Below are 72,089 nucleotides of genomic sequence, written 5' to 3'. Positions count from 1 at the left end.
TTCCACATGCATAACTAAGAAAGTGACACTTTTGCTTTCCCTTGCTTCAATGTACAAATGCTTTGTGCCATGCACAACATTGTTAGAAATATTGTATAAAACCACCTTCACACTGTTTATGTCTGCATCACAGCGAAAGGAGCAGTGAAAGGAACTGGAGCAAGCAGTGGGCCAGCCTATCATCCTGGGGAAGGGAGTTTCAGAGAGTAGGAGTAGCCCCTGAGAAGTCTCTCTCTTTTGTGTCTTCCAAACCAGCCTGTGATGGACTTAGAGAATGCATCCCTGTCAATCTTAAGATTCTGGCAGGTTTGTATAGAGAGACACTTTTCTTTAGCTATTTTAGCTATTTATGTGTTGATATGTAGAAAGGAAACTATCTTGAGGGACTGATATCCTTATGTAATGTGAACAGGTGACTGGACCTTTCATACATTTCAAAATCAGCCCTGATGTTATTTGTTTATCCTCTCATATCACAAACAACTCTAGAATTTCTTGTGATTCACCAGATATAGGGACATGCATAGAACTGAAACATCCATCCTGGAAAGTGATTGCCCACATTTATATGTTTTCAAGGTTACCCGTCCTAAGTGCATCAAATTGCTCTTTTAATTCTATGATATGAGACATTGGCTACTAGATTCAATGTTTTTCCCCTAATGCTCAAAGTTGTTGATATAGGAAAGAAATATCTGGAATCAGTTTTACTGAATATATTATCAGTATAATAGCACAATTACAACATACTGAGACACTGTATGAAGGCTGTGTTAATGCCACTTAATCTTGCATAAAATGAGGACAAATAAAGTCTATTCTAAGGGAAATGCAAACCTTTCCTCAGAGCAGTCTCACATAAAGCATTTATGCACTGTATCCTGGACCATAGTGAGATGATCTAGAACAACATAAGGGGCTGTCACCTGCTCCATGTTAATGCAGCTCTTTGCTGACCATGGAGCTCCATCTGAGCACCAAGTAATTGTAGATATCCCTGTCGAGGTCAAAAAAGGATGTACACACAACCAAAATGAAGGAAGATGTGGGTGCCCCATTCTGACATCAGCAGAAGGCCTGCAATGGCATGTAGCCTGGATATACCTTTAATAGCTAATTGGAACAATAACAATAGCAGCAGTGGCAACATCGTCATGATCCATCCCTTTTCTGTGTGCTGTGAAAGAGTGATAATGCCAGTGTCCCACCAGAACAATGAATTGAGCCAAATTGGACTTGATCCTATTATCCAGACTGCCCCAAAACTCTGGGATATCTAGAGTTTCCAGCAAACAGAACATACAGCCAGTGATCCCTTTATGATGAATACAGGGTTTGTGTGTTCATACAAATGCACACACAGAGAGATAGCTCAAGAATGGTCCCAGCTTTCATGAAATCGGTTGTTCCAAATATTTAACAGAAAACAAAGTAGTTTGCATTATAAAGTAAATTGAACTACTCTACTTCCTAAAATTAATCTCACATAAACATGTGGGAAGAGCTTCTGAAAAGAACAGCTTTGCTGTGGTTTTTCTCCACTATACAGAAAAAATAGCTTCTTGTTTGTAACGCTTTCATCTCTCCTCATGAAAGAAGCAAACTTATAAAAATTTAAATTATAAAGCAAAATGTTCTTTTTGCTGAAATTGTCTAAAAGGGTTAAAACCTCAATAGGAAAGAAAACATTCTTCTGTACTAAAGATGTAAAGCTTTGATCAAACAAAACATGCTGTTAAGAAAAATAAACATTTCAGCATATTTAAAAAAAACATAAGGAGGAGTGGAAAGCTACAGGACCCTGTTCTAAAGTTTTGAAGGAAAATTAAACACTTAATTAACTTATCAGAAAATGCAATCTTTTATGGTACTGGAATATATTAAATGATTGAATATGTGGCTTTCAAAGATAACCTTTCAAAAAAAATTAATATTAAGCTAACCCATTGATAGGAAAAGACAAATTAGTCATGGCAATGTTAAGTAATACATCTATTCTTGTTTATTGTCAATTGATTTAAACTACAATATTTCATTTGATTATATATTTGTATTAGTGATTTTGAATGTCTCTTATTTATTTTTAATTTTTTTTCCTTGTCAGGAGCAACTTGAGAAACTGCAAGTTGCTTCTGGTGTGAGAGAATTGACCATCTGCAAGGAAATTGCCCAGGGGATGCCCAGATGTTTTGATGTTTTACCATTCTTGTGGGAGGCTTCTCTCATGTCCCTGCATGGGGAGCTAGAGCTGACAGAGGGAGATCATCTGTGCTTTCCCCATGCTCTTCCCACACTCTCGGTCTTCAGTCCTGCTGGGTCGGCACAAGGCTCTTATGAAAAAGTCTCTCATGAAAAAGTAACGGTTTCTGTATTTCTCCATACAGCATATGCTTTCAAAATGTTTTGCCTTTTCATTTATTTTTTTTTAAAAAATTAGAGCAGTAAAATTTTACACTATGTTCCATAGAACACTGAAAATATTTAAAAATATGAATACGCCTAAAAATAACTTAAACCCACATATGTGTGTGTGTGTATCTGCATATTTGCTGGAGTAGTACAAACCAGAGTTGTTAATCCTTCAAGATCTCGAATAACTAAAGGGTCTTGTTAGTTTGGAGAAATTAAATCAAAATCCATTAGGTAGTTGAGGCCACTTCCACACAGCTGAATAAAATTCCACATTATCTGCTTTGAATCGGAATATATGGCAGTGTGGGGTCAGAAAACCCAGTTCAAAGCAGATTTTTGTGGGTTATTCTGCCTTGATTTTCTTAGTTATATGGCTGTGCAGAAGGGCTCTGAGGTAAAACAGGCATGCTGCTTCTTCATTTGCAATTGGAACCTGTCCAGATGTGTGTGTGTGTGTTTAAGATGGAAAGAAGCTAAGGGGAGTTATGACATCAGAGGAGGGTCTTCGGGACTGCACTATTTTGAACTATGTGTATACAGTAAAATGACGGTTGTTACTGTAGTTGAGCAGAAGGCATCTGATAAAATTTTCCACCATACTTCTGTAGATATTAAGGTTTCCACAAATTCATACAGCAGGAGTCAGTTTTTCCTTTTGCCTGGACCTAAGATGTATATTATTTTATAGATCATGGTCAACACTTTGAATTGTGCCTTGAAATGAATCAATAACCAGTGAAGGTCTTTTAAAAAGGGAGTTACACACTCCCTGTAAATGACCCCAGTCAGCATTTTAAGCATGGCATAATATATAAATATATTAAAATCTATTTATATGAAATATATATATTAAAGTACAAAGGAAAAAATAAAATACAGTGAACACAGGAGATAAGTTTAAAATTCATAGTTAAAAACTGACTGGGTAGGCCTGCCGGAAAAGATAGGTCTTCAATTCTCTCTTAAATTCTGACAGCTGATTTATCTATCAAAGCTCCTCTGGTAGGTCATTCCACAGTCTTGGGGTAGCCGATAGGCATGTGTGATAAAATCCATCATTCTAAACTGTGTTCAAAAGTAGGGGGTGCTAGCACTTCATTTCTAAAGTCTTTTCCAAATTTCAGACATTTCAAAACTTTATGAAACTTCTGAATCTTCGTAAGTACTTTATTAATCGTGGTCATGCATATACAATAGGGAAAACATCACTGGTAATGAGAAAACTTCAGAGGCTTCTCTTTCCCTCATTTTTGAGATATCCTCACACATTTATCATTGTTAGCACACCACATTTCAGAACCTTTGACTTATCTAAGGATTTTAGGCAAATTTTCAAAGTTTTTATAAAACTTATTTTTAATAATAAAGAAAATTTGTTCCTGCTTTGACAGTGTTATTTCCTGTTTCTTTGGGTAGTCTTTACCTGGAAAGTAGTTGTTCTACTCCAGAAACGTTGTTTGTTTGGCACAAACTCTGTTAAATTGGTGGAGAACAGAAATCATAGTAGTAGTAGTAATAATAATAATAATCAACTTTATTTATACCCCGCCACCATCTCCCCCAATGGGGACTCGGGGTGGCTCACATGAGGCCAAGCCCAAACAACAAGTACAATAAAATAAAATGCAGAAAAATAAAACCAAAATGTAAACAAAGCAAAGCAAAATACAAAACATATGAATACAAGAAACCATGTGCACAATACATAAGTAAGCAATAAACAAACATAATAGCAGTGAGCAGGCCGCAGGTACATAAAATTCAAAAACTCAGGGTGAGATAAAGGAGCAGAATTATTTGCAAGGGAGAACTCATAGAGAGACAGGGAGATAGACAGACCTTCATACAAGGGTGTGTGTGTACTCCCAGGACAAGATTATGTGACTACTCTCCAAAAGCTCAACGGCAAAGCCAGGTCTTGAGATTTTTTAAAAAGGTTTTTAAGGTAGGGGCTTTCCTAATTTCTCCGGGCAATGAGTTCCAGAGTCGGGGGGGGGGGGCACAGAGGAGAAGGCTCTCTCTCTTGTACCCACAAGGAAGGCCTGAGAAACTGGCAGGGGCAAAAGGAGGGCCTCCCCTGAAGAACGAAGACCTCGGGCTCGTAAAGATTTTCTGTATATATTTCAGATTTCAATATAATGTCAGAAATACATAGTATGATTTTACATAGGATTTGTGCTACATTAGAACAGTAAAGACAAATATCACTTAAGTAAAAGAAACATTAAATATTAAATAACCAGAAAAATAAAATAAAATAACACTAAACTAATCTGGGAATCTGCTATTGCAACAGACGTCATCAAGGGACCTCCTTTTTCCAGGCAGAAAGGCACCATCCAAACTCTCCTGACATTCATTTGCTTCCTCTATTGAGTTGGAGGGCACCCTCAAAACTCATCCATATAGGCCATTACTTTTTTTACAGCCCAGCACAGAGACTGATTTAGAACAAATCAATTATTCCCCAAAAAGTAACAACAGCAATCCTCTTGAATGTCTGTCTATATGACAAATAATTAACCACATAACCTCAACTTAGCACATATTTATACTATGACTTACGTTTAGTCCTATTTGTAGATTCAATCATTTTATTTTATAATTACTGACTGTAAATGGCTGGCTGGCTGCCTCCCTCCCCCCAGTGCCTTGCACATGGGAATAGGCCCAAAGTAAAAGGATTGGGTTTTTTTTAAGCAGTTTATGTTCTCTTGGCTTTGCAAAAGTTGCTTATTGCTTGCTTGCTTTAGACCTCTTTGCAGATTCAATCAGTTTATCTTATATTTAAACATAGACTGCTACAGCCAGCTATTTGGATCCTTCAGCCATCATTTGACTACTGAACAGACTTGTATTCTGGGAAATGTAGTTTAATGGTAGGGCCTTATGCAATCTCTACCATTGGGGGCCTGGCCTTCCCAAACTACAGTTAAGATGGCTGTGATTGGCCTTGCCCAATGCCTCCCTTGTGGCAGTACTGACAAAAATGTGGCCAAAGGAATGAGATTGTAAAAGTTCCTTTGGCTTTACTTTATGTTCCTTGGCTTTACCAAAGTTGCTTAATGGTTGTGAAAATTAAATTGACCTTGGGAGACATCTGAACGTTACAGAACATTTCTGAAAAACTGGGTAAGTGATTCAAATTCTAAATCCCCCCCCCCACCTTTCCTGCATGCCTTGGAACTCAGTGCCGTATGTTCAAATTTGTATGTCCACATCTGAGTTCCAATCTAATCTGAAATTTTGCACATCTCTAGTGGCAAATGAAAAGGGTGATGGTTCAAACAGAATTTTGAGCCCGCTGTATTTTGAATGCATTAATTTATCAGCTCATAAACGTGGGAGTGGAAGGTTCCTGAAAAAAATCTCAAAATTAATTTCCAAAGTTTCTCCTTCCTGTGAACATATTTGAATCATCTTTTTCACTAGATTGAATAAGAATGAGCAGAAAATAAGGAGAGAGGATTCAGCATGGTTACTATTCCACATTTATCACAAGTGGTCTATATGTCTCTGTAAAGAGGCCACCAATTTGTAACAATGCCACCAATTTGTAAAAGTTTGTGAAGGAGCCACCACTTTGTAAGGACTTATTAAATTGATAACTCAACTAATAGCTTGTAATATTGATTTGGTCTTTCTTCAATGTGTAGCGCGGCTTAACTTGAAAATATTTCTAACAGAAACTTGGCTTTAGAAGAAACTGTAACAAGTTTATTGAAGTATAGAAGAAGCTTGGCAGTTTCAATGTTTCTTAACTCTTTGAGGCACATTTCTTCAGAGGTTACATTTATAACATTTCCTAAAACAACTCTTAAGAGGACTGCTCCTTTCATTAAACAGGTTTTAAACTTATTTTCCTTCAAAATGTGTTTCTTTCTTTGCCAGATTACTTCAGGTACAAGCTTATTCTTTCCTTATGTTATTTCTGTTGCAGTGAAGATTCTTATTAGGGTTTCTCTCACCCTTTTTACTCATACACTAACCACTAATCTAAATAAGTCAAGTTGACCTATCTAAACCCCACAGGCTAAAAGCCAAAACCGTCATGATTCTCAAAACAGTGGAACCAGCCTTTTCCTGTAGTTCTTAGACTACAAACTACCTAACTGGTTTTCAATACACAACAGAACCAGCCTTTCCTGTAGTTCGCTGACTACAGACTAACTGTTTTAAAATGGCTGCCCTGCCAATGGCTGCCCTGCCCTTTTTCCATGGCAACTCAGCTCAAAGTGAGTTGAGCTGGCTACCATCCCCCCAATTATATTCTATATACTTACCCTTTTAAATACCTATCTATAATTATACATAACTGCAGATTAAAATTAACACTTCACCACAGTCTCCTTTTAGAGTTGGAAAGAGATCAATGCTTTTGATACTGTCACTAAAATAAAACATCACACAACTTGAGACACAAGGAGAGAAAAAGCATAATTTGCTTCAGAAAGCTGTACATTTGTTAAAGTTGCAGTGTGCTTGGATTTTAACACATAAAATCATATGTGGGGGGTTAGTTTGAAAAATGGATATCTAAAATGAGTCTAACTTTAAAAATAGGTATCAATTTGTTTAACTTAATCCAAACTAGTGAACAAAATGCATATATTAGGAAACCTGTATATTATAAGTGTGTACATTATGGAAACCGCATGCAAACAGTTTTCCCTGTTAGAAGAAATAAAGACCCACAAACTGGTGAAAATGAAGGATGGATTAGCAGACCTTTGTGATTTAAAGAAATGCAATAAATAGACATTGAGAAATATTAACATCTGTAGCTTGCTTGTTTTTGAAGGTATGTGAACCTTCGTATTCTTGTGTTCATAGGCAAGAACTTGTGCTATTTGTTTCTTTGCCTTATTATGGTAATAAAAAACACTACATTTTCAAAGAACATTTAACGGTTTCATACTAATTTTGTGCAAAATGAAACATTTTGTCACAGAAAGCAGCATTATCTGAACAAAAACAACATTTATGTGCAGAAAACAAGTTTATTTGCAGTAAATACTGTCTTTGAAGGAAACTAGTTTCTGTGCAGGAAGCTTGTTTTTTGAAGAGAAATACTATTTCTTTTTCTGCACAGCAAATCCCCTTTTCTTCATATCTACCCAAAACCCAAATGCATCTTTTATGCAATTCTGAAGGTTCCTACTATCTTGGTTTCTCACTACCAAAATTCCTAGACAATTGAAAAACCTGTTTTTTTTCTTCAATGTTTTTTTAATATTCTTTCCATTCCTCCTCTTTTTAGTGCAAACAACAAAGAAACAAACAAGAAAAACAAAGGCAAAAGAGGTGGTTGTTTCAGGAGACAATAAGGATGATGACTTCATAAAAAGTATTAAATCTTGGGCTCAATATTTCCCAGAGGAAAAAAAATAGATCTCTGAAGTCAACTGAAGATATCTACACCTGTTTGTTGGTTGACTATATTGTCTTTATTCCAATGTTCCAAAGCCACATGGTGTCAGACTTCACCATAAAGCTGTGCAACATCAGATGTTGCACCCAACCTATTCAGGAAGCACTCCAAATGAAGAGTGCTCTTTTTCTGTAAGGGAACTTGTTAATTGAAAAAAGAAGGAAGGAAAGAAAGAAAGAAAAGAAAAGAAAAGAAAAGGCACTGCAGACTCCTTCAACCAGAGAAGTCAGCCATAGCAGAGCACCTGATGAACCAGCCTGGACACAGCATATTATTTGAGAACACAGAAATGCTGGACCACACCAACAACCACCATGTCAGACTACACAGAGAAGCCATTGAAATCCACAAGCATGTGGACAATTTCAACAGAAAGGAAGAGACCATGAAAATGAACAAAATCTGGCTACCAGTATTAAAAAACTCTAAAATTATAACAGCTAAACAACAGAGAGGAAAAAAACCAGGCACAGATTAACACCTCCCAGCAACAGATTTTCCCAGGCGCAGGCAGGCCTTCAAATGCTAATGAAGGTGATCAGCTGAACATTCACACCTAACTGCAGCAGGGAAGAGCTCCTTGCCCCACACCAGCCATTCCACAGATATATATATAAACCCATTGTCCTAATTCCAACAGACCTCTACCTCTGAGGATGCTTGCCATAGATGCAGGCGAAACGTCAGGAGAAATGCCTCTAGAACATGGCTCTATAGCCCGAAAAAACCCACAAGAACCTAAAGAAAAAGGTGTTACAGTCTTTTTATTAATATCTCTTTTATTTGTCTTATCTTTTGGACTCCCTAAATGAGTAATCCCTACAACATGGTAATGACCCCATCTCAGGAAGTAGGAAGAAGGTCCTGAAGATACACATATTCTCCCCATCTGAAGATACACATATTCTCCCCATCTGCCTGAGTCTATTCTTTTATTTCTAGTTTTTACTAAAGGTCCTCTCTACTGTTAGAGGGATGTATTCTGTTATGTATTAAGTCTGCTTTTAAAAAATTAGCCATGACTTATCCTAAAACAGCATTGGGAGCATAGAAAAAAATGATCCTCTGTCCTCTAAAACATGACATATTTAGTAAAAATAAAATAAATTGGAGTGGTGAGAGGCTGGTGACTCTGGGACCCAGGTGGCAGTATATAACTTATGTTTCATACTTTACTAAACTCATCCTATCAAGTATTTCATTGCTATATAAGCAAAACATCTTATGATTTACCTGAATAGACTTGCTTGTTTTTCTGGACTGCACTTTGATGGATGGAGTTATTATAATAGCTTTGGAGCACAAACACAGATCCACAGTATTATCTGAATATGTCTTTCTTGGTAGATTCAGCATAAACAATGATGCTGATCCAATTTATTTTCCATTGCAACTTGATTTCCAGGGAAATATACTGTCTGTCACAAAAATTCTAATTTCTGCTTTCTGTAGAAATGAGTGGAGGTCCCTAGGAATTTGAAGGAAAATCAACAATTTCACTCAATTGTCATTGATATTGGTTTATTTTTTTTGTTTTCAAATGTCACTTTTCCACTTCTGTCTCTCCTTCACTACTTTTTATTCTTTCTTCCTGACAAATTTCTCAGATGAGAATAGTTTTGATCTTAAAAATGAAATGGCAAATGCATTGGAGGAAATACAAGCTATCACACTTATTGTCACTGGTTATCACTGTATCCCATGCTTTCCACTTTTGGCTTTGACCCATAAAATGTACATGCACACATAATATTCTTGTTTTTATGTAATACATAAATCTTGCTAAATGAGTATTCCAATTAATGGTCCATTTGTGTTGTTAATTCAGTCTCTTTGAGTGTTTCTGTTTGCTTATTTATTTGTTTTTTGTGTCAGCATGTGTATTTAGAAAGAAAAAAGAAATGGCATGGCATGGCATGGAAAGGAAAGGAAGATTAAAAAAAACCTTCTTTGCATTAAGGTTTACATGTCCTGTGTTAGAAGGGAGTACATATAATCACCAGAAAGTTTAGAGTCATGTTAATTTTTTTTTTACCACAATAGATGTCCAGTGGAAGAAAACAGTTTTTTGTGCTTGGGAGATTTCCCATTGAAGTCCTACTTAGGTATGCCCATCAGTTTCTAATGAACACAAGAGCAGAAAAACAAGGATGACTGTTATAATTTTGTTCCCTTCCATTGCGATATTCACTATGCTGAGGTTGAATTTCTGCAGAGGGAGCATATTGTATTTACCTACACTCCTTTGATAGAACACTTATGATCGGGACTAACTCTCACACCTACAACCACAAGCTGGTATCATTTTAGTGACATATCAATAATAATAAATTTGATTTGTTACAAGCCTCTCCTCATGGTACGAGGTGTGGCACAACATAGAAATCCATACTCATCCATAAGTCACAGGATACATGCAGGGAAAATTATTGTCATGATACACAGATGTATTCTTTTGACAGCAATAGAAGCAGAGCTGTTAATACAGCAGCATTTTGCATTGTACTTGTGCATTGTGATTGTACACTGCACATTGCACACTGTGGTTTCATATCATGAAATCCACCAGTCAGCACATATGCTGTGCAATGCTGTTAATTTACACGGAGTTTGTGCATTGCTCTACACTGAGATGTTGGATTGCAAGCATAGTTTGCCTTCCATGTTCAAACACCTGAGCATGGATGAAGGACAAATCAAAACTGGGCACAAAGTAAACCTAATTTATGTGATGATGGTAGAACCTTGATAGCAAAGTCATTCATGAGAGAATATTGGAAATATCTTTAATGCCAGGTTACTACACTACAGTTAAGTTATGAATCCATGCCTACTTTTCCAGACCTTGGTTGGTAGAGTCAACAAGCAACATATATGTTGGAGAAAGGAGTTCCCTCTGTGGGTCTGGCAGGATTTGAAGAACCAAAAGAATGCCCAGAGATAAAACCACATAATGTGAAGGATAATCTGGAATTAATAACAGTGGATTATACACTGGTGAAAGGAGTGTGGGACTGGATTGTAGAAGACAAATTGACTTAGCCTATGAGATTCATCAAGGAGATTCATCAAGGAGAGTCAACTCCCACATCTCACCAGGATGTGAGAGTTGAGAGTTCCTGAGGTGACTGTGAGGAGGAAGAGATAGGAAGAGCTCCTGTGGAGACCCTATGAAACCCTTCAATGACTCTGTGCCTTGGAATTTAAGGTAGAGTTTTTGGTGACAATGCTTCAAAGTATTTCCCTGACATTGTGGCTAAAGTCATTGGGGCTGAAAGATCTATTGAGATCTGAAGCTTCCTCTTAAGGAGTATCCCCCAAACCAGTGCAACCTGGCAGGCCCGCTTACTCAGCTGGGATGAGAAGAAGAAGGCCACTCAGACAGACAGTCTCCTCAGACCTGGTATCAGGGGCTATGGACAGTGCACTGAACCAGGTGGTACAGTGAGGAGAATTTAAAGTGAAATTTAGAGAGCTACAGCAATTGTCCTACTTTCTCACACGTATGTGTAAGTACGTGCATGATTGTGGGGACACTTTTCCCTTGGAAGAGGTGAAAGTGCATACTTTGGGGCCAAATCTGAAGGGAGCAGCAATGAACTGGCTAGTTCCATCACAAGCACAGTTGGTGGGGTTGAGAGAAAGGGCCTTCTTAGTGGTGGCTCCCCAGCTCTGGAATTCTTTCCCCAAGGAGATTAGATTAGTCCCCACCCTGTGCATCTTCTGGAAGCAGTTGAAGACTTGGATGTTCCAATGTGCCTTCGGATAATGGTTTAGCTACTGATTAAGTCTGCCTATCCCTACCTAATATTTTGGTTGAATCTTCAGCACTTTACTCCCAGCCTCGACCCTACAGTTTGCATTAGCACAAGCCCTTGTCCTGCCCTATTAGTCTCAAATCTGCACATGCCCACTTTTCTTGGCTGCTGGTTGTTTGATGTTTAGTTTATGTTTTATGATACCTACCAGGGGCAAAAATACACCATATCACTCAGAGGCTCACCAGGCTCCTTAAGCCCCATCACCGTCCTCCCCTCATGTTGATTCATGTAGGAACCAATGATACTGCTAGGCATACTTTTCAAAAGATCACAAATGATTTTTGAGCTCTAGGAACAAAGCTAAAGCAATGTAATGTACAGGTGGTCTTTTCATTCCTCCTCCCAGTCATAAAACATGGTCCTACAAGGGCCAGAAAAATAGTACAGGTCAATAACTGGCTTAGAAAATTGTGTCAGGAGGAACACTTTGGCTTCCTTGACCATGGTCTGCTTTTCCAGGAGGATGGCCTACTGGCAAGGGATGGGGTGCATCTCACACAAGTAGGAAAACATCTTTTTGCTCACAGACTCGCAAACCTCATTAGGCGCACTTTAAACTAGGCCCACTGGGGGAGGGGGACAACAGCCTTGCGAACACTACTTTACCCAGAATGTCAGGGAACCGCCAGAAGGCTAAACGGAGGGCTGCACAAACACAAAAAGGACCAACTACTGAAAGCACAATAATCCCAATTAAACAGCTCAGGGGAAGATCTCAGGGGCTCACATGTCTTTACACTAATGCACAGAGCATGGGAAATAAACATGACGAACTCCAACTTTTAGCACAACACCAAAAATATGATATCATGGGCATCACTAAAACCTGGTGGGATGACTCCTATCGCTGGAATGTAGACATTGTGGGCTATAAACTCTTTCACAGAAACTGAACAAAGGGGGAGAGGAGGCGGAGTAGCCTTGTATGTCAAAAACTCTTATGCTGCAGAAGAAATGCATGATAGCAATCCGGGAAACCAGCTTGAAAGTATCTGGATAAGAATCAAGGGAACTGGGACTCAAAAAGATCTTGTTGTAGGAGTCTACTACAGACCTCCAAGCCAGGAGGAAGAACTTGAAGTCTTCTGCCAACAGTTGACCAAACAGGCACAGAGAAGAGATGTAGAAGTCATGGGCGATTTCAACTATCCCGATATTTGCTGGAAAACAAACTCGGCCAAGAGTACAAAGTCCAACAAATTCCTCGATTGCCTTGCAGACAATTTCATGGTCCAGAAGGTAGAAGAGGCAACAAAGGGATTGGCTACTCTTGATCTCATCCTAACAAATGCGGAGGACCTGATCGATGCGGTTGAAGTGGTAGGATCCTTAGGGGAAAGTGACCATGTGCTCCTGCAATTTGAGGTACAAAGAAAGGCCGAAACGAATACAAGTCAAACCCGCATTTTGGACTTTAGGAGAGCTGATTTCCAAAAAATGAAGGAAACACTGAGCAGCATTCCGTGGACACAGATACTAAAAGACAAGGGAGTTACGGATGGATGGGAGTTTCTCAAGAGTGAAATACTCAAGGCACAGTTGCAAACCGTGCCAACAAAAAGAAAAAATAGGACAAGTGCAAAGAAGCCAGAATGGATGTCCAAAGAACTTCTAACTGTGCTGAGATACAAAAGAGACATGCACAAGAACTGGAAAAAGGGAGAAATCACCAAAGAAGAATTCAAACAAATAGCCAACACCTGCAGGGAAAAGGTCCGCAAGGCTAAAGCACAAAATGAGCTCAGGCTTGCCAGGGACATTAAAAACAATAAAAAGGGCTTCTTTTCTTATGTCAGTAGAAAAAGGAAAAACAAGGAGGTGATAGGGCCTCTTCGAGGAGAAGATGGGGCAATGTTGACAGGGGATAGGGAAATGGCAGAACTACTAAATACCTTCTTTGCCTCGGTCTTCTCACAAAAAGAAAGTCATCTTCAGCCTCAGCAAGACGGAGTGGATGAGGGATTTGAGGACATCCAATTCCAAATTGGGAAACAAGTCGTACAGGAATACCTGGCTGCTCTAAATGAGTTCAAGTCCCCAGGGCCAAATCAACTACACCCAAGAGTATTGAAGGAACTAGCGGAAGTCATTTCGGAACCATTGGCAACCATCTTTGAGAGTTCTTGGAGAACAGGAGAAGTTCCAGCAGATTGGAGGAGGGCCAATGTGGTCCCAATCTTCAAGAAGGGAAAAAAGGACGACCCAAACAACTACCGTCCGGTCAGCCTCACGTCAATACCAGGCAAGATTCTGGAAAAGATTGTTAAGGAAGTGGTCTGCAAACACTTAGAAACAAATGCGGTCATCGCTAATAGTCAACATGGATTTATCAAAAACAAGTCATGCCAGACTAATCTGATCTCTTTTTTCGATAGAGTTACATGCTGGGTAGATGCGGGGAATGCCGTGGATGTAGCGTACCTGGATTTCAGTAAGGCCTTCAACAAGGTCCCCCATGACCTTCTTGCAAGGAAACTAGTCCAATGTGGGCTAGGCAAAACTACGGTGAGGTGGATCTGTAATTGGTTAAATGGACAAACCCAGAGGATGCTCACCAATGCTTCCTCTTCATCCTGGAAAGAAGTGACGAGTGGAGTGCCGCAGGGTTCCGTCCTGGGCCCGGTCCTGTTCAACATCTTTATTAATGACTTAGATGAAGGGCTAGAAGGCAGGATCATCAAGTTTGCAGGCGACACCAAATTGGGAGGTATAGCCAATACTCCAGAGGACAGGAGCAGGATTCAAAACGATCTTGACAGATTAGCGAGATGGGCCAAAATTAACAAAATGTAGTTCAACAGTGACAAATGCAAGATACTCCACTTTGGCAGGAAAAATGAAATGCAAAGATACAGAATGGGGGATGCCTGGCTCGAGAGCAGTACGTGTGAAAAAGATCTTGGAGTCCTCGTGGACAACAAGTTAAACATGAGCCAACAATGTGATGTGGCGGCAAAAAAAGCCAATGGGATTTTGGTCTGCATCAATAGGAGCATAGTGTCTAGATCTAGGGAAGTCATGCTACCCCTCTATTCTGCTTTCGTTAGACCACACCTGGAATATTGTGTCCAATTCTGGGCACCACAATTCAAGAGAGATTTTTTTTTTTGTAATAGTTTTTATTAAGGTATTTGTCAAATACAACGAAAGAGGGGGAACATTCAAAGAAGATAGAACAGTAGGAAAATTAACTAAAAAAAGGAGAGAAAAGGGAAAAAAAAGAAGAGAAAAAAATAGTGTAAAAAATTATGAAAAAATTATAAAAAAGACATACAAAAGTCCCTATAAAAAGATAAAAAAAAAGGTTTGACTTCCATCTCGTCATCCGGTGTTGTGTCTCCCAAAATGTTACTGTTACTTTTCATTTAATTGTCCCGTATTTACTTTTTCCTTTCCTTCTCGTAATTATCAAAAAGTGTCCAATCGGTCTTCTTTATCGGGTTTCCGGTATTTTTTTTCAGTAAAAAAGTCAATTCGTCCATCTCCCTTATTTCTCTAATTTTCCCTAACCATTCCTCCTTATTAGGGGTATTTTCCTGTTTCCACACCTTTGCTAAAACTATTCTTGCTGCCGTCGTCATGTAGGTAAAAAGTTTGTCCTCGTTTTCCTGTAATTGTAATTCCAAATCCGTGAAGCCCAGTAAATAGTATTCCGGTTTCTTCTTAAATGCTCTTTTCAAAATTTTTCTTCATGTATCATAGACCAATATTTTACTACTTCTTTACACGTCCACCACATATGATAAAAAGTCCCTATTTGTTGGCAATTTCTCCAACATTTGTCAGAAAAGTTTTTATTTATTAAAGATAGTTTCTTAGGAGTGGTATACCATCTGTGGAACATCTTTATCCAGTTTTCCTTTAAGTCTGTTGCGTATACATATTTTAATTTCTTGTTCCACATCTGTTCCCACTCTCTAAATTGAATCGATCTTCTTATATTTTCCGCCCATTTTATCATACATGGTTTAACTTGTTCACCTTCCGTTAACCACGTCAAGAGAATATTGTAAATAACTGTGATAACTTTTTTCTTTGCCTTCAAAACTTTGTCCCAGGTTGAGCCTTCCCACGCAAAGCCTATTTTATTGTCTTGCTTAATATAATCTTTCATCTGTAAATAATGCAACCATGTCATATTCAAATTTTTCTCCTTTAATTGTTCATAAGTCTTAATCTCTCCTGTATTCTCTTTTAAAATGTCCTTATATGTTGGCCACGCTCTCCAGCCTAATAATCTTCTTTGATGTGCCTCCATTGGAGAAATCCAAAGGGGCGTTTTAGTGTAAAAATAATTCTTATATTTCCCCCATACTCTCAATAAAGATGCTCTAACAAAGTGATTTCCAATTTTTTTTCCTTTTTCTCCCTATCATACCACGTGTAGGCATGCCAGCCCACACGTAGATCATGTCCTTCTAAATTCAATCCTTTTTCATTTTCTAGTAACATCCAATCCCTAATCCATAAGAGAGCACTTGCATCATGATACGCTTTCAGGTCTGGGAAACCAAGACCTCCTCTCGTTTTTTAATCTATTAAATTTATGTATTTAATTCTAGGCCTTTTTCCATCCCAAACAAATTTCAGCAATTCTTTGTTCCAATTTTTAAAAATTGTTTGATTTCTGATTACGGGAATGTTTTGAAACAAAAACAATAATCTCGGTAATACATTCATTTTTATTAGTGCTATTCTTCCTAATAAGGATAATTTCAATATTTTCCAATTCTTGATGTCCTTCTGTATCTTGCTCCAAACCGATTCATAGTTATTCTTCAACAATTGGCCATTCTTGACAGATATCCAAATTCCTAAGTATTTTAATTTTTTAACAATTTCCATTCCTGTAGTAGATATGATCTTCTCCTGATTTTCTTTCCTTACATTTTTGGTTAAAATTTTTGTTTTTCCTTTATTCAATTTGAAGCCTGCCACTCTTCCATATTCTTGAATTTTCTCTATCCACTTCTGAAGATTATTTATAGGATCCTCAACGATCCCTAACAAGTCATCCGCAAAGGCTTTAATCTTGTATTCATATTTCCCAATTTTAACTCCCTTAATATTTGTATCTTCTCTTATTTTCCTCATCAATGGCTCCAAAGCCATAATAAAAATCAAGGGAGATAATGGGCAGCCTTGTCTTGTTCCTTTCAAGAGAGATATTGACAAGCTGGAATGTGTCCAGAGGAGAGCGACTAAAATGATAAAAGGTCTGGAGAACAAGCCCTATGAGGAGCGGCTAAAGGAGCTGGGCATGTTTAGCCTGAAGAAGAGAAGGCTGAGAGGGGATATGATAGCCATGTATAAATATGTGAGAGGAAGCCACAGGGAGGAGGGAGCAAGCTTGTTTTCTGCTTCCCTGGAGACTAGGACGCGGAACAATGGCTTCAAACTACAAGAGAGGAGATTCCATCTGAACATGAGGAAGAACTTCCTGACTGTGAGAGCCGTTCAGCAGTGGAACTCTCTGCCCCAGAGTGTGGTGGAGGCTCCTTCTTTGGAAGCTTTTAAACAGAGGCTGGATGGCCATCTGTCAGGGGTGATTTGAATGCAATATTCCTGCGTCTTGGCAGGGGGTTGGACTGGATGGCCCATGAGGTCTCTTCCAACTCTTTGATTCTATGATTCTATGATTCTATGTCTTACATTTTATTGGTTTTACTGTTTATATACATTTTACTGTTATATATGTTTAATTGTGTTACTTGTAACCTTTGTTTATATTGGGCTTGATTCCCATGTAAGCTGCCCTGAGTCCCTTTGGGGAGATGGAGGCAGGATACAAGAATAAAGTTGTTGTTGTTGTTGTTGTTGTTGTTGTTGTTGTTGTTGTTGTTATTGAGCTATGAGAGGAAGGCATCTGAGCTGTACAGCTTTTCTGATTTATTAGAGGCCCTCAAAGTAAGGTTTCAAGACTCTTTGATGACGTTGAGAGTGAAGATGCAAATTAAGCAGCTGAGTCAGGGGACCACCAAATACAAATATTTCAAGAGCAGTCTGAGACCTGAGTTGTTGGACTGGGCTTTACATAGTTTGGAAGGGTGGATCTATTTGACTGATAATGTACAGAATATAAAACAGCAAGTGAGATGACACATGATAGATTAAGCTGCCTGGATAAACACCACAGTGCCAGTGGGAAGTGGTGGTGGTTTCAGAAACCTGAACAGAGGCCAGTAAAGCAGCCAGTAAAGAAAGGTGATAAAGAAGGTACATCATGCAGCAGATTGTTGGAGAGTAGCAGCCATCAACAACCATGGAAAGGAGAAGGAAAAAGCCCAAAAACTTGTACCAGAACAAGGGAAAGATAAAGCCAATTTAGCAAAGGAGCCAAAAAATGATTACAAGTTTGGAGGACTCCGAACCAGACTCTGACCAACCAGCCGAAAAGTACCCCAACCTTTTGTGAATCATGCCTGGTGGCACATTGTCAAGAATCAGGGTGGCAAACCACTGCTGAGTAAAAGTAAAGGTGGTGGAATTTGGGACTAGCCTGGGAAGAGACTGTTAACGAGAGCCAACTCAGACTGGACCTGGAGGCTGCCGAAAAAATTTCCATGAACTGAGAAGGTGGGATTTCAAGGGGGGGGGGGGTATTGCACTGAAAGTTTACCTGTTTTCTTTATTAATAACTTTGCTTAGTGTAGTAACCTGGCAAGTATTTCTAAGATTCCCTTATGAGTGACATTGACTGCTATCAAGGTTCTGCCATCATCACAATGCACCTGATAAATTTGAAAGCAACACTCGAATCAGAGTTTTGCATTAGGTATTCATTTCAGTGATATTTTTTCCAATCTTTATCATGGGGAGGTCCATTGAAGTACCATGATCTGGGTTCTGCCCTATATTTTATTTTAAATATTGAATAATATGATTATGCTGTTTAAGGATTCTGGGAGCTATAGGCCAAAATGTTACTTTGCCTAGCTATGAGTCAAGTCTTAACGGTACAAAACATGTATTATTCATATATAGACTGTTAACTGATCAATGGAACCTGAAAGAGAGCATGTCTGCACTCTCTAAGCAATTATGGATATGCCCTAAATTCTGGGGTTAGCAAATTAAGGCTGCTACTATCAGAAGGTTTGAGTAATAGGGGCAGTCATTGTGATTTCCATTCACCTTCCTTTTTTAATTAAACAAATACAATTAAAATATATCCAAAACATTGTTAGTGGTGGATAATTTCTCCCCCACAAATATTGTTATTATTATTACAAGTTTTTTAAAAAAACAAAAATCAGTTAAAGTGTCTTTTCAACAATTGAACTAGCAGAGAAAGCTGCACTACAGTGAATGCAGCCTGATTTGAGACAAAATATTCAAGCATATCAGGCTTAGCAGCATAGTCAAGTCTCAGTTTCCAAACCTAGGGATTTTTTTTATTTCTGATATATTTATTTCAGAATTTAAATTCAGGTGCTGGAGAAATTTAATTAATCAGCAAGATACTAAGAAAGTCACTTTTTCCAAATATTTTTCTTCTAATGGAAGTTAACTATATTTCCATTGAGAGATGCTGGAAAATGGGGGCGGAATACATCAGGGACTCCACTCCCATTTTCCCTAATTAAGACATGTACTTTGAACCCCCAATGTACATGGATATTTTTGTAACACACAACTCTAGCAGTCCTGAAGGATTGCACCTTTGACCTCAAATGTTATGGAATAAATTCTTCCTTATCAACAAGCCATAATTAACATATGTACCCTACTTCCGCTATAAATGTCTCTTCTACTAAGAACTACTTCTTCAGTTTATTTTTGGTAAATATTAATTAAATAAGAAAATGTCTTCATATTGATAATGGAAAAAACATGTTTTTTTTAAAATGTAGGGGAAACCAAGACTAACAGCCTTTTAAAGTATATGATACCATGGGTATTTTAGCCATATTCGTGCTATACAGGCTGAACATACCTTATCAGGAATGCTTGGGATCAGAAGTCTTTTGGATGTCATTTTTTTCAGGTTTTGACATTAGATGAAAATTTTATACAGAAACAAAGGTATATCAGCATGGGTCACTTCTCCCAGGTAGGGTTGATCCAGAGTACTATGAATCAGCCCTAGGAGACTCTGCATGGACAGTCCCCAAGCTGCAGCAGCGACAGAGGGGTGGTCTGCAGAGCCAGGCACATGGTGCCCTGCCAGCAGAAAAGGATTCATATTTTCCAGTGATGTTTAACCCTACTTAGCACCATTGGACAACCACCCTCACCATCACCATCCTATCTGCATTATAGCAGTGACCATGTAGTCATTGCTCATTGCCAGTGCTAATATTGCTGAAGTGCCAGCATGATTCAGAGAGAGGAAAGGAAATAAGGGATGATCCCCTTCCTTCCCCCCATGTCAGCCACTTTAGGTCTTTAGCAAACACCAGCACTAGCGACAAGTGATGATGATGAGCAATTTCATGTTCGAAAGTCACTGCTACAATGGGGGCAGGACAGTGATGGTAAGTGCCATCCTTTGCCTCCAGGTCACCTGAGCTCACGGAAAGAAGCATGGCTGTGTAAATAGCAGCAGTCAGTTCTGAATCAGTACCGTTACATGTGGCCAAAGTGCATTTTGTGATTTTAGGTAACAGGACAAGGCTATGTTAAAAAAAACCTCTGTCCAGTGTTTATAATTAATCAGCTCTGTGCATCACCTGGAGAGTCCATTCATTCCTGCCTTATTTCATTTGACTGACATATATGGACTCCTAGACAGCCAATGAATTTGACAAGATTGTCTCCATTTGAAATACAGACAGTTGAATACCATTTCAAATTCTACTATGGATCTAAGGGCTAACAGGTTTGTTGTGTCAAAATATATTAGGTATCTTACTGCACATTCCTAGGCATATTTCTTCTGTAATATGTCTCAGTGTGTTTAATTTTTTTATTTATAGTATCAGGAGTGAAGGTGCCCCCGGTGGTGCAGTGGGTTAAAGTGCTGAGCTGCTGAGCTTGTTGACCAAAAGGTCGCAGGTTTGATTCCGGGAAGCGGCGTGAGCTTCCGCTGTCAGGACTAGCTTCTGCCAATCTAGCAGTTTGAAAACATGCAAATGTGAGTATATCAATAGGTACCACTCCAGCAGGAAGGTAACGGTGCTCCATGCAGTCATGCCAGCCACATGACCTTGGAGGTGTCTATGGACAACGCCGGCTCTTCAGCTTAGAAATGGAGATGAGCACCACTGTCCAGTCAGACATGACTGGACTTAATTTCAGGGGACAACCTTTACCTTATCAGGAGCGAAACAAGGTTACAGTTGTAATGTATTCAAAAAACACAAAGTTTAAAAACTTGGCATTATATTAAATATCCTTTGACCAGTAGCTGACCACTTGGAGTGCCTCTGGTGTTGCTATAAGAAGGTTCTCCATTGTGCACGTGGAAGGGCTCAGACTGCAATGTAATAGGTGGTCTGTGGTTTGCTCTTCTCCACACTCACATGTCATGGACTCCATTTTGTGACCCATATCTTAATATTGGCTCTGCATCTCGTGGTGCCAGAGCACAATCTGTTCAGTGCCTTCCAAGGCACCCAATCTTCTGTGTACCCAGGAGGGAGTCTCTCATTTGGTATCAGCCATGGATTGAGGTTCCAAGTTTTAGCCTGCTACTTTTAGACTCTCACTTGCTGAGGTGTTCCTGCAAGTGTCTCTATAGGCATTGGCATGCTGACTGATATCTGAACAGGGGATGGGCCAGAGATGTCACTGCCTTGATCCTTTCACTATTGGCTGCTACTTCCTGGTGGATGTCAGATGGTGCAATACTGGATAAACAGTGATGTAGGGCGTAGACATCTTGTGATAATGCAGAATGTGTCATTAAGAGCCACATCCACTGTTTTAGCTTAATGGGATGTGCTTCACACTGGGCATGCATACTCGGCACTACAGTAGCAAAGCACAAAGCAGATGTCTTCACTATTTCTGGTTGTGATCCCCAGGTTGTGCCAGTCAGCTTTCATATGATATTGTTTCTAGCACCCACTTTTTCTTGATATTCAGGCAGTGCTTCTTGTAGGTCAGAGCATGGTCCAGGGTAACTCCCAGGTATTTGGGTGTGCTGCAATGCTCCAGGGGCATTCCCAGGTAATCATTCCCAGGTAATCCTCAGAGCTTGGGATGCTTATCTGTTCTTAAGATGAAAAGCACATGACTGTGTTTTAGATGGATTAGGACTCAGCTGGTTTCCCCTGTAATAGACAGTAAGAGCACCTAAAGCTTCAGGGAGCTTCTGTTCAACTATCTCAAAGCTCCCTGCTTGAGCGGTGATGGCATGATCATCAGCATAGATGAAACTTTCTGTCTTTTCCGGCAGTGGCTGGTCATTTGTGCAATTTTAAACATTGATGGAGCAAACACACTTCCCTGAGGCAGACCATTCTTCTGTTTTTGCCACCTGTTTCTCCGGTATTCAACAAAAAAGTTCCTGTTTTGTAGCAAATTTGTTATGAAGCAGGTGAGGTGGTAGTCCTTTGTGAAATTATATATTTTTTCAAAACCATCTTCTATGTGCTGAAGGCGAGATGGTTGTCTAGAAGTGTCTCAGCAGAAGGAAAGCAAAAGGAAATAGTGATAGGGGAAGATATGCCCAATTAAATGCACAATTCCAGAGGTTATCCAGAAGAGATAAGGAACTATTTTTAAACAAACAATGCATGGAAGTGGAAGAAGACAACAGAATAGGAAGGATAAGAGACCTCTTCCAGAAAATTAGAAACATTGGAGGCAAAAATGGACATGATAAAAAAACAAATTGGCAAGGACCTAACAGAAGCTGAAGAGATCAAGAGAAGGTGGCAAGACTATACAGAAGATCTGTATAGGAAGGATAATAATATCAAAGATAGTTTTGATGGTTTGGTGAGTAAATTAGAACCAGGCATTCTAAGGAGTGAGGTCGAATGGGCCTTAAGAAGCATTTCTAACAGCAAGGCAGCAGGAGACAATGGAATCCCAGTGGAACTGTTTAAAATCTTGAAAGAAGATGCTGTCAAGATTATGCATGCCATGTGCAAGCAAATATGGAACATACAAGAATGGCCATCAGACTGGAAAAAATCCACTTATATCCCCAGGATATAAAGATCATTGCTAAAGAGGTCAGTGCTAAAGAATGCTCAAACTTTCGTACAGTCGCACTTATTGCACATGCCAGTAAGGTAATGGTCAAGGTCCTGCAAGGAAAACTCAAGTAATACATGGAGAGAGAGTTGCCAGATGTACAAGCGGGCTTTAGAAAAGGCAGAGGAATGAGAGACCAAATTGCCAATATCTGCTGGATAATGGAGAAAGGCAGGGAGTTTCAGAAAAAAACATCTATTTCTGTTTTATTGATTATTCTAAAGCCTTTGACTATGTGGATCATAATAAATTGTGGCAAGTTCTTGGTGGGATGGGTGTACCAGGTCACCTAGTCTCTCTCCTGAGGAATCTGTATGAGGACCAAGCAGCAACAGTAAGAACTGACCATGGAACAACAGACTGGTTCAAGATTGTGAATGCGTACGACAGGGTTGTATACTCTCACTCAACCTATTCAACTTGTATGCAGAACACATCATGTGATGCGCGGGGCTTGATGAATGCAAGGCTGGAGTTAAAATTACTGGAAAAAACATTAACAACCTTACATTTGTGGATGATACCACTTTGATGGCCGAAAGCAAGGAGGAGGTGAGGAGCCTTCTAACCAAAGTGAAAGAAGAAAGTGCAAAATCTGGGTTGCAGTTAAACACAAAAAACAAAATTCTGGAAACAAGACTGATTGATAACTAGCAAATAGAGAGAGAAAACGTGGAAGCAGTGACAGATTTTGTATTTCTAGGTGCAAAGATTACTGCAGATGCAGACTGCAGCCAGGAAATCAGAAAATGTTTACTTCTTGAGATGAAAGCAATGACCATTCTTGATAAAATAATGAAGTGTAGAGACATCACGCTGGCAATGAAGATCCGCATAGTCAAAGTAATGGATGTGAGAGCTGGACCATAAGGAAGGCTGAGCAAAGGAAGATAGACGCTTTTGAACTGTGGTGCTGGAGGGAAATTCTGAGAGTGCCTTGGACTGCAAGAAGATTAAACCAGTCCATACTTCAAGAAATAAAGCCCGACTGCTCATTGAAGGGAAGGATATTAGAGGCAAAGATGAAGTACTTTGGCCACATAATGAGAAGATAGGAAAGCTTGGAGAAGACAATGATGCTGAGGGGCCAACCAAGGGCAAGATGGATGGATGGTATCCTTGAAGTGACTGGCTTGACTCTGAAGGAGTTGGGTGTGGTGGCGGCTGACAGGGAGATCTGGAGTGGGCTGGTCCATGAGTTCATGAAGAGTCAGAAGCAACTGAATGAATAAACAACAACAACATATGCTGAGTCAGGTTCAACACTTGTGATGTGCAGCTCTTGCCTTTCCTGAAGTCAGTTTGCATGTTTAATGAGGCTTAACATCAGGAAAATAAATATTGCATTTTAGTACTGATATTTTAAAATAAAATATCCTTACAGAACAGAAGTATTAAAGAAAACCATGCTTTCCACTTATATGAATAGTTTATGGATATCCAGGATGGGCTTTAAAAAAAAGCACTCCTTTAAGCAATATATAGCCATGTCAAGGTAAATGGAACTCACAGATTTAAAAGTGAATAGCATTCAAGAGACAGCTTGGATTCAGGGTCAAGCTTATGGGTTCTGAGAATTGAAAGTGTTTCAAAAAGTACTCCATAATGTAATGTGTTCTAAGTAACCTGACCTGCCTCCAATATTTTATATTTGTGAAAGAAATTCACCTGAAACTAAAAATTTCACTCAGTAATTCTCCTTGTCAGAGAGCAAGGATGAAACATATTAGTCTTCAGAAGTCTGTTTTGGTCTATATACTTGGCAATGGCATAGATTTCAACAACTTTCAAAAGCAATCTTCCATTGTTTGAACAAGCTGTCACCATTAAATAAGCATGTTTACCTGTGATTCTACACAGGATAAGGTATCGTTTTAAAGCAAAATGAGGATCCATGAGATATGAAAAGGATCATTACTGTTCAAATAGTGTATTATAGGAATGGATCATCTAACTGGCAAGTTATTTTCTTCTTTCCAGACAGAGAGAAGGAGGTGATTTTCTATTATGAACAGCGAAGTCTACATCATACTTAAAGAAGTGCCAAGGCCAAGAAATCAATCAAGACACTTATAACAATCTTACTATTTTTTAATAGGGTGTGAGTCCTGCTTCTCCTACAAAAGAAAAATAAATTTCTTCTTTGGCTATACAATGTTTTATCCAAAAGTGGAATTATATTGTTTTGTGTGAAACTGAACTCCATTTTTTCTCACTCTTTCTTTTGTAGCACACACATTATTTTGTAGATATACCATTAGAGCAGCAACAGTCAGATGCGTTTAGATAAAAGTTCCTCTGTTTTCTTTCTGATATCTTTTGCAAGTTATGACTGATTAGAACTACTTGCAAACTGTAAGAAAGCAATAATAACAAGATTGAAAGGCAGAAATGGAACACTTAACACTTTTAATTTTTCGGCACCCTGGTAAGATACAATTAACTTGCTGGTGTGAAAGTTGTTTATTTATTTATTTATTTATTTATTTCCTATATTTATACCTTGCCCTTCTCACCCCAAAGGGGGACTCACACCCTAGTTTACCAAGAATGTATTTTCAGCATTTGAAACACATGCACCAACACACAAACTGAAGTATGGCATTAAACAACTAACTCCTGAAAATACTAATACTGATACCTTCTTTTACCAAATCTAAGGCATCTTATTTTTAAAGGTGCACCTTATTTTTAAAGCTTCAATTTTGAAAAAAAAAAACACTTTTTAGAAATTTCTCTGCATTCACAATTTTTTGTTTTACTTTTCATGCAGCTTTGTAGTGCTGTCTTCCCTGTTGCTTGAGGAGTGAGTGTGAAGAAACCTCTTGGAATATGTAAATGTCTGCATAAATATATTTTACTAAGTCTAAGGGCCCATTGGGGAGGTAGCTGAAACAGGAAGTAGTACTTAACTCAGCTAGATGGTAAGCTGAGGCCAAAATGGGGGGGGGGGGGGCACTAGCAGAACTTTTTGGAGCTGGGCCCTCCCCCTCCCTTGGTGGTAAGACAATGTAAAAATGGCCAATAGGACACCATGGAACCTAAGGTGCAACCATTTTTAAGTCCCTTATATGGGAAAAAGTGTGCCTTACATTTTATGATTTTTTCCCCTTTTCATTAATTGCATAATAGAATCAATATGGCCTGGTGTCATGGCCAGCAGCTTGTCTGTTTTGACTCAGCTGCTGTTGAGTGCTTGGAAGAGGTTAATGTGAATGGACTGCTTGAAAGAGGTCAAGATGAACTTCCCTTCCTTAGGAATGCTTCAAAGGATTCAGGAATTTTTGGTGAAGGCCTGCTGGAATGGGCAGCATTTGAGAATCCCTTTGGTAACAGTGACATCATACTTTTGTACTCTTGTCCTGAATCTTGGCTGTTACCCCTGGGTAAAATTTCTGGACCCAAATCTTGTTCTTGTAATATTTTTTTTTTTGGACTCCAGAAACCATGCTTTGGACATTTTTATACCTTGAAACCTTGAATTTGAACTCTGGATTGACTTCCTGGCTTGATTTATGGTCTTGACTTCTAGTTTTCACCTTTGGATGTCAATTTAACCTTGATTATCTCGCTTTTCTCTGGAACTCTGACCATGGATTGTACCTTTGGAACTTGGGACCTTGATTTGTTTTTACCCTAGCTGTGTGATGTATTACTGTTCTATTACAGACCGTGGAAAGTCTCAATGTTTTAGTTCATTGTTTAAGTAAATCTAGTTTTGGCACATTTTGAATTTGTTTGGTTAAACTCTACCCTCATTGCTGGGTGAGAGTCCTAAAACATGACACTTCAGGTAGTGATTTGGGAAGCTTCATGCAAATGTGAGCTAGTTTTGAAATGTCCCACTGCCAAAAGGGGAAAGGTCAGTTATCACCCAACCTTTCTAGCTAACCTGTGAAAATCCCAACACAATCACTCTGAATTTTATTAATAAACTTTTTATCAAGTCTTTCTTAGGATTACCTCAAAATACAGCCTCCCTTTTCTCAGATGTTTAAAATATGGTGAGGCCACAAACTTTCTTCTTAACTGCATATCATATTGTTTGAAAAATGATGAATTCAGGAGCAAAAACAGCTCTCTTTGGCATCTTGGAGAATAGTATCTATTGTCATACTACCCACATAAAATAAATTTTCACTTTTTATAATATAGTTCTATCCCAAATGCCATTCACTTTACCTATGCTTTAGCTTCAGCCTAGGATGTCAACTAAGACAAAAATAAAATTGCCAAACTTAAAAAGGTGTGGGAAATTACCTCCACTCTTTGGGGGGGGGGCACAATTCACTGAATTAATGAGTTAATGAATGACTGGGAGCTCAAATAATGGCTGTGGTCTCTTAAACAGACTTGGGAGCTGCATATTGCACTTTTTCCACTTGATTTTGTGTGTTTTCAATGATAATTGTACTCCTGCACGAGGAGACTCAACCCACAAAAAAGCTGAGAACCTATGTTAGGTTCCAAAATACTACATCCAGAATAAAGGAAGAAGGTCATGCATTTGATAACAACAGAATATTTTTTCTCTGACTTAAGAAGATCCAGAAGGAAAAGAAAATACCTATATCAATATCTCCTGCATATTCCAATATGTTGCCTATGATGCTGATATGTATTTTTAATATTGTTCCATTATCTGGGTGGAGGTGACTAGGGGACGTTAGAGAGAGAAGGATAGTCCATTTTACAGGGTTGGAGAGTGGGTGGAAGGAGTAAAACCATTTCTCCCTGATTTCTTGTCATTTCCCCCACCCATGCCCCTGTTGGAGAAATAACTCTCATTTTTATATTCAGCAAAAATGAGGGAAATTGTTTTCCTCCTTTAACTCCCCCCCCCCCCAGAAAAAATGAACCATCTTTCTCTCTCTAGCATCTCCTAGTGGCCTCCAACCAGATAATGTAACAGTACCACATTTAATATAGTATATAATTCATAATACAGTATTCAGGATATTAAGTAATGTATTCTTTAAAAACAATCCTTGCTGATTTTGCCAAACTCTGTCTTGTCATTATCATATATGTTAATAATCTTTTCATCAGTGTATGTGACAATGTGATGCCACATCAAAATGGGCTATTGGCCCTTTAATTAATTTTTGTCAGGATATACTAACACTCATTGCATTCTTTCTTTTAATTATGAAAATGTACAAGTTTCAGAGAGAGAAGGGTGGTGTGTGAAAGAGATGGAAACTGAACAATGGCTGCAACTGGTAAATGAGTCATTAAATTGCCTAACAAGTTCACTCACTGAAAGCCTAAAGCTTCAAAGGGCTTTGCTAGTCTCACAGCTGTAGTTTGGCATTTGAACCTTAGTCAAAAATGAAATCATTGTTCAGATCAGGTTGTCCTCCTCCAGTTGAGTCTTATGAGGATCCTAATAAGTGGTTGTCCACCCACATACCCATTCTTTGACTTTTAAATGCTTTGAAATAAAATCACCAAAGTTCTCCTTTCAACACATTCTATGTGAAGCCGCGGTAGTCAGCCTCAGCATTCCCTTTCCATTTTCTCTCAAATGTAGCTGAGTTTCATTCTCTCAACTTCCTTTTGGGTATATTATTTTCGATGCCGTTTCCTATTCTCTGCCCCCCATGTTTATATTTTTCAATTGTTCTTCATTATGAACTTAATAGGTAGATTCTGTTTCAATGGAGAAAATAAGTCTACCAGACAAACGAAATCATTGGTTTTTAGTAGAAATGTGCAAAGCTTTGGAGCTTCACTTTGTAATTTTAAGAATTGGACAATTTGGAGAAACGAACCTCTGAATTATGAAGAGGAAAGGACCCCTCCAAAGTATTTACAAATCAAAATAGAAGGCTCCAAAGCTTTCAGATAAATTTGTAAAAGATTTGTTGATTTGGAGATTTTTTTAATGTAACATACTTTGTTTCCCTGGGGTGGAAGGGGGTGGGGGAGGAGATGAGGGCTCATGTGATTGACAAGGGCAGCTGCATGCTGTTTTTTCCCTTGTCAGCCAATCAGAAGAAGAAAGCTGGTCTTACAGCCACTCAGTGTCTCCATTTTTCGTGGCTTGGTGTTTGCAGGAGAGAGATAATGTGTCCTTGGAGCTCTGTTCAGTTTCTGTGTGCTTCTTAAAACTTATAGCATCTGGCTTTTTGAGAATTTTATTTCTTTCTGTCCCATTGTCCAGTATATCTATCTTCCTTTGATGAAATTATCCACCCCCCCCCCCCAACTTATATTTTCCAAATTCCCATAGCTAGTAGCTGCCTTGCTAATCCCTCCATAGCCATTATTATTATTAATATTATTATTACTATTAGTAGTAGTAGTAATAATAATATCCTTCTTTTTCTCTCCATAAAGAGACTTAAAGTGGCTAAAATTAAAATCATTAGAGTACAATTTAAAATATGCAAATATTAAAACAGCATTAAAATAATTAGTATTAAAACAATTAAGAGTAATCCATAAAAACATATAAAATCACAGTAGCCCCTGATATGATTTTTAAAACCTTCATCTTTAAAAGTCTGCTTGAATAAAAAGGTTTTAGTCTATTGCCGGAAGGACAGCAGGGAGAGAGCAATTCTGGGCAAGGAGTTCCAGAGTCAAGGGGCAGCCACAGAGAAGGCCCTCTGCAAACACTGCAAAATAAAACAAGCACCACCACCTCACCATCCTCATTTGCATTGGGGACCCTGAGCAGCACTGTCAGAAGGGAGGTACCTGTCCCCACAGCTGGCAGGTGGTAGCATCAGGGGGGAGGCCTTGGTAAAGATGGTCATGCCTGAGTCCGCCCAGCCACACAGGATGAACTCAGCAGAGGTTTCCATAAATAAGTACCTGGAGGAGCCAGTGGAGGGTCTGTCCTGTTATGCCTTGGCCTACTGAGTGTCCTGGAGCCAGATGTGGCCAGATCTGACAATGGTTGCTCAGAAATACCTTGGCTGTCCACCAACCAGCATGGCAAGTGAGAGGGTGTTCAGCATGGCTGAAAATGTTGTCACTCCTCACCGGACCATGCTGGACCCTAAAAATCAATAGATGACTAGATCTTTCTGAAACTTGGCAGGCTTAACGTCATAGATGCTCCCTACAACTGTGCCAAGTTTCACCCTGATAACCATGAAAATGATAGAGAAACGAGCCTGGCCATTTTCTTCATTTCCGCTAGTGGAGCAAATCTTAACAAAGCAATTGCGACACTTTGGAGATTCGGATTGCCAATAGAAATGGCACCACTCTGAATCTTTATGATTCAAAGCAGGGGCCATTTGAATCTCCAAAACAAATTACTAATCAGATTTCAGGCATTTTGCTAACCGCTAGTTTTAGTTGTTTAAATTGATTGCCAGTCATTGACTTTAGGATACTTTTCATTCTGAAGCTGTCTGAAATAAAGAAGTGGCCATTGTCAAAATGAAGGCAGTTTCCCTAAAAATTAATCATACACCTTTTCATTAGATGCTAATTCTTAACACAAAGTATATGTACTTTGATCAAGAAATGTTGCTAAAATATGGCTAATCTTACCAACAATTCATTTTTATGTGTGTTTTTTGTTTTGTTTTTTAAAAACCTTATATATCTGGTTGTTGTTTTTTTTAAAAAACAACTCTCAAGTAGCAAGTATGATAAATCAGAATTTATTCTGTTTAAGTAAAATATTGCTAGATAGCAACTGCCACTTAGGAAATTAAATTTAATTTCCCTTTGAGACTAATTAGCTGTTAGCATCTCAGCTCTCTTTATGCCTATAATTAATGTTTCTCATCAAATGCTCCTTCATTGGATCAGAGGAAGATAGGATAAGCTTTGCCATCAAATATTATTTTTTGCTTTCATGAACAACTTTAGGTGAAATCATTTGTGTGCAGTGTGAGATGCTCAGGAGTTGTCAATGCAGATAAGATGATAAGATAAGGTAAAATAAGATAAGATAAGATAAGATAAGATAAGATAAGGGGGAGAAATCACTAACTCTCCATACCACCCAAGTTTCCGTGTTTCAACCAAAAATGTCTATTGAATTGTTAGCATTTGAAACACCAGAACAAGATTTGGAAACTGTTGCCAGGGTTTTAAAAACAGAGCTGTAAGAAAGCCTCAGAGATGCCAGCAATTTTGTGTGCAGTCAGGTCACACACTACATCACTTAAGCATGAAAAGGCTCGTAGCACGTTGAGACGGTGCATAAACCCTCTGGAGTTATGAGTGTTATAAAGACTGATTTGCTTCTGAGCTGAGTTCCTGTTCTGTCTTTTCTTTTCTGAACATTTTGTTATTATTAGAAAAGGGATATATTTTATTTCTGTTTAACAAAACATGAACAGTACAAGTCATCAATCCAACTGATGTACAGAAAAAGCAGGGCCACTAATTATTCATTGCAGCCTTATGGGTGGGTTGACAGTCTGCCAAAATGTAGTTTCTTCCCCTGTCTTAGAAAGATCCTGAATAAAGCTAAATCTTTTGATACTTCTATTCATTGTTGCACATTTTGAAGAAGTTGTGGGATTGTGTGGCAAGCTTACCTCAATGATTGAAACAGCATTTCAATAGAAAATAAACCCTAACAATCTGATATGAGGATCACATCAAACATAATACCTGGTGGAAGTTATTGAATGAGAAATCATCTGCAAGTCAAAAAGATCATGAAAACTGCTCATGTTCTAGTAAAACACAAACCATTGGGAGTCAACAGTTCCTTATAATTCAAAGAACAAAAGCTTGAAAATTCTGCTTTTCACATACTCGAATTTGCAGGCAAAGAAAGTTAGGAAAACTTCTAATTAGATCTTTGTTTTTTTTAATGTAGCCGCCAATTTTTCAGTTTTGTGAGCCAACTCTTTTACTAGTGGAACCCTGGTGAAATAGTTATCATTTGTTATATGTCATCTGCACTTTGAGTTCATTAACTAAATCAGATTGCTGGGATACCATTATACAGTTGGCTATTGGTATCCACTGGGGTTGGTTTCCAGGGCCCCTTCATATTGTCCCTATATCCCGGATCTGATCCCAGATTATTTTATCCCAGATTATCTGGCAGTGAAGATTCATATAATCCAGTTTAAAGCAGATACTCTGGGTTCAGATCCTGGGATATATGGCAGTGTAGAAGGGGCAGAGGACACACCAAATCCCATGAATACTAAAATCCATGGATCGTCAAGTCTGATTATGTACAATGGCATTGTAAAATAGTGTCTCATATAAAATAGTAAAATCATGGTTTTAAATATCTTTGTAATTAAAAAAACATATTTTCAAGCTGTTGATAGTTGAAATCATGGATACAGAATTTGTGAACGCAGAGAGCTGATTATATATGTGAAGATCATTAGCACATAACTTTTGGCATCACAAAATAACCTTAATTTTATGCAGAACTTTGCAGTTTTTTTATTACATTAACATATTTCAAGAAGAAAGAATGAAGACAAGATCTTTTTCTACTTAATAGTGGCCGCAAGAATGACCCTAGCAAAAATATGGAAATCAAAAGAGGTACCGACAATTGAACAAAGGACAATAAAAATAATGGACATAATAAATATGGACATACTTACAAAAAGAATTTCGCAAAACTACACAAAACCCCAAACAACAGACTGGAAAGCAGTGCTGGAATTCATAAGAGGGGAAAATAAGAAGATATATATAATGGACCCATAAAAGGAATTCAGGAACTGTATAAAAGGAAAAATGATAACTGACTCAAGCAAAGGGTTAAAAATGTGTGCAGGATTATATGTTCAAAAACAGATGTTTAATAAGAAGTATATACTATGTATAGATTAATAAAATTGTACATGATTGTAGAATTGTATGTCAGACAAACCACCCTGAGAAATCCTGGAAGTACACATCCCATTCCTATTATCACCTTCCCCTTTTCCCTCACCCCCCCCCCTCTTCCCTTCCCCCCCACTCCCCCCCTACCTACCCCACTATGCCTTCCCCATGATTTTACTGCAATTTTTGTAAATCAAAAACCAATAAAAATATTTATTAAAAAAAACATATTCCAAGAAGTAGTTTGAAATTTACAAAAGTTTGTGCTGAAAAAAAGTTATTCTTAAAAATACTAATGGATTCCCCTCCCCCCTTTATCTTTTTATAGTGAAGAAGACTAAAATGGCTGCTTTCTGGAAAATATTAAAATTTGTCACACCTGCATACAGTAAACCCTAGATATCTGTGGAGTTTTAGTTCCCATAGATACCAAAATCCATGAACCGAATCACATTAAATACTGTAAGATAATACAATGGAATTCCATATATAAAATGGGAAAGAACTGAAGTGAGTGCCTGAGGATGTGAAATGTCTGGAGATCACAGTGGAGTATGACTATTTATTTATTTACAGTATTTATATTCCTCCTTTCTCACTTCGAAGGGGACTCAGGGCAGATAAACACATAAAAATAGATAGAGGTAATTCAGCATTTTTTCCAACTTCGGCTCCTGGAGGTTGCTCAATTCCAGCCAGAAGGGGCAGCTGTCACTTCATCCACTATGACGCCAAGCCTTTGCTCATAATATTACCTCCTTGCTCTTTGATCTCCAACATTTTTTATGGTTTCATAAATTAACCTCCCCACTTTAAGCGGTCCCTAATTTCTCTACTCACAGTTCAGCTTTTTATGAACTGCTTAGGTGAACAGTAAGCTGGGCTATTAACAGTTGGGAGCTCAAACCCCACTTGGGCTTCGAACTTGCCACCTTCTGGTTGGTAGTTATTTATTGTTGCTAGTGATTAACCAGCTGTGCTACAGCCCAGATAGCACAGATTAACCAGCTGTTCTACAGCTGTGCCTACCTACTCATCAATATAGTGTTTGGCATGTGTCGTTTATTTGTTCAGTCGCTTCTAACTCTTCATGACCTCATGGACCAGCCCATACCAGAGCTCCGTGTCTTCTGTGGCCACCCCCAGCTCCTTCAAAGTCAAGCCGGTCACTTCAAGAATACCATCCATTCATCTTGCCCTTGGTCAGCCCCTCTTCCTTTTTTCCTTCCATTTTCCCCAGCATAATTGTCTTCTCATTATGTGGCCAAAGTACTTCATCTTTGCCTTTAATATCCTTCCCTCTAGTGAACAGTCACTGGTCTTTCTTTCCTGGAGGATGGACTGGTTTGATCTTCTTGAGGTCCTAGGCACTTTCAGAATTTTTCTCCAGCACCACAGTTCAAAAGCGTCTATCTTCCTTCGCTGAGCCTTCCTTATGGTCCAGCTCTCACATCCGTAGCTTACTATGGGGAATACCATTGCTTTAACTATGCAGATCTTTGTTGCCAGTGTGATGTCTCTACTCTTCACTATTTTATCGAGATTGGTCATTGCTCTTCTCCCAAGAAGTAAATATCGTCTGATTTCCTGGCTACAGTCTGTGTCTGCATTAATCTTTGTGCCTAGAAATACAAAATCTATCACTGCCTCCATGTTTTCTCCCTCTATTTGCCAGTTATCAATCAGTCGGGTTGCCATAATCTTGTTTTTTAAAAAAATGTTTACATGCAACCCAGCTTCTGCACTTTCATCTTTCACCTTGGTTAGAAGGCTCCTCAGCTCCTCCTCACTTTCAGGCATCAAAATGTTATCATCTGCATATCTAATGTTTTTAATGTTTCTTCCAGCAATTTTAACTCCAGCCTTGGATTTGTCAAGCCCCGCATCCTGCACGATGTGTTCTGCATACAAGTTAGATAGATCAGGTGAGAGCATACAATCCTGCCACATACCTTTCCCAATCTTGAACCATGTGGCAAAATCTTGAACCATGTGGCATGTGGTAAAACCAAATTTTACTTTTTGGAATTTGTTTTGAACATTTTTGACCCATGGCTAGTTAAATCTGTGGATACAGAATTCATGGGTATGGAGGGCTTACTGTATTTGAATGGCATGTAACTCTATAAAATATAGTTCCTAATGTCCTCTCAGGCACATTCCATTAAACAAGTCATTAGTTACAGCAGTAAAATAAAATCTCATTGTTGATGTCATCAGTGACATCAGATTTATACATTACTAGCCATCCCCTGCCACGTGTTGCTGTGGCCCAGCTTGTGTATATGTGTTTTGTATGTGTATATATTTGTGTATATGTGGTTTTGTGCATGCATTGTAATATATTTTTTTGCTTTTAAATTCTCTTCTGCCGTGTTTTTCAGTGGTTTTGACCTATAAAGCCCCAAACGGCTCTGGCCCAGTTCATCTGTCCGATCGGATTCTCCCCTATGAACCATCAAGGCTACCAAGATCTTCTGGGGGGGGGGGGGCTGCTCTCGGTCCCACCACCCTCACAATCACGGTTGGTGGGGACGAGAGACAGGGCCTTCTCGGTGGTGGCTCCCTGGCTTTGGAGCTCCCTCCCACTAGAGGTTAGATCTGTCCCCTCCCTCCTAACGTTCAGGAAATCACTAAAAACCTGGCTCTGGAAGGTGGCATTCGGGGACTGAACCTAGAACCTTCCCCGGTGATGAATTATGATGAACTGTGACTATGAGTATGACTATGACTTTGACTGGATTGACGATTTGGCGTAGGAAACTGTAATGATGTAATGATGATGTTTTATTGTACTGTGTTGTGTTATTTTGATATGTAATGATTTGTACTTGTTGCTCTTTTATATGATTGTATTTTATATATGCTGTAAACCGACCTGAGTCCCTCGTCGAGGTTGAGAAGGCCGGTATAGAAAACCTCTAAATAAAATAAATAAATAAATTTTTATGAGTGATGGTCACTCATTGGCCTGATAGGTGTATTGTGTCCAAATTTGGTGTCAATTCGCCCCATGGTTTTTGAGTTATGTTGATCCCACAAATTAACATTACATTTTTATTTATATAGATTTGCTTAGTCACAAATAATATTTTAATTGAAGAAATCTGGTTTTTGTGAAAGTAGGCAAAACATGTTTTTCATCTCCCAAAATTCCCATCCTCTTTTTTTTTCACTTTCAGTGGACAGGCTTGTTTCCAGGCCAATCTTTTGTAGCATGACAAGTGAACAATATAAGGAAATAATATATTTACTGTTTGACCTGTCAGCACCTCCAAAAGGCATAAGAATAAAAACATTATTTTTCATTAAATTAAGGAGAAGGTTTCCCTGAAACAAATTGGCACAGACTACTAATACTTGAGTTTCTCCATTTTCTCTGCTCATTTACTACGCTTTCACTCAGATAGCAGCAAAGCCTGAAGTTCACCACCCGAAACATGTTCACTTTGAATCTCAAATCCTGTTGCACATAATGATAATAATTCAGCACAGATTTTGGTATACTTAAGTCTCATTCCTTTCAAAAGGACTGCAGATAACTGTGCATTAGACAGATGGTGACCAATGGACCATACTTCAGTGAATGGGTCTGCAGGTCTGCAATATAGTCCCTCGAATGCTTCAGATGGTTGATCCCTGATAAATGAGAATAGAAAACCAAATGTCTGCACTGTCCTTTGAAAACTCATGGACTTCTGAATATAATTTTAGTGCCTTTGTGGCTGTTTTATGAATATTCACTCCATCTATGACCATTTCTATGCAAGAAATTATGTAATATTAGATGTTTATAAAATCACACAAGACAAATTCATACATTTCACATTGTTTTATCTCCCAAAATAGCTTCTATATATTGTTGCTGTTGTTGCCATGATGTAAGTATGCCCTATCCTCCCTAGCACTAATCGGTCATAGGTAATGATACAAGATATTGCTTCTATAGCACAGCAACACTTTCCTGGGTTGGTGCATTTCTACATAGGTTGAAATTCTTTGCAGATTTTTATTTGATTAACTTCAGATATGCATCTTCTTTCATTTTATAAGCCACTCTAGAACTTGGAGTCTGTTTTGATTACTTTTATTCTATTGTTACTACTACTACTACTACTACTACTACTATTGGGTATTTAATTTATATTCCAGATTTATTCAAAGTAGCTTAAAAAATAGACTGAACCATGCTCTACAACATATCCATTGTGGGAAGGGTCTCAAAGATTCCCCTGCTAAAACCACAAAATGGGATCAAAACAAAGTGTACAGAACCACTTGTAATTTATAGCAATTTTGAATTTTTTATACATGGGTAACTCAATTCCATGTCTATGAGTTACCCATGTACAACATTTTCCTGGGCATCATAGCACAACTCATTTCCATTCAGCATTTTATGGACTTGCAAGCCAAGTTTCATGTAACAGCTTCTTGGGATGAAAATGAAGTCACAGTTCTATGGAATAGGTCTCCTGATTGCAAACCTGACTTGAGACATTAAATCTGTTTTTCTTCTTATCACTTGATAGGAAATCGAAAGATTTTTTTTAATAAAACCAACAACAACAGAAGGAAAAACCCTAAAGAAAAATATATTACAGGGCTGCTTTTATAAATCAGTAAAAGCCACAAGTAAATATACCTTTCCATTCATTTCTAACCATTACAGCATTTCTGCCCATAATAGCTTTTTAAAAAAATAGAACATTTGGTGTTTTTTTCAGATTTTTCAATGATAAAAAATTAAGTCTCCATCCCTTTAAAATAGTACAATGACTGTAATTTAAGACTATGGCTCTTTACTGCAATGCCCTGTAGGAAATGAATATATTATATGGTTTTATTTTCATTTTCCATAGTCATTTGCCAACAGAAATCATATTCTTTTAAATCCAGTTCCGGGAATGAACCATTGCTTGGCTGCAAGCTATGAGCTACTTTTATAAATCTTATCTTGATGTATTCCCATACTCATTGAAGGCTGCATGGAGATTCAAAAAAGACACTGGGTCAATATTGCACTGCTTAATCTTTTTCTTCTTCATCAGAATGGCCTAATCCCATTTGCACACATTACTTGGCCTCTCATCTAAACTTAACCTCAAACTGGCACTGAAGTTCACAACGAAAAGCAATATTTTGATCTGTATGTATTGCTAAGAGCAAATTAACTTCCATTTGACTCCTGAAAGAAGCAGGTCACCAAACTATGGTCATTTTTGAGATGGTTTCACTTGATATTGCAGGAAATGATAGAAGTTCTTTAAGAAATATAGCTCAATCCTATTATCTTCTATTTGATCTATATGAATTTTTTAAACAAACCTAAAATCTCCCTAATGCAAAATAAAAAATAATGACACACACACAAAAATTCCACAATAAGGAAAATAATGTGAATGAATAATTACTTAGTAATTATCAATTAAAACAATTTTCATATCCACCTAAACTCCCAGCCCTCCTAAGCTATTATTTGTTGTCCTATAACTTTTCAATCTCTTCTGTTGAGATTGCCCCAGGCACTGCCAGGCCATCAAATGCTAATCAAGGTGGTCAGTTGAAACATTCACACCTAGCTCCAACAGACAATAGTTCTTTGTCCCACCCTGGTCATTCCACAGATATATAAAGTCATTTTCCTAGTTCTAACAGACCTCACTACCTCTGAGGATGCTTGCCAAACATGCAGGCGAAACATCAGGAAAGAATGCCTCTAGAACAGGGGTCCTCAAACTAAGGCCCAGGGGCCAGATGTGGCCCTCCAAGGTCATTTACCCGGCCCTCGCTCAGGGTCAACCTAAGTCTGAAACAACTTAAAAGCACACAACAACAACAACAATCCTATCTCATCAGCCAAAAGCAGGCCCACATTTCCCATTGAAATACTAATAAGTTTATATTTGTTAACATTGTTCCCCATTTTAATTATTGTATTGTTTTTAAGTGTTTATTACACTACAAATAAGATATGTGCAGCGTGCACAGGAATTCATGTTTTATTTTTCAAATTATAATCCGGCCCTCCAACAGTTTGAGGGACTGTGACCTGGCCCTCTGCTTAAAATGTTTGTAGACCCGTGCTCTAGAACATGGCCATATAGCCCGAAAAAACCTACAACAACCCAGTGATTGTGGCCATCAACAATACAATATTTTGTCTACCTTTTTGCAATTACTTTCAGGGTATTCACTGTCAATTTTACTTCAGAATAATTTGATATAGTTGTATGCATTTGTCCCCCTAGATGGACTGTCACCTTGTCGTGGTGAGGGGGCTTGCGTGTTCCAATGAACCTGCGGGCACAATGACTGGAGTCGTGCACTCCCAGGAGTGGCTGCAGGGGAGGTTCCAGACCAAGCACAGTCTGAAGATCCAAAAACCTCAACGGCGGAGCAGGCAGAGGATAGCATGGTACATGTTACAACTGTGAAGGCAGAAGAAGGCTGCAACAGATTGAGAAGCCACAATCATTGCGTTAAACTACACCACCAGTGGAACTTCACTCTGTGAAGACTGTGTGTTGATCAGTTGTGCACTGACCTCCACACATTAAAAAAACTCACGCACAGGCATCTTCCAAAGAAAATAAAAACAAGCCAGCAAAAGTCCCATGACAATCAGCGAGCGGTGACGGGAGCAGGACTGTGACATCTGGAAGCCCCTAGTCACAGACTGGCACATGGGCAGTGGATACGGACTCAGTAGTTCTACCTCAAGGTCTGAGGCAGTTGAGTAGTTTGGCAGCTGTATCCATGACTGAGCAGCCCTTTTTAGGACCCACTCTGCTCAACCCACATGGGGAAGGGGCTAGAAAAGGTGCCCTAAACATAGTCTGCCTCTCTTATCCCTGACTGGACTGCCGCGTCCAGTGGGTTCACCACCCTGCGGCCAAAAAAGAAAAATGAACTTCAGTACATGGAATGTACGGACACTGATGGACAACACTGACAGCAAACGCCCCAAACTGCCATCATTGCAAGGGAGCTGGGATGCTTTAACATCACCATAGCAGTGCTTCGGGAGACCCAGAGAGCAGGAGAGGGACAGCTGAAGGAAGGAAAAGGAGGCTACACCTTCTTCTGGAAGGGACTGCCTGAAGAAGACCAAAGAATGCACAGAGTTGGCTTTGCTATCAGAAATGATCTGGTGAAACATCTGACCGAAGCACCCACTGGCATCAACAAACGACTCTCAACCCTCCGAATTGATCTTGGCAAAAACCAACAAGAAACCATCATAAGTGCCTATGCACCAACACTCGAAGCTGATGAAGATATCAAGGAAAATTTTTACTGTCAGCTGGACACCATCCTATAGGAGATACCTAACGAGGACAAAATCATCCTCCTGGGGGACTTTAATGCAAGAGTCGGGCGAGACTTCGACCTGTGGCCAGGGTGTCGGAACCCAGATGCCTTAAAGAGCCAGACTCAGGAGTATGTCCAAAAGTAAGGTTTATTAACACAAAGCAAAAGGAACTCAGAGACAGTGTCACTGGTCAAAACTCAAAAGTAGCAACAAGTTCCAGTTCAAAAGCAAACTGAAGCAATAATCCGGATTATCTGGATAAAAGATCAGGATTAAACTAAACTGCTTCAAAAGTCACGCAAAATAACACAGCAAGTAAAGGGTGAACAAACAAAGAGCCGCAAAGAATAAGACGTAGTCAAACGAAGTTCGAGGTCGAAGTAAGCCAAGTCCGAAGTTGCAAGGTTTCAAAGTCCACGTAGGCAGCATCGTAGTCAAAACCGGTCCAAAGTCAAAGAAGGGGAAATCCGCACTTACAAGAATCCAAGCCGAGTTGTAACACAAATGGAAGCAGCAACCTGCAGATCCAGGACCCAAACCCAACACGAAAGCGCCAGAGACAAAACCCAAGACATGAAACCAAGACTTTGCCTTCTGCAAGGATCCCCCATTTCAGTGCCTACTTTTATCTTACACCTAAACATCCAATGATGAGCTGACCTCCGCCCCGCCATCATCTCTTAGAGCTGTCCTTGCCTCCATCCCTCTAACTCCTCCACCTTTTGTCAAGACTTAGATCTCCCAAAGACTCAGCAGTATCTCCCGATTGACAATCCCCACCACCAGAAAGCCCCACAAACGTGTCACTAGATGTTGGCTGAGTAAATACATCTTGAACCTCTTGAACCTTAGTCCAATCCAGTGCGTCATCCCCATCACTCCCAGACCCATCACTCCCAGAAAAACCCATGAAAGACTCTTCATCTGTGGGAGCAGTAAGTGTATCCCGAATCTTTTTCCTTTGTCGCTCCTCATCTGATTCCTGCTCCCGAGTAACCCTCTTAGTTCCCCTATTCACATCCACTGTATCTCCTTCCTCTCCCTCACTCTTTGACCCTTCGCTCTCAGAAAACCCTTCAAAGGAGTCTTCATCGGTAGGTGACATAAGTATATCCTGGATCCTTTTCCTTTGTTGTTCCTCATCTAGCTCTTGCTCACAAGCACTCCTTTTTCCCCTTCTGACATCCATACTATCACTTGCAGTGTTACTAACAGGCTCTACTACAAAACAGGGACCATAGGAAAAGACGGGGTTGGAAACAGAAACTTGAATGGCATCCTGTTTCTCACCAAATGTGTGGAACACAACCTTGTCATCACCAACACGCTCTTCCACCAGAAAAACAAGCTCAAGACATCATGGAAGCACCCCTGGTCAAAGCATTGGCACCTCTTAGACTACATAATCACACGTGCCAGAGACCGCCTTGACGTGCTCCTCACAAGAGCCATGACAGGTGCTGATGACTGCTGGACAGACCACAGGCTAATCTGATCCACAATGGCTATCAAGATCGCCCCCAAGTGCAGACTCCAAGGAAGAAAGACAAGGCGCAAAATGAACACACATGCCCTTCAGGAGCCCTCCAGACGAGCCCTTCTCCAAACAGCACTCAAGGACCATCTACCCACAGAACACCCCAAAAATGTTGAGGAACATTGGAACAAACTGAAGACCTCCATCATCCAAGCCTGCGAAGAAACTATTGGATATCAAACCAAGAAACATCAAGATTGGTTTGACAAAAATAACAACGAGATCCAACAGCTAATTGACAAGAAAAGGAAAGCCTTCCAAACATGGCAGAGAGACATCAACTGTGCTGCTAAGAAAAAGATCTAAGCCAGCGCAAAAGCTGAGGTCCAAAGAAGGACAAGAGAACTCAAGAACACCTGGTGGACAAAGAAGGCTGAAGAAATCCAACACCTGGCAGATACCCACGATGCTCAGGGATTTTTCAAAGGCACAAAGGTCATCTATGGACCAAGAAACCATGGCATACAGCCTCTACATTCATCAGATCGAACTAAACTCCTGAAGGACCAAAACTCAACTGCACTACGTTGGAAAGAACACTACCAAAGCCTCCTGAACCACAGCTCCACAGCTCCAATGTGGCTGAAGAAGTTCTCTCACAAGTCCCGCAACAACAAACCAGGGATGAGCTTGCAACACTGCCTAGTTTGGAAGAAGTCAGCAATGCCATCAGAACAGACTGCGGAAACTATCGCGGTATCTCCCTTCTAGCCTCAGCTGGGAAAATCCTCGCAAGAATCCTTGCAAACCACCTTCTACCCCTCTCAGAAGACACCTTCCCAGAATCCCAGAATGGCTTCTGCCCCCCCCCCCCCCCGAGGAACAGTGGACATTATCTTCATTGCACGACAGCTCCAAGAAAAATGCAGGGAACATGGAATTCATTGACCTTGCAAAGGCATTTGACACAGTGAATTGCAGCGCCCTCTGGACCATCCTCCAAAAAATCGGGTGCCCTAACAAATTTGTGAATATCCTGTGGCTCCTCCATGATGACATGATGGCAACAGTCTTGGACAGCAGTGGCCCCCAAAGTGACCCATTTAAAGTGGAATCAGGCATCAAACAGGGATGTGTTATTGCCCCAACTTTATTCTCAATCGCTATGATACTTCACTTTGTTGATGGGAAGCTTCAGACAGATGGCAAGCAGTTTAACCTCAGCAGACTGAAAGCCAAAACCAAGGTTACAACAGCATCTGTTATAGAACTCCAGTATGCTGATGACAATGTCATCTGTGCTCATTCAGAAGAAGGTCTACAAGCCACTCTAAACCCTTTCACAGAAGCATATGAGAAGCTCAGTCTGTCACTGAACATCGAGAAAACCAAAGTGCTCTTCCAGCAGTCACCAGCCAACCCCTCTCCAATGCCAGAGATACAGCTTAATGGTGTAACATTAGAAAATGTTGACCATTTCTGCTACCTTGGCAGCCACCTCTCCACCAAAGTCAACATCGACACCGAAATACAACACCGCCTGAGCTCTGCGAGTGCAGCATTTTTCCGAATGAAGCAGAGAGTGTTTGAGGACCGGGACATCCATAGGGATACCAAGGTGCTTGTCTATAAAGCTATTGTCCTCCCAACCCTGCGATATGCCTGCGAAACGTGGACTGTCTACAGAAGTCACATGCAACTCCTGGAACGATGGGGATCAACTTCTGTGTGAATCAAATATGATGTAAACAGAGTTGTGATTGCTTCTTCTAGGTTCTCTTAGGATAGACCAAGCTTCCACCTTTCAATACTCTGATCAAAGAAGGGGATGTTACCCTCATTGATGGTGTCATCTGGTGTAGTTAGCATGCCCTTCACACTGTCTAGTGATGCAACTAGTTGGAGGTAGAAAACCTCAAAGAGGTAAGTAAGCGTTATGATACACTCTTGTTTAGGATTCCTCTGTGGTGGCTAAATGTTTGTTATTTAGCCACCACAGTCTCAGCTTTTCTAGCCAAATTATTATCAACCTATTATAACATACTTAGCCAGAGAAGGCCCCACTATGTCTATCCTGCTTGACCATTAAGCCATTGGTCTTTTGTGTTGTATGGAAGATAAACCAATCAACTAATTTCCCCTATGTTCCTATTATGTTCAAAACATCTTTGCTTGGTGATGTTTACTTTTAGGGGTTTTTTTTTTTGAGAATGCAGGAACAGGTGCAGCCAATTGAATGTTTCTGCTGGTAAATTACCACCTGTCTGAAGTACAGCATTTGCAAGAAGATGCTCTAATTTTCTCAGCTCATTTTCATTCTAAGTGAAAGTGATGAATGATAGTTGCATTTGAACAGATGATGCAATCATTGACTACATTCACCTCATCATCTTTCTCTTTTGTTTTCAGAAGTTTTTTTCTTTTCTCTTCCATGTCCTGCTTCTTTAGGCCAGTCGAAACAATAATGATTTAAATTATGTTATTTTTGTCCAGCCAGACATGAACACAGCACCTGCATATAGGAAACTGCATCCCATTGCAAGCCTTATTCCTGCCCCCCTCCTTTCTACTTACAGATGCATAGGCAATGCAAGAATGTAGTAATTGTCCAGAGCCTGGATGTTCCACTTGTGCTTGTGGAACATACATCTCCAGTGTTCCTCTCCTGTTGCTTGGGTGACACAAAGCTCTTCTTTCCAGTGCATGCAAGTACAGTGTTATCAGGCTATTGATCAGTTACAGGGTTGTGCCTGGTTATGTTGTATCGTTCTTACTTACCTGGGGGAAGAAACAACATACTCCAGTAAGGGTGGAAGAGTCTTCTTCATTTCAAGGTGCAGAAAGCAGGCTGGTATTCAGGTGCACTCCCATTGCTAATAAGACATGGGATGGACAAGATGTGCCCATTTTGATTGTCCTTATAAACCCAACACTGGATACTTTCTGCAAGTATTTTAGTACCACCCTGGTGGAATGAGGGATTTAGTTTGCACAAGCCATTTGCAGGATTCTAACCTTTATCTAACCTTATAGCTCTTTCCTTCTGTAATATATGTTCTATTTCAGAGTCTGGGCATGCTGATGAAAAAGAAGTGGATCAATGAAGGAGTGCACATTTTGCCCGCCTGAGGATGGTGCAAGGATGGAAAATTTTGATGTTGAGAGGAAGAACTAAAAGCACATTCACCCCTTCTTGCTTCATTTTCCCCTGAAGATAACAGGCTGCACCACTCATTCAAGAAGGCTTCCATACGCTCACTGAAATGAGCAAACACCTAGCTCCCTTTTCTTTTTCAAGTTGTGCACACATATTTCTTACTATGCTACCATGCACATCAAGAAGCATAATAGCTTTTTACAACCTTCAGCCATTTTGCAAGACTCTCGCCACCTATACTCCATGATAAGGGGACAAAATTGAAGGAGCTTTTTAGCTGTTATAGCTTATTGATTTTTATATTTTCTGATGTATTAGAGCAATTTTTCAGATGTATCTGCCTTACCTTGATATTTTGGATGCAGTGAGAGGATTTCGCATTTATTAGCTTTTTTTTTTTGTAAAAATAGAGAGAAAGGGGGAGAGTGCAAGGAAGAGGGAGAGAGGGAGAAAGAGAGAGTAGTTCTTCACTGTTATCAGAGGGATATAAATGGTTTTAGTAAAAAAAAAACATATTCAGAGTAAAATGCAGAGCTTGTGTGCAAGTGTTGCATAAAAAGCCAGCCACAAGGAATACTCTTTTCCCTACTAGATATCAAAGATGGTTTCTGAGAGTGTACTCTTCAATTGCTGTTGAACTCACTGATGCTCAATATTTTTCGAATAGAAAAGTTCTATCTTAATGGAGAGCATATAATGCAGTAAATACTTTTTTATTATCTCTGATCAACTGTGACAGCATTTTAAAAAAATAAAATAAAAAGGGAATGCAGCAGTGGCAGCACAGGTCTCTCGGAGCACAGTCAAGGAGGACAAAAAGTAGGACATTACATGTTGAGATTATTTCAGTGTTTGCCTTAGATTTAATTTTTAAATGCTGCATTCAAAACAAAGAGGTATACTATGGCTTAGAGCAACCAAGACGTCATCCCAGTGCTTTTTCCTTTTGCAACACAGTGTGATTTGTCCTTCTCGAATGCTGTTTTCCATTAATGATGTTTTTCATCTAATGTGCTCCCTGTTGATGGCCTTTAAAAGCTCTTTCGTAGTTTTAGAGTTGGAAATAGAAATGCATGTTTGGGTTGTCATTATCTAACTATGTCTGTGTTTATTTATAAGTATTATTGCTTTTCTTTTTGTGTGTGCTTTTATTGTTAAAAATTTTAATTGAAAATTATCCCTGAAATATGCATTCCCTCTGTCTCTCCAACCCCACCCCCCCTTGACACACACACACACACACACACACACACTTTTATTTTGGATTTACTTTTGGGTTAAGATCAATTTCTTGCTTCTTCCTCCCTATGGGGAGTGTCACTTAAATTTCTTCTTTGTATATTCTACTTTGTTGAGTATATCCCAATTCAATGTGAAATCAATTACTGTATATACTTGAGTATAAGCTGACCTGAATATAAGCCGAGGCATCTCATTTTACCACAAAAACATTGGGAAAACATATTGACTCGAGTATAAGCTGAGGGTGAGAAATGTAGGAGCTATTGGTAAATTTCAAAATAAAAATAGATACCAATAAAATTATGTTAATTGAGGCATCATTAGGTTAAATGTTTTTGAATATTTACATAAAGCTGTAATTTAAGATAAGACTGTCCAACATTGATTAAACTATTATTCCAGCCTTCTTCAATGTTTAAGTACACTTTATTATGGTCAACAACCAGGTTTTCAATGTAAATGTGCTTATGTATCCTTCTAATAATCACCATAGATTATTTTAACTGTACCTTTTGGGGAAATGCTGTGTGTCTATGAATAAGGAAAAGTGAGAAAGACTAGAGCAAAGAGAGGAAGAGAGGAAGGTGTGCCCTGTACAAGACAGGAGGAGCGGAAGAAGAGCTGGGTTGCTGTGCGGGTCCTGACAGGAAGGCATGGGACTGAAAGAAGCCCTTCTTTCAGCCCCACACCTACCCACCAGGAACCTTGCCCATGCCCAAGTATAAGATGAGGGGGCCTTTTTAGCCTAAAACGGGGCTGAAAAACTCAGCTTATACTCAATGCTATTGAAGTATATTAATTCAAAAGGGTGAACACTAATAGTTTTCAAGCAGCTGACTAATATAGTTATATAATGTACTGTGTTTGAAAATGGCAGAGATGCATGTATGTTTTGTTGATTGGGTCATTGTAAAGATGTGGTATCCATTTTCTAATAAGCTAATGTAATATCCAATAACTTGAATAGGCTGTGTGATTAACGTGGCTGCTTAAGCTGCAATACTATTAAGCTTTGTATTTATTTTCTAAACTATCGGTAATTGACTTGTCTGATAATAACTTATGGTTGTTTGTGACATGTAAAATGAAGGTGCTGTTGAACCCCCCCCCCCCCACATGTTGGCACAGAAACATGTACCATATCCATGATAAAAAAAGAAAGCTTAATTTGCATTTCTGATGTTAAAACTATATATTTTTAAAAGGAACCTAAGAAAACAAATATATCCAGTTTCACAAGTTAGTGAAAATTTTAGGACCCAAACTGATATAGTTTTAATTCTTTTTGCTGTCAGGTAACTGAAGGTTTTCATTTTAAAATGGCTTCTTTTGTAGCATTTGGCTCAGATTTTTAGTCTGGTTTATGGACTGTATTTGTATCAAATCGATTCCCTACTAACAATTGATGATGACTGTACCTGAGTGACTATTAAGATACATTGTTTTTTATTGTTTAAACTGACCTTGAAAAATAACATCTCAACATATTTGCTTCTAAAAGGACACCAGGACAAGTTGTCTATGGGTTCATCTAAACTTTAGAATCAATGCAGTTTCATATCACTTTAACTGCCATGGCACAATACTATAGAAGAAGTGTAGTTGTAGTTGTACAAGGTCTTTAGTTTTCTCTGCCAAAGAGTGCTAGTATACAATGCCCAGGGTTTCATAGCATTGAGCCATGACAATTGAAGTGTTGTCAAAATGCATTAATTTTACATTGTGGAAACACTCCAAGAAATCTAAACTAGAAAATAGATTCAGGCAAGTATTAAATTCATGGAAGGGATACAGTAGTGGGGACCTTCTTTAGAGAAAACTGTTATCTACCATATATTCTCACGTATAAGTCAACCTCATGTATAAGTGAAAAGAAGGTTTAGGGGATAAAAATGTGGATTTTTGATATGACCCATGACTAAGTTGAGAGTTTTTCCATGGAGAGTGTGCCTTTTAGAACCCCCCCCCCCCTAAAGCACTGGAACTAGAAGTTAAAACCTTCTCTGGCTGGAACCTAGAGTTGCACATCAAATAAAACAAAAACATTTCTCCTTTCCTACTCTTTGTTTTTCTTTCAGATTTCACTTCCCTCTCCTGCGCAACTAGGGGCAGGAGAGACAAAGAAAATAGCTCCAGCTAATAGCTCCAGATAGAGCTATTTTCTGGGGGGGGGGGGGGGGTGTGGATGCGGATATGCAGTTGTTAGCAGATGTCCCCTGAATTTAGTTCAACCAGCAAGTTGACCCCCTCTCATCCAGTAACAGTATAATTAATTGGTCGTCTTTAGGGCCGCGTAGGAATCCCCCCCCCCCCAATGTTCTAGGGCAGTTTTTCGCCTACCCTATAAAAAGGGCGAATTGGAAGATGTGGTTTTAAATAGGACACATGTAGAAAATTTCAAGGAATTTACATTTTGGTGGTCACCTAAGGCACCCTCTTTGTGTGTAGGCCAGGAACAGAAACTCTCACTTGTGGTTCAGATAACTAAGGTGAGGGCAAACAGAAATGGCCTAGGAATGGGAGAGTCTGGCCTCAATAACTCCTTGGGACAGAATTCTCTGTTATATTTCCTTTGGTGGTTGCCCAAGATTACTGCATCCGGGGACCCAGGTGTTTCACCCAAATTAGCCAAGGAGTAGGTCCAGGATGGCCACTGTTCCAGTATATATACTACTAGGTCCTTAGATGCACTTCTGGGCCATATCTGATATCAATACAGTTTCATGTTGATCCATAACTCTGTGAAAGCCAGATTGCTTGGATTTAAGTAGATTTAAACTACAATTCTAAACACTCTAACTGGGAAACAAGTGTCATTGAAATGAATTTAGGATCATGGGCAAATACCTAATTGTTATCCAGCTGTTGACTGCATTCACTGAAAGCAGGCAGCCTCACAGTGTGTCAGTCAACCTTAACTAAAGAAATAAAAGAAAAAAAACAATTTTGGAATGAACTCAGTAATATGTTTTATGCTTTTGAGGACTCGGATGCTACAGGGATTTTAAATTGGATGTACTTTCTTCATAACTTCTTACTGAAGTGTTCAGTACACAGTAGTCCCTAAATTCTGCATGCAATTATAGAGCAAAAATAACATTTTGTCTGCAAATTTACATCTGGTGTTTGAACACATCTCCTGGTGTGACAAATTGGGGTGGGGAGATATTTTCCCCAAAACAAAAGTACTCTGGGGTATGTTTATCATTTTGAAAAGAAATTAAATGCTACATTTTGATTAGCTTCTCTTTGATTCTGAACATTAGCTCAAAGTATCTGTGATGTTTTAAGCAGCAGTAGGTTTTTCCACAGTGTATTGAGAACATAAAGTCTGACTTATAATTGCCTTTTATACGAGAAGCAAACATTTAAGCACTTATAAGCATTAGCCCAGACAACTGGTTCCTCGATTTTTAAGGTACAGGAAGCACACAAGTATTTCTGAAGTGTGTGTTCTTATACATTTTTTCCTGATCTATCCTTTTTATAACTTCCTTTGTTAAACACACACACATATGCAGACAGACATACCTAGACACAAATGTTAAAAGAGAAACTTTCAAGTCCAAGACAGTGATATCTAGACATCTGAAACTAAGGACACGCCAAGAATCTACACATCACATGTATGACTGTTGTAACAGTAGTTGTTGTAGAATTATTTTTATTACTTTTACTGTCTTGAGAGCCAGCATTATGTAGGGCTTTGAATCTTTGGCTTAGCCATGGAAAATCACTGGGTAAACTCGGGAAGTCACACTCAGCTTTGAGGAAGGCAATGGCAAACCGTCTGATCAATCTTGCCAAAAAACCCTCTCCAGCTTATGACAGGGTTGCCATAAACTGGAGAGAACTTGAAGGTACATGGCAGCAATAATCTGTCTGAGGCCTGAATTATCATATTTAATCATTAGATGATAGATTTTCTTAACTGTTCCCAAACATAAAGAATAAAGCTATAGACAAAACTTGCCCATCTCTTCCTTATTTTTTTTCTAGACAGCTCTACATGAGACTTATTTCTGCATGAACCCTCAGAAATTTAGACAGTTAAAACACCAAGAGCAAGAGAAAGAAAAATAATATATTCATTAAAGAGGACTAAACATACACTAAATGCACCAGATCTCATTTGATTTTGGAAGCTAGGAAGGGTCAGCTCTAGTTAGTTCTTGGATGGGGGATATCCAATGTATATCAGATGCTGTAGGGTATATTTCAGAGGAAGAGGAAAAAGCAAAACCAACCCTGAGTATTCCTTGCCTTAAACAACCTAATAAAATAAATGGACAGGCAATTTAAAACTGCACAACATGCACTAGGAGGACACCGGTGTGAACAGAAGTAAAGGCTAAGTAGATACCAGATTGGAGGAGGAGAAAGGTTCATGAGGAAGTCTTTGAAAATGATAAAGAAAAATCAAAATCACTGGTGTACGGGCTGAAGGATTTCTAACACTTCTGAAACTGAAGACTTCTTAAAGTGCTGCATATGTCTACAAAATGCACAGGAAATATTCCCTAAACCTTTCGACACTAATCTTCTATCATTCTTTGCACTTTAAATTCATATAGCCTTTTCTTTAATAGTATTTTCTTTATTCTTAAAGACAAATACTTAAATGTATTTACACCCCACCCACCAATGTTCCTTGAGGTTTCCCAATTTTTTGGGGGGAAAAATCCAAGATGAAGAAAGAGAAAAGCAACAGCAAGAAAGGAAACGGTTTATGTACATTTGGGTTTCTAATAATTTATAAAAACAAAATAAAAAAGTAAAGTAATTAAAATAAAATTAAATAATTTCCTATTAAGATTATAATTAGTTAGTTGATGATGACCAATGTTGTTGACAGGAGTCTTAAGGACTTCATCACACTAGAGCAGTGTTTCTCAAACTCTTCTCCTCCAGATGTTTTGGACTTCAGCTCCCAGAAATTCCATCCAGTTTTCCAGCTGTTAGGAATTGTGAGAACTGAAGTCCAAAACATCTGGAGCAGAGTTTGAGAAACACTGTATTAGAGCATCTATCCACTTTAAAATCAGTTGCTACCCTCTGCAAAATTCTGGGTTTTTTAGTTTAGTAAGGCCCAGGACCACTCTGGCTGATCATTTAAAACGCCCTCCCTAAACTACAAGTCCCAGAATTCTGCAGGAGGCAGCAACTGGATTTAAAGTGGACCCATGCTCTAGTACTATGAAGTCCTGAGAAATCATAGCATACCAGGGTCTTAAAAAGCCCCCCACCCTAAATAATAACCAGGGTGCCTCAAGAGAATACCATACTAAATCAACTTTTGATTAAGCATTAGGAAAGTTTTGCTCTAACATTTAAGAGCAAAAACAGGGGAAAAGATAGAAAGACAAACTTACTCTTATAAAAGATAGGGACAGCACAAAAATAGCCAACAGAGTTTCTGGAGAATCAGGATTCCTGGTAGGCTTGGGCGGTTTCGTTCGTTAATTTCGTAATTCGTTATTAATTCGTATTTAAATTAGCTTACGATCCAATATTGAGCCATGCAGGACTACTGTGAGGAGTAATTAAAAATCGAAACAATTTTTCCAATTTATTTCGTATTGTTTCGTAATTGGTTCAAAATTGTTTCGAAATTGTTTCGTAATTGTTTCGTAATTATTTCCGTATGTCTGGTGCAAGTTTTATAGTTGTTGTTTGTTTTATCAGTGATAAAAAATAAATTATCACACCAACAGTCAACAACAGAGGGAGAGGGAAGCTTCAGAAGTTCCCCGTGTCCCATTTGGAGGGTTTTTTAGCATATTGCGCAATTGCGTCCGCCATTAACGAATCGATTCGTAATTTTACGAAATTTCGTATATTTCGAACTTTTTTAAAGGAAAATTTAGAAATTCATTAAAAAAACGAAACGCAAGGCCCCCCCTAAAAACGAAACGAGTTTAGAACCAAATTTTTCCGTGGTTACCCAAGCCTAATTCCTGGGAATCAGATTTGTCCTTTGTCAGAGGCTTCCCATGTTTCATATTATTTCTTCTCTTCCTGTCTTTCTTTTCTCTACCTTGGCTGGTTGAAGTTAGCCAGTCTCCAAACTGTTTATTACCATGAGGTTCAGTTCATCTACTATCATTTATGCATTGTTTCTTCTTGTCCCGGCTCCTTCCCAATGTATGGTCATATCCAGTAGTGGATGAGCTACTTTTTGAAAAAATATTCTCAGACTACCATTCTCAGACATCATGGACATTGGGAAACTTTGGTCTAGTCATATCTGTTCTAATCTCTTTTTAGGCCCTCATACCTGGCTATAGCTTTACCTCACCTTGATGTCACCTTGGTGTTATTGTACACAAAAGCATCTATGACAATTGGGCTTTAATTTTTAACAATATTTAGAAGGGCATCAAAACAATACAAGTCATGCTGCCATCTATTATATTAAATAAACATTCAGGTTTTAAAAACCCAGTGCTCTCTCGTGTTCTTTATTAGCTGTCATGCAGACAGATCAGCAACACAATATTTAAGGTTAACATTTGTTTAGCAACATATGGTCTCCATAATATTAACATTAACATCTCATTGGGAAATTCAGTGTGTGTCTTCCTAACCTTGTAGTCTGGTAAATAATGTCTATGAGATAACAACATTCATTACAGAAGAATAGCAATAAAACCAGGGCAGAATGTCTAATACAGAGGAAGGTACACAGTGCATTTCCAAAACATTTTGGTCAATTAATTCAAAAGCTCCACTGTCTTATTTATTAATGAGGTTGTTTGAAGGAGACAGATATTAATAATTGACCCTAATGCACAAACTCAAAGAAGAGTTCTTTCAGGACATGATTTCATAGTGACAAACATTTGTCACTTTTCTAGTTTCTATGGATGACTGGGAAACCAATGACTTCTTTGACCTAAGGGAAATGGAAAGTTGAATAACATTACCTATTTCCTATTCACAGCCAAAATATTTACATGATAAGACCAAGATTTCTAAGGATTTGATCTGTTCTTAGAAGACAATGTTAATCTATTATAAGAAATCCCCTTGCTGTATCCTCACAGCAGAAAATAACATATCCTCTTCATGTACACTTGTTGAAGTAAATGACACCTGCTCTGGTCATGGCAGATTGTGATGATTTTTGTTTTACTCTGTAGATTTGCTGTTGGGAAATGTCTTTCTAATCCAAACACATTTGAAAAAGCCAAAGAAGATGCAATTTATGGGCATGAATAGAAACCCCACAGATGGGCCTATTCTTACAATATAATCTTGTCTTTTCCTTGCCTCTAAGCAACTTCTCCAAAGTGCTTTCTGAATCTTTAGAACAGATTTGGAGGCAAGGGGATAGTAGTAAGAAGCTGCGAAGGAAAGGAAGAATCTAGTCCTGCGACAGTATTCATTATGATAGCAGTCAGGCATGATGGGAACAAAAGGCATTGTATTTGTTAACAAACCCATCATAAAACATTTTTCTTTTTCTTTGAAAGATTAAATAATTCAATAGCTTGTAAAATCAATGGTATAGTACTGGAGTGATCTCTCAGTTCTTTCAAGCATACATTTCTGTTTCCATTACAAATATTCAATGAAATATGTTGCACTATCACAGAATGCTTAATGGAGGATGTTACCATTTTGGAAACACGGAGAGATCTTGGAAATCATTCTGTAGATTATGTTAATCTATGCAATACTAATCAAAGCTAAAGTTTTACCATACTTCTTAAAAAGGGGCACATGGACACACGCTGCAGTGACCCTGGAAGCCATCATGGTTATTCTAGTTGTTCAAAAATGAAATTAAACTCCTCACCATCACTTCTGTTTTTCTATCCTTGAAGACAGAAGATGAAGTTAGATATCACCTACCGGTTTTCTAGATTGTGGGTGAAGTATAGAAGTCAGATGTCAAGCATCTCTCACAAAGGTGAACAAAACATGACCAGTTTGAAGAGGAAAAAGGATTTCACTCTGGTTCTCACATAATCATAAAATTCCTGGGAAAAATATGGGGTGTATATTAGGTTTTTTAGAGAACATTTGGTTTAAAAATATAAACATTAGTGGGTTGTTGTAGGTTTTTTCGGGCTGTATGGCCATGGTCTAGAGGCATTCTCTCCTGACGTTTCGCCTGCATCTATGGCAAGCATCCTCCGAGGTAGTGAGGGTTTAAACAATAAACATTAGTGTTTCCAGAAATTGTTATTTTTTCATATCTATCCCTATTATCATAAGCTGAAAAGGGATGGTATGGATCTTGAATGTGTTGATCCATTCATAGGTAATGTCAATTATTTATTTATCACATTTATACTAAAGTAATGCATTGGTGGGTCCCCTTTGTGGTGCAGCAGGTTAAACAGCTGAGCTTCTGAACTTGCTGACTAAAGGTCAGTGGTTTGAATCCGGGGAGTGCAGTGAACTCCCACTCAGCTTCAGCCAACCTAGCACTTTGAAAACATGCAAATGTGAGTAGGTAAGTAGATACCGCTTCTGCGGGAAAGTAACAGTGTGCCATAGGCTTGTTTGATCAGGAAAAAAAATGGTTCAAAACTCGATTTGGATGTAGAGGGCGCTGGTGGTTCAATTCTAAAGTCACCTCCTTAAAAAAAAACTTTCCAAAACTTCTGAAACAGCTTCATTAATGACAGACACGTAGGAAGAAACAGCACTGGCACTGGGGGAACTTCAGGGGCTCTTCCACTCAGGCCATTCCTGACGGAGGGGCTCTTCCACTCCAGGCCTGCCTCGACTGTCAATGCTGAGGAGGAGGAGGAGGCAATACGCCCCTCAGGTGCCACTTGGCTCCCGCTGCTGGGCTTCAGCCAGGCAGCAGGCTTCAGGCTGTTAGGAATAATGGGAGTGGAAATCAAAAACACCAAGCAGGGCTTGGTTTAGATGCAGCCATGCCACAGTTCAATGTTTGGCTCAAAAACCATGCAAAACTACAGCTCTCAGGATTGCGTAGCATTGAGGCAAAGCAGTTGGAAGTGGTTGTCAAAATTCATGTAAACAAGTTTATTTATTTATTTATTTATTATTTAAACTTATATGCCGCCACTCCCCTGGGGCTCGGAGCGGCTTACAAGAATAGCTAAAATCTAACAAAGTTCCTCAATAAGATCTGCCTGATCCGCCTTGATGGAAGGAGGGGGGACGGAAGGGAGGCAGGGAGGGAATGAAGGAAGAAAGGAGGGAGGGAAAGAAGTAAGGGAGGGAGGGAGGGATGAAGGGGGGAGGGCCGTGCTTTCCAAAATTGGTTGCTTTAACCAATATCCCAATCTGACTTTAGTGCAGCTGATCTAGGATGGAAAGCACCATCGCCTTCCTCCCTTCCCCATTTTCTCCTGCCTTCCTCCTTTCCTTTTTTTTTTTTTTTTAATAAACACAGCTTTGGCTTGATCCTGTTGGGTGGTGGCTGCCTCCTGCCTGGCTAAACTCCCCATTGCCAAGCCTTGAGATTGGGGTGAGAAGGTGGGGAGTGAGGGAGTGAGGAAAACTAGGTTTGAATGCAAACAAACCCACTTTCTCCTCCTTCTTTCTCTTGTGTCTCGCTGAACCTCAGAGCCGGAGAAAAGAAGATTGGAGGTCTTTTCTCCCCATTCTGAATGATTCATGTAAATCGCTTTACACTGGAGTCATTCACAATTAATAAATGGCAGCTTGGCTTTCCTTTCCCCTTCATGAACCCATAGATCAATGTTTTTTATTCTCCCGAAAACCATTCACCTTTTCTCACTTTCATTCTAACCTGGGAATTGGGGTGGGGAAGAAAGAGAAGAGGGGAAGACATGCTGGGTGGTTTCTGCCTTTCTTACTATCTTTCCTCAAAGTTTTTATTTTATTTTATCATGGTTCAATACATTTGTTATACATATTATTCAATACAACCTACTATACTTTAACTTTTGGCATCTAGTGTTATTTTTCTGCTTATACATATTAAATATCCCTCACTGGAAGTTGTGGAGGTAACTTCCCTCACTGGAAAGAAGGAAGTTGTGGAGGTAACTTCCTTCTTTCTTTTTAAATCCTTTTTTGATAATTTTTCTCCATATATCATCAAAATCACTTTGTTTTCATATACCTCTTTTAACTTTTAATATACATATCAGCTTATCATTTATTGCCAATTTCCATACTTCCTTGTACCACTCCTCTATTTGTATATTTATGTCTCTTTTCCAATTCCTTGCTATAAGCAGTCTTGCTATTGTTAATAAGTTTGTTATCACATCTTTATCCTCTTTTTTCAATTGTTTATTATTATATAATGATAAGAAAGCTATACTAGGACTTCTTTCTATTTTTATGTTCATTATATCTTCTATTTCTCTAAATACTTTCCCCCCAAAATTATTTACATATTTACATTGCCACCACATATGTATATATGATTCTGATTCTTGACATCCTTCTTCAGCAATTTTTGAGTAGTTTTTATTTATATTTGCTATTCTTACTGGTGCTAGGTACCATTTCCATATTAACTTATAATAATTTTCTTTAACCTGTATTGATATTTTTTAAGATGTCTTTGTCTCCATAATTGTTGCCACTCTGTTTCATTTATTTTGTATTATTTGTTCAAATTGGTTAAGCTTACTTCCGTTTTTATTATTTTTTACCCATTTTTTAAACCATTGTTCTAATTGTATACAATGGAACCATGTCAATTTTATTTCTCTAAATTCTTCCATAATCATCTCCTTCTTCATTCCAACCTTTATCCAATCCCCTATTTTGTCTATTTTCCCCTTAACTTCTTATCCATTACTTTTTTTTTAAAAAAAATGGAAATTTATTTTCCATTACAATTGGGGTTATTACTGAACCATCCGTTATTAACATTCTCCTATATTTTTTCAATACTTGTTGTAGTAGAGTCTGTTGGCAACGCTGCAACTGGTAGTAGAGGAGAGGAGGTAGAGTAGGGAAATGAGGCACCCAGGTGTTAGATGAAGAGCAGCAAAGGAAGAGAATTCAGGAGATACTTATGTCACCCACTGATGAAGAATCCTTTGAAGGTTCCTCCAAGAGTGAAATGAGTGAGGAGGAGGAAGGAGATTCAGATGGGAATAGAGGCATTAAGAGGGTTACTCAAGAGCAGGAGTCAGACGAGGAACATCAGAGAAAGAAGATCCGGGACATACTTACTGCTCCCACAGAGGAAGAGGATTTCATGGGCTTTTCTGGGAATGATGGGTCTGAGGGTAGTGGGGATGAAGAGGAACCACTGGATTGGACCAAGGTTCAGGAGACTCGGAATGTGTGTACTCAACCAAAGTCCAGTGACACATTTGAGGGGTTTTCTGGTGGCGGGGATTGGCAATCTGGTGATACTATGGAATCGTGGGGAGACCTAAGTCTTGATAAAAGGTGGAAGAGTTGGAGGGATGGGCATTGGTGTTCAGCTGTAGAGGCTAAGCCAGCTGACAGAGATGAGGATGGGGTGGAGGGCAGCTCATCAACGGATCATGAGTTGTAAGATAAATGAAGGCACTGGAGTGATAGAACTTTGCAGTAGTCAAAGTGTTGGTTTCGTGCCTTGGGTCTTGTTGCTGCCGCTTTCCTGTTGGGCTTGGATTCTGGATCTGCAGGTTGCTGTTTTGCTTCATGTACTGACCAGCTTGAATTCTCGTAAGTGTGGATTTCCCCTCTCCTTGACTTCGGACTGCTTTTGACGACGACGCTGCTGCCTTGTGGACTTTGGAAAATTCGACTGGAATTTCTTCGACTTTGGACTGAATTTGGACGACAGGTTTGCTTCGCGGACCTTTGTTTGCTTACCCTTTAACTGCTGCTCTATTTTGGGTGATTTTGGACACTAGTCAGTTTAATCCGGATTATATCTCTGTTTAATCCGGATTATTTCCTAAATTGGTTTTTTGAGCTAATTTTTGCAGCTACCTTTGAGTTTTGACCAGAGGCACTGAAGTAAGTGTCTCTGACTCCTTTGTTTGATTCAATAAACTGTTTCTTTTGGACATACTCCTGAGTCTGGCTCTTTAAGGCTTCTGGGTTCCGAGAATACTTCTAATATATTGCTCAACATTGGGTTTCTAATTTCCCTAGTTTCCTTTCTCATAAACTGTTTAAAAAATATATATTCCAAATTTTTTCCTCCTTTTTCCCTAAATCCTTTCTTAGTCAATCTACACCCTCTTTTTTAATCATTCCTTCTATAACCAATCTTAATCTGCTCGATTCATAATATTGTTTTTATATTAGGGAGTGCTAATCCTCCCTCTTCTTGTGATCTGAACCATAACTGTTTGTTTAATCTATTTCTTTTACTACCATTACAATATTTATTTATCATTTGTTGCCATCTATTTAGCTCTTCTTCTGTAATTTGAAGTGGCAGCATTCTAAATATAAAATTTATCTTCGGAAGTATTTTCATTTTTACTAATGCTATCTTTCCAAACCAAGATAAATGTATATTTTCATACGCAATTCATTTTTTGAACAACTTTTCTCAAGGCTACTACATTTACCTCTTCTATTTCGTTTAAGTCCTTTGTTATTATTACTCCCGGGTATTTTAATTTATTCTTAATTCTAATTCCCATTTTCCTCTGTTCTTTAAAGTCTTTTTCTTCTTTCTTTGTATAATTAAATAGCATCATTTCTGACTTATTCCAGTTAACTTGTAGACCCGTTGTTTTCCCAAATATCTCTAAGTGATCCTTTATTTTATCTATTTTACTTACTATATTTTCAATAAATAACAATGTATCGTCGGCAAATAAGCTTATCTTCTGCATTTCCTTTAATCCTACCCTTTCTAAGTTCTTATCTTTCCTGATGGCATATGCAAATAATTCTATCACCATGGCAAACAAAATTGGTGATAGAGGGTAACCTTGTCTTGTTCCCCTTGTCACTTTTATTTCTTTTGTCGCCCCATCATTTATAGTTACTACTGCTGAATTTCTTGAATAATATCATTCTAATAATCCTTTTATACTACTTCCCATTCCAAATTTGTTCATAATCTTCCTTAATGTCCACCATTCCACACAATCAAAAGCTTTAAATATATGTAATGATAATATCCCTACTTTTATCTTCCTCTCTTGAATCACACAAATTTTATTTAATACTCTCCCTATCAAATTTGACATTTGTCTTCTTTTTCCAAACCCACACTTATCTTTTTTATATACTTATACATGCATTTATTCATTCTATTGGCTATTATAGCAGATAAAATCTTTGCATCCTGATTAATGATATGGGCCTATATGACCTGGGTCTGTTAAATCTTTATCACTTTTTGGTATTAATATTATTACTGACTTCCTCGATGATTCTGGCATCTTCTCTCCTTTCATTATTCCGTTATACAGTTCTAATAGTTTTGGAATCTATACTTCTCTAAAACTTTTATAATATTCTGTTCCCAGATCGTCCAGACCTGTAGCTTTCCCAGCTTTTAAATTCTTAATAACTTCCTCTATTTCCGTCTTCTTAATAGGTTGTTCCAATAATTCTTTGTCTTTCTCCTCCAACCTACTCTCCCAATTTTCCTCCACATATTTCTTAATTGCTTCTTTTGTTTGATATAGTTAATTATAAAACTCTTCGACAACCTAAATTTTTTCTTTCATAGATCTACATATTTTACCAGTTTTATCTTTTATCATACTTATTATATCTTCCATTTTCTTTTTTTGTGTGGATTCGGCTAGTATCTTTGAATTCCTATCACTAAATTCAAAAAAATTCCTCCTTAAATATATTAAATTTTCTAGTACTTCATCTATTTCCATTTTATCCAATTCCTCTTTTTTTAGCTCTCAGCCTTACATAAATTTGTATATCTCTCTTTATTGCATATTCTTTTTCAAGCTCCTCTATTTCTTTTTCTAGGTTCCTTTTCCTTTCTTCTTGCCTTTTTTGAGATTAATTGTCTCTTTTATGCATAACCCTCTCACCACCACTTTCATTGTGTCCCATAGCACTCCTTTTGATATGTCCCTTTCCCTCTTGCCATTCTGATTTATTCTATCCACAATATCTCTATAATTCAAAATTTTTGTTTTCAATCTCCATCTCCTCATTTTATCATAATCACATTTCAAGGCAATCTCAATTGACACTAGGGCATGATCCAAAATCTTGATAATCCCAATATTAGCTTTTAACAATTTACTTAACATGTTTTAGAAACAAAAAAATAATTTATTCTTGTATGTATTTTTTCATCTCCCTTTACCAGTCTCCACACGTCCTTTAATTGCCATTTATTCATCACTCTACTTAAGTCTGTTGTTTCACTACTTAAGTCCGTTGTTTCACTCAACTGCTTTGAGTCGCCTAAGGGCTGAGAAAAGCGGTATATAAATGAAGTAAATAAATAAATTTTACTATTTCTAATTTTTGTCATTTGCGTAGTTTTCTTTTTTATATACATATAACAATTACAATCCCCCCAAATATTACATATTGTTGGTGATAGTTCTCTATCTGACCTAGTACTTTTTCATAGAATCATAGAATCATAGAATCATAGAATCATAGAATCAAAGAGTTGGAAGAGACCTCATGGGCCATCCAGTCCAACCCCCTGCCAAGAAGCAGGAATATTGCATTCAAATCACCCCTGACAGATGGCCATCCAGCCTCTGCTTAAAAGCTTCCAAAGAAGGAGCCTCCACCACACTCCGGGGCAGAGAGTTCCACTGCTGAACGGCTCTCACAGTCAGGAAGTTCTTCCTTATGTTCAGATGGAATCTCCTCTCTTGTAGTTTGAAGCCATTGTTCCGCGTCCTAGTCTCCAAGGAGGCAGAAAACAAGCTTGCTCCCTCCTCCCTGTGGCTTCCTCTCACATATTTATACATGGCTATCATATCTCCTCTCAGCCTTCTCTTCTTCAGGCTAAACATGCCCAGTTCCCTAAGCCGCTCCTCATAGGGCTTGTTCTCCAGACCCTTGATCATTTTAGTCGCCCTCCTCTGGACACATTCCAGCTTGTCAATATCTCTCTTGAATTGTGGTGCCCAGAATTGGACACAATATTCCAGATGTGGTCTAACCAAAGCAGAATAGAGAGGTAGCATTACTTCCTTAGATCTAGACACTATGCTCCTATTGATGCAGGCCAAAATCCCATTGGCTTTTTTTGCCGCCACATCACATTGTTGGCTCATGTTTAACTTGTTGTCCACGAGGACTCCAAGATCTTTTTCACACGTACTGCTCTCGAGCCAGGCGTCCCCCATTCTGTATCTTTGCATTTCATTTTTTCTGCCAAAGTGGAGTATCTTGCATTTGTCACTGTTGAACTTCATTTTGTTAGTTTTGGCCCATCTCTCTAATCTGTCAAGATCGTTTTGAATTCTGCTCCTGTCCTCTGGACTATTGGCTATCCCTCCCAATTGGGTGTCGTCTGCAAACTTGATGATCATGCCTTCTAGCCCTTCATCTAAGTCATTAATAAAGATGTTGAACAGGACCGGGCCCAGGACGGAACCCTGCGGCACTCCACTTGTCACTTCTTTCCAAGATGAGGAGGAAGCATTAGTGAGCACTCTCTGTGTTCGTCCACTTAACCAATTACAGATCCACCTCACCGTAGTTTTGCCTAGCCCACATTGGACTAGTTTCCTTGCCAGAAGGTCATGGGGGACCTTGTCGAAGGCCTTACTGAAATCCAGGTACGCTACATCCACGGCGTTCCCCGCATCTACCCAGCTTGTAACTCTATCGAAGAAAGAGATCAGATTAGTCTGGCATGACTTGTTTTTGATAAATCCATGTTGACTATTAGCGATGACTGCATTTGTTTCTAAGTGTTTGCAGACCGCTTCCTTAACAATCTTTTCCAAAATCTTGCCCGGTATCGACGTGAGGCTGACCAGACAGTAGTTGTTTGGGTCATCCTTTTTTCCCTTCTTGAAGATTGGGACCACATTGGCCCTCCTCCAATCTGCTGGAACTTCTCCCGTTCTCCAAGAACTCTCAAAGATGGTTGCCAATGGTTCCGAAATGACTTCCGCTAGTTCCTTCAATACTCTGGGGTGTAGTTGATCTGGCCCTGGGGACTTGAACTCATTAAGAGCGGCCAGGTATTCCTGGACGACTTCTTTCCCAATTTGGGGTTGTATGTCCTCCAATCCCTCATCCACTCCATCTTGCTGAGGTTGAAGACTCTCTTTTTGTGAGAAGACCGAGGCAAAGAAGGCATTAAGTAGTTCTGCCTTTTCCCTATCCCCTGTCAGCATTGCCCCATCTTCTCCGCGAAGAGGTCCTATTGCCTCCTTGTTTTTCCTTTTTCTACTGACATAAGAATAGAAGCCCTTTTTATTGTTTTTAATGTCCCTGGCAAGCCTGAGCTCATTTTGTGCTTTAGCCTTGCGGACCTTTTCCCTACAGGTGTTGGCTATTTCTTTGAATTCTTCTTTGGTGATTTCTCCCTTTTTCCACTTCTTGTGCATGTCTCTTTTGTGTCTTAGCACAGTTAGAAGTTCTTTGGACATCCATTCTGGCTTCTTTGCACTTGTCCTATTTTTTCTCTTTGTTGGCACGGTTTGCAATTGCGTCTTGAGTATTTCACTCTTGAGAAATTCCCATCCATCCGTAACTCCCTTGTCTTTTAGTATCTGTGTCCACGGAATGCTGCTCAGCGTTTCCTTCATTTTTTGGAAATCAGCTCTCCTAAAGTCCAAAATGCGGGTTTGACTTGTCTTAGTTTCGGCCTTCCTTTGTACCTCAAATTGCAGGAGCACATGGTCACTTGCCCCTAAGGATCCTACCACTTCGACCGCATCGATCAGGTCCTCCGCATTTGTTAGGATGAGATCAAGAGTAGCCAATCCCCTTGTTGCCTCTTCTACCTTCTGGACCATGAAATTGTCTGCAAGGCAAGCGAGGAATTTGTTGGACCTTGTACTCTTGGCCGAGTTTGTTTTCCAGCAAATATCGGGATAGTTGAAATCGCCCATGACTACTACATCTCTTTTCTGTGCCTGTTTGGTCAACTGTTGGCAGAAGACTTCATCAAGTTCTTCCTCCTGGCTTGGGGGTCTGTAGTAGACGCCTACAACGACATCTTTTTGAGTCCCAGTTCCCTTGATTCTTATCCAGATGATTTCAAGCTGGTTTCCCAGATTGCTGTCTTGAATTTCTTCTGCAGCATAAGAGTTTTTGACATATAAGGCTACTCCGCCTCCTCTCCCCTTTGTTCAGTTTCTGTGAAAGAGGTTATACCCCTTGATATCTACATTCCAGCGATAGGAGTCATCCCACCAGGTTTCAGTGATCCCTATGATGTCATATTTGTGGTGTTGTGCTAAAAGTTGGAGTTCATCTTGTTTATTTCCCATGCTCTGTGCATTAGTGTAAAGACATGTGAGCCCCTGGGATCTTCCCTTGAGCTGTTTAGTTGGGATTATTGTGCTTTTGGTACTTGGTCCTTGTTGTGTTTGTGCAGCCCTCCGTTTAGCCTTCTGGCGATTCCCAGACATTATGGGTAAAGTAGTGTTCGCAAGGCTGTTGTCCCCCTCCCCTGGTGGACCTAGTTTAAAGTGCGTCTAATGAGGTTTGCGAGTCTGTGAGCAAAAAGGTGTTTTCCTACTTGTGTGAGATGCACCCCATCCCTTGCCAGTAGGCCATCCTCCTGGAAAAGCAGGCCATGGTCGAGGAAGCCAAAGCGTTCCTCCTGACACCATTTTCTAAGCCAGTCATTGACCTGTACTATTTTTCTGGCTCTTGTGGGTCCGTGTCTTACAACAGGGAGGAGGGATGAAAAGACCACCTGTACATTACATTCTTTTAGCTTTGCTCCTAGAGCTCGAAAATCATTTGTGATCTTTTGAAACGTATGCCTTGCAGTATCATTGGTTCCTACATGAATCAACATGAGGGGAGGACGGTGATAGGGCTTGAGGAGCCTGGTGAGCCTCTGAGTGATATGGTGTATTTTTGCCCCCAGTAGGCAGCATATTTCTCGAGGCATCCCATCCGGTCTGGAAATGACAGCTTTCGTTCCTCTAAGGAGGGAGTCGCCTACTACCAAGACCTGTTTACTTTCAGGAATGACAGGGCCCCTTTTGTGCAATGTAGTGTGTTGGTCTCCAGAAACGTGATCCTGTTGGTGTGAATTGTGTAGGTGAAAAGTGTTGTCCTCCTCCTCGACATCCCCGGTGCATTCGTCAAGGACAATCCATTGAGATTCGTCCAAGAGCCTATGGTTCTCCTGTATGTGTTCCTGTTGCTCCTGGTCTATGGTTGGGGATGGTACACCTGCAGGATTGAGCAAGTGTGAATGTTGTGAAGTGTTGTCCCAGTCAGGGCTATCACCCGCACACTGATCAAGGATGAGCCACTGATCAGTATCTAAGCCATTCTGGTCTTCCCCAATATGTTGTGTTTCTTGATCAGGTGGTAGTTGTGTGAGAATTTGGAATATATTGTGTAACTGCAGCTGAGCGGAAGTATTCTGAGGAGGCTTCCGGGTCCTATGTGTCCTTCTAAGGGTGACATTTCTCCAAGCCTGAGGGTTGTCCACATCTGAGGTGCTGTTCTGTTGAGCCTCCCCGTAATGTTGGTGTGATATGGGCCGCGTGTCTAGGCCAGTGTGGTGTGTGGTGTCTAAGAACAGCTCAAGTTCCTGAATGTCCTTAAGGGTGTTAATACGGTCCTCGAGTTGTCGTATCCTGTGTTCCATGCGAGTGATCTGTGTACACTTGGGGCAGATGTAATTGAGTAATTGTAGTGTGAAAAAGCTGAACATGCCACAGCTTGTGCATGACACGGGAAGTTTTCGTGTTTGTTCCATCTGGAGGTTGCTAATGACCTCCTCTTGGTGTGTGTTTGATGTTGTCTGTATGCAGGGGTGAAAGTATAGGTTACTGAGTGTACAAGTTCAAACAAAGAGGTTAATTTTTAAACTCAGGAAGCCCCTCCTCTCAAACAAAGAGGTTAATTTTTAAACTCAGGAAGCCCCTCCTCTCAAACAAAGAGGTTAATTTTTAAACTCAGGAAGCCCCTCCTCTCAAACAAAGAGGTTAATTTTTAAACTCAGGAAGTCCCTCCTCTCAAACAAAGAGGTTAAACAAAGCTTACCCTGAAGCAGAAGGAAACAAAATGGGTTCCTGCTTCCTCAACTTCTGTGGAAAGCCCAGCTGCCCCTTGGGTTCAGACACTGGTTTATATAGGATAACCAGGAAGCCTCGCCTCCTCAAACAAAAAGGTTAATTTTTAAACTCAGGAAGCCCCTCCTCTCAAACAAAGAGGTTAATTTTTAAACTCAGGAAGCCCCTCCTCTCAAACAAAGAGGTTAATTTTTAAACTCAGGAAGCCCCTCCTCTCAAACAAAGAGGTTAAACAAAGCTTACCCTGAAGCAGAAGGAAACAAAATGGGTTCCTGCTTCCTCAACTTCTGTGGAAAGCCCAGCTGCCCCTTGGGTTCAGACACTGGTTTATATAGGATAACCAGGAAGCCCCGCCTCCTCAAACATAGAGGTTAATTTTTAAACTCAGGAAGCCCCTCCTCTCAAACAAAGAGGTTAATTTTTAAACTCAGGAAGCCCCTCCTCTCAAACAAAGAGGTTAATTTTTAAACTCAGGAAGCCCCTCCTCTCAAACAAAGAGGTTAATTTTTAAACTCAGGAAGCCCCTCCTCTCAAACAAAGAGGTTAATTTTTAAACTCAGGAAGCCCCTCCTCTCAAACAAAGAGGTTAAACAAAGCTTACCCTGAAGCAGAAGGAAACAAAATGGGTTCCTGCTTCCTCAACTTCTGTGGAAAGCCCAGCTGCCCCTTGGGTAACACTCTTGCTGTTGTACATTTGGTGCATATACATTTACTAATACTTATCTATCCTCCCCTGTTTCACCATACATTATTATATATCTACCTTCCTCATCTTCCAATACTTTATTTATTACAAAGTTACATTTCTTAGCAATGATTATAGCTTTTAATTTTGACGACCCAAAATATTTTTCATAGCTTCTTATCCAACTCGATTTTAATTTATTCGAACCCGGTTTGTTCTGGTGTGTTTCCTGTACGAAAATAACATCTACTGCATCTTTCTTCAGTAGGGTTTCAATCCCCCTTCTTTTAATTACTGTTCCTAAACCTCTGGTGTTCAGTGTTGATATTCTTAATTTATTGGACATCATTTCCATTTCCATTAAAACACTTTTTTTTGTGGCTTGATCCATTGTGAGCCCTTGTCCCTTGTAATCCTCCCCACATCCTCCCTCCCCCCTGCTTCCCCTCCTCCCCTCAATCCCCCCTTCCTCCACTTCCATTCTTTGGGAAATCTAGTCCCAACCATGGCACCTGGCCTTCCCAAGTGGGGAGGGGGGGTGAAATCATCCTGTGGCCCAAAGTCTCATTTTTTTTTTACAAAAATTAAATTTTTGATTGCAGTGCTTCTAAATTTTTTCTTACAGCCTAATTCCTCCGACAGTGCCAATTATTTCCTCCAATTCTCCTTCTTTCTCTGATGTTCTTCCTCCTACCGCTCCTTTCTCCTTCTCATCCTTTACGTCTCTGTCTTGTTTTGTTATTATGCCGAGCTCCTTCAATAGTTGAAGTCCTTCCTCCAAAAAATCAATTCTGTACCTCTTGCCTCTCCAATGGAATTTGAGAAAAGTTGGGTATCCCCAGGTATACAGTATTCCAGTCTTCATTAACTGAATTGTAATTGGCTTCATTGAATATCTCCAGTTTGTAGTTTCAGGGTAGTAATCATGGAATATTTCCAGCTTTGCTTCTTCCATATTCAAATTTTCTGGGTTCTTCCTCAGTATTTTAATCAAATCTTCTTTTTTGGCAAAATTATGAACTCAAATTATTTTGTTCCTAGGTGTTATTTTATTTCTTCCAGCCCAAAGATGATGAACTCATTCTAGATCCATTTCTGTCCAGTTTAACGTTGGTGTAATTTTTTGCAACCACTTCAAAATTTCAGTTTTCAAATCTTCTTTCTTGTTCCCTTCTGAATTTTTTTTAATAATAACATAATTCCTTCCTCAAAGTAAGCAGCAGAAGGGTGGGTTGTTTTGGGCTTTTTTTGTGGAGGGTTGAGACACAAAGGGAGTGAAGTGAATCAGATTGGGAGGTCACCAGAAACGATGCAAAGAAACGATGGGGTTTGACTGGAGAGTGCGCTTTTTTATAGGCTCAGGCTGCACAAATCTGTTTCTTTCTCTCCATCTCTCTCTTTTGTGTCTGTGATCACTGCTGCTGGATTCTCCCTCCTCCTTTTCCTCCGCATTAACAGCTGAGGCAGGCCTAGAGTTGAAGAGCCCCTCAGTCAGGCTGAAGCTTGGCAGCAGGAGCCAAGCAGCTCCGGAGGGAGAATCCAGCTGTCAATGTGGAGGAGGAGGAGACAACTTGGCCTTCCGGTGAGTGTATTGCCTCCTCCTCCTCCGCATTAGACAAAGACTGCTGCTCAGCTATTTTGGCTAATGAGCAGCAAGGCTGTGTGGGAAATGTAGTTTAACAGTAGGGCCTTTTGCAACCTCTACCATTGGAGGCCTGCCTTTTACAAACTACAACAATGGCTGTGCTTAGCCACACCCACCTCATCCCTCCTTTGCATCACCTGGGAGGGGAAGCATGAGATTTTAAAACTGTTAGGCTTTACAAAAGTTGCTTAATGCTTGTGAAAATTAAAATAACCTTGGGAGACATCCGAACATTATGGAATGTTTACAAAAAAAGGTAAGTGGTTCAAATTTGAATTTACCCCTCCCATTTTTCCTGCATGGTTCGAAACTGCTTCAGAAGCCCAAATTTGTAGGTTTTTATGACATTTAGGTGTTCCCACACTGAACCTAACCAACTCTAGTGCTCCATGTAGTCATGCTGGCCACATTACCTTGGAGGTGTCTGTGGACAATGCTGGCTCTTTGGCTTAGAAATGGAGATGAGTACCACCCTCCAGAGTCAGACACGACTAGTCTTAATGTCAGGGGAAACCTTTACCTAATGAATTGGTATACAGATAGCATATGTGTCTTATTCACAATATCTTTGTGAACATGTTTATTTATTTATTTAATTGGAATATTTGTATGCTGAATAACAAATATATAAAATACAAAAAAGGTGTTCCCACAGGTTTGGGTTCAAAGAGCCATTCGTAAAATACATGGGATATGCCATGAGTGTGGTGTTCACCGATGAATACATGGTGACATATATAATTTGTGATCTTTAAATATTTATGGATCTTTATAGTGCCAACAATCAGGTTAGCATTAGGGGATAAACTTCATTTTTGTTGAATACATAAATGATTAATCAACTTTGTGTGATATGGTGGCATGGACTGGAATCTGTTCTGAACCACACCCCGGCAAGATTGTTGCAGCTCACAAATTGTAGTAGTAGGACAGGATGGTTCCATATCATACAGTCCTGCTAGCCTGAAGCTCAACATATTGTTCTATAGATATTGTAAATCCTCTTTCTCATGATTCCTAGCTTTAAATAGTTGATTGTTAAAGACAGCATTGAAGGTGGCCAATTGAAACACTCACACCTAGCTCCAACAGACAAGAGTTCTTTCTCCCACCCTGGACATTCCACAATTATATAAACCCAATTTTCCTAGTTCCAACAGACCTCACAACCTCTGAGGATGCTTGCCATAGATGCAGGCGAAATGTCAGGAGAGAACGCTTCTAGAACATGGCCATACAGCTTGAAAAATCTACAACAACCCAGCATTGAAGTACAGTTTAAAAATGCCTTTAAGTATTGTGAATTTTAAATATTGCCTTAGAACATACTGCTTTTCAGCCCAAGGCCTATTAATATATTTAAAGGTTGTTTAAATGTACTGATTTAGTCTACTAAAAACAATGCTTGCCACTGCATTATAGTGCATTGCACAAGAATGTTTAGGGCATCTGTACAAATATGACTCTTTATAGCAGCAACCCTATGAACACAAATTACTGTGATCGTTTAGGATTATGGGTGAGCAAGCATCTGCAACACATCAAATAATCTAAGGTATACCATCTATCAAACATTTAGCATCACAGGCAGAAACAATCCTATTTACCATAAAACCTAGAGACTATTAGAGACCAGTACACATCTTTTTATTGTGCTGAGAGCAATGAAATAATTGGATTTCTTTTCTTTTTTTACAGAATGCTTTACTGTTTTATCAGAAATAGTTTAGCTCAACTTTAACTCATTTTTTCTAATCTAGAATAGAGGTTGGACTCATGTCATCCTCTAGATGTTGATTTGCTGTATCCCCTATTCTTCTTCACCATTACTAAGGCTGCAACTTCTGACTACTGCAAAATTCTCACATTTAGTGTAATGCGGTGTGTGGGCAGCGGGGGGCCTGGGTGGTATGGGGGAGGGAATCAGAATGGTTGTTTAGTTATTACATTACATTTGTTTTCATTGTTAAAATTGATTCATAAAATTGTTTAATTAGTTGTATGCTCCCTGAGTGCCGCTCCTGTTAGCATCCTGGCTGCTGATCGTTGGACCATTTGGAGCAGTCTTCAGAGGCAACCCCACGTAGAGAGCGTTGCAGTAGTCTATACGGGATGTGACTAGAGCGTGGACTACCATGGCCAAGCCAGACTTCCCAAGGTACGGGCACAGCTGGCGCACAAGTTTTAATTGTGCAAATGCTCCCCTGGTTACCACTGAAACCTGGGGATCCTGGCTCAGCGATGAGTCCAGGGTCACTCCCAAGCTGCGAACCTGCGTCTTCAGGGGGAGTGTAACCCCATCCAACACAGGCTGTAACCCTATGCCCTGTTCGGCCTTGCGACTGACCAGGATTAGTAGTGTTCTTTGCCAACTAAATTATTATTATTATTATTATTATTATTATTATTATTATTACTATCACAACAAGATGAGTCCACAGCAGACATTCTGCTGGCTGTTGTATTGGATCACATGTCGGGCACTTCCCAAGTGTCTAGGACTGTGTGATGTATCGGTGAATAATGCATGCAGATCCCAGTAAGGTGGCCTTCTGCAGCTGGCAGATGGTAATTTTGTCAGCTCTGATTGTGTTTAAGTGCAGGTCAAGGTCTGCACCCAGTATGCTGATCCCCACTGGGACCACCTTGACTGGCTTGTGCCAGAGTCTCTGCAGTTTGATCTTTAAATCCTCATATCGTGTCAGCTTTTTCAGTTGTTTCTCTTCAATCCTGCTGTCACCTGGGATTGCAACATCGACAATCCATACTTTTTTTAAACACGATCATGAGGTCAGGAGCATTGTGTTCCAAAACTGTCTGACTGAATTCGGAAGTCCCAGAGTTGCTTGACGTGTTTGTTCTCTGTAACTTTTTCTGGATTATTATTATTATTATATTTATATTTATATTTATATTTATACCCTGCTTTATCTTTCCTGCAGGAGACTCACAATGAATTGATTTTGTACAAGAAGCTGAATATTCTTCTTTAGGTTTCCCAGTACAGATCACACAAAAAGGCTACATTTTCTCTGACATAAACTAATCCAACAGGCAAGACTATGTCTGCTTGATCCTATGCATCAAACACTGAAAGAATGTGTAAAGAGGCTAGGTCATAGGGCTACTGTGATAGTTCTGATTCAATTACATGACATACTTATGTCTTTTTCACTTATCCCTGCCATAAAAATGCTTATCGACACTTACACTTTTAGATAGCATTGCAAAGAGCTCAAAGTCTGACAGATATGCATAGACATATTTCTTGTGAGTCCGGATCCTGATTGTGTAGAATTCTGTAAGCATACAATATACGTGGAGTTTCTTTTGCTGCACTATTTGAATGTGTGGATGGTGTTGCCATGGTTCCCATATATAAAAGGGCAGTGCTTGGGATAGAATCAAGGGCTGTAGAGACAGCCAGCACAACCCACATAATTCCTTCTACATTCTTCCTAGCATGGAGAGGGTCATGTGAACCTCAGGTTAAGATACATCAGTTATAGAGATTTCTGCCATTTTGGAGGAATCTACAAATTTTAAGGGTCTTCCCAACAAGCGAATGAAGAACCAATGGCCAGAATCCAGTTAATTCTGACCTGATGTGCACAAATGTGAAGATATTTCACATTGTGTTTGCATGTATGCATGCACATTTAGTTTTGCAACATCACAGCCACCATGTAACTTCATGAGTGAAAAATTATGCTTTGCCTCCTTGATGTAGGATGTTGCTCAATATTTAAGGTAGATGAAATTTTCATGTGACTTGGTGGTTTCCCTCTAGTTTCAAATAATATTCCTCAGAAGCAGTTTGAAGGTTCGTATATTCTTACTGCTGCTCTTTAAGGTGAAATAAATGTTGAAAGACCTTTTATTGCCATCTGTATTTCTGTACACTTGTAGAAAAGGTCCAACACATTCTGTAGGAAATACCTCTGCATTACAATCCCTAGAAATATTTCTTCAATGCAATGTTTTCTTAAAGTTTCTCTTTCTCTTCTAATTTTTTTCCCCATATTTTACCTTCCCCCCATGATCTGTCACTGCATTGTCTTCTTTGTGATCTAGATCAGAGTTTTATTCACAAAAAGACTGCTTTAAGAAAAAGCTTCAATGACTGTATCTCTGGTATATAAGAAATTTTTTAATAGAATGAGTGCCATCTCCTGGCACAGAATAATGCATTCCATTGTCAAGAAAGCTGTCATTTAATGAACTGTTAAGAATGTTTGATACAGACTTCACATTTGAAGCTATCGTATTCCTGCATGGCAGGGGGCTGGACTAGATAGCCCATGTTGTCTCTTCCAACCCTCTGATTCTATGGTTCTATGATATGTGCTCCAAGCACCAGAATGTACACACTGTGAGAACAACTTCATTTCCCTCCACATTTCCCAAAGCATTTTCTGAACTTTCCCCAAAAACTCTGTTATGGAATCACTGGATCAGTCATGAAATCCTACCTCCACATCTCCATTTTGGCTTTTAGGAATCATATGCCCTTGCTGTGAGTCCTTATGAATAAATGGAACCAATCTTGGAAGTACTTTCTGCACATTGGCATGTGAACAGTGGAAAAAGCTTTGCTTTCTCTGTGCTTTCCAAGTTGGAAATAAAAATGGAGTCACACCAGCATACACATCTTTGGTAGCGAGATAAGCAGAAAAGATGGCAGGATTGACTTTGCAACATATTGGGGGATTTTCTAGCAGAGGTGTTTAAGCCAAAAGTCTTTAATACTTGTTTTCAGCTAGTAACAATTCTTTTTTTGGCCTTGTAAATATCCATGAAAATGCTTACTAGGAGTTGATCTATCTGTCCCTACCTTTACTATTATTGCTTTATTTTTCAATAGCACAGAAATACAGTTTATAAT

Source organism: Anolis sagrei, chromosome 2 (assembly GCF_037176765.1).
Source record: "Anolis sagrei isolate rAnoSag1 chromosome 2, rAnoSag1.mat, whole genome shotgun sequence".
NCBI classification, from domain to species: Eukaryota; Metazoa; Chordata; class Lepidosauria; order Squamata; family Dactyloidae; genus Anolis; species Anolis sagrei.
Note: the sequence above shows the minus strand (reverse complement) of the source record.